This window comes from Sus scrofa, chromosome 14 (assembly GCF_054392235.1).
Source record: "Sus scrofa isolate SSC_HxYL_T2T_F1_AM1 chromosome 14, Sscrofa_HxYL_maternal_Yorkshire_Landrace_v2.0, whole genome shotgun sequence".
NCBI classification, from domain to species: domain Eukaryota; kingdom Metazoa; phylum Chordata; class Mammalia; order Artiodactyla; family Suidae; genus Sus; species Sus scrofa.
Genome location: NC_139396.1, coordinates 104,314,397 through 104,379,774, shown reverse-complemented (window position 1 = coordinate 104,379,774; position 65,378 = coordinate 104,314,397). Strand labels below are relative to the sequence as shown.

General features: G+C 44.8%; 3 protein-coding genes across 4 annotated transcripts; all 3 read left to right on the top strand.

Annotated features, from left to right (window-relative positions):
* The first annotated feature begins 29,790 nt into the window (after positions 1 to 29,790).
* MAT1A (methionine adenosyltransferase 1A) lies at positions 29,791 to 47,059 on the top strand. Of its 2 annotated transcripts, NM_001243187.1 has the most exon segments (9): positions 29,874 to 30,108; positions 33,666 to 33,743; positions 34,466 to 34,588; positions 36,973 to 37,085; positions 37,430 to 37,573; positions 42,394 to 42,612; positions 43,767 to 43,949; positions 44,279 to 44,412; positions 45,043 to 47,056. In NM_001243187.1, coding segments are annotated over 9 exon segments (1,191 nt in total). In that variant the 5' UTR covers positions 29,874 to 30,014; the 3' UTR covers positions 45,146 to 47,056.
* A 5,246-nt stretch (positions 47,060 to 52,305) lies between these two features.
* Positions 52,306 to 58,984, top strand: LOC146396913 (uncharacterized). Its single transcript, XM_084997464.1, has 4 exons — positions 52,306 to 52,617; positions 53,886 to 53,970; positions 57,525 to 57,601; positions 58,138 to 58,984. Exons 1-4 carry the CDS (start codon positions 52,542 to 52,544, stop codon positions 58,239 to 58,241), a joined length of 342 nt encoding a protein of 113 aa, XP_084853590.1. The 5' UTR covers positions 52,306 to 52,541; the 3' UTR covers positions 58,242 to 58,984.
* A 1,909-nt stretch (positions 58,985 to 60,893) lies between these two features.
* Positions 60,894 to 65,109, top strand: SFTPA1 (surfactant protein A1). Its single transcript, NM_001348959.1, is given in 5 exon segments — positions 60,894 to 60,960; positions 61,810 to 62,004; positions 62,264 to 62,383; positions 63,144 to 63,221; positions 63,675 to 65,109. Coding segments are annotated over 4 exon segments (747 nt in total). The 5' UTR covers positions 60,894 to 60,960; positions 61,810 to 61,832; the 3' UTR covers positions 64,052 to 65,109.
* Positions 65,110 to 65,378: the final 269 nt, after the last annotated feature.

Genomic DNA, 65,378 nt, shown 5'->3' with positions numbered 1-65,378 from the left:
GATATGCAGGACATAGGAGAAGCCTGGGACCTGGAATAATAGTGGGGCCACTGAAAGGCTTAGAGGCATCACACAGGAGGTGCAGATCTGGGGCAGGAAGTGGTGCTTGGAGCAGAAAGGGGTGCCTTGCTGCTGGGTGTTTAGGAGTATGTAGGGGAGAAGCTCGGAGCTGCTCTCGTTGACCCAGAGAGTGGAATGGCAGGGATGCCATTGTTTGGGGGACACTAGACCTGACACAACTGATATGCTTTTCAGGAGACCAGTGGCTGAGCCATATAATTCATTATGTGAGGTAATAACCTTATCCCATAGGGTCATCCCCGTTAAAAATATCCATGTATAGACCACTGACAACAAAAATTTTAAAAAGTACAAGTTTTTAAATTTTTGTGAAAGATAATTATACCAAGAAGTCAGATATTAATAGTACATTGAATCAAGTTTGTATCTAATTGTGTATAAAATTGTAACTATTTCTCTTACCACTAGATGTCACAAAGATTCAGTTTTTAAAAGCCTTATCTCTTCAGTCTGTGGCTTTGAAGCCTTTTGTTTGCACAAAAATGTTTTCTAAGAATCACAAGTAAAATGAAATAGTACTTTAGAATTTAAAAATTATTACTGAATACTCCAAATATGCACAAGGGTTTGCAGAATCATATAAGCAGTATCTTTTACCTCAATCCAGATTTAACAAATACTAAATTTTTACCATGCACCTGACAGTTTTTGTTTTTAAAAGAAAAAACTAAAATCTTGCTGTTGATGTTCTCTTTGCCTTCTTCCGTCTCATTCTTCTTATTTCTTATCCACAGATAACCATTACATTGAGATCAGTAGATATATATCCCAGATATAATCCCTGAGGTTTTCACACAAGTGTTTGTTTATTCATTCAAAAACTACATTGGTTCTTTTGATGTGAGATTTTAATTTAATGTTAAATGGTATCATACTATAGGTGTCATTCTGCAACTTGCTTTTTTTCATCCACATTATGTTTTCAAGATTTATCCCTGCTGATTCATGTGTATCTACTTTACTTATTTTAACTGTTGTGTTACCACTGTGCCCATCCTTCTATTGGCAGCTGTTTAGAGTGTTTTAAATGCTTTATTTATATACATACATCCTTGTATGTATCTCTTTGTACGAATGTGTGCAGTTGAAGATGTCTGATGGTCTGCACACTGTTCCTTGATTCTCAGTGACACTCTGTCTTATAGACCAAGGTCTGTCTGTTGGGCAGCCTTCCTTGAGAATGTGTCAAGGACCACATCCTGAGTATTGACACTCACCTGTTGAAACAGGTGAGAACTAGTGTGTGCAAGCTTCTTTGGCTCAGAGGTTCTGAAACTTGAGTCTGCATCAGAATTTGCTGGTGGGCTTTTTAGACTGTACCCCAGTAAGGCAGTAGGTCTGGGCTGGGGCTGGAGAATGTGAAAGCTCCCAGGTGATGGTGCTGCTTCAGCTCACCTATCACATGTTGGATCATATGCTCTAGGGGAGATCAGGCCCCTGTGTAGTTCCCAGTGCTTATTCTCAAGCTTCTAGATGATGCTAAGCTGCTTTCCAAAGTGGTTGTGTGAGTTTAACCACACAGTCCTACCAGCAGCATATACGGCTCCCATTGTGCTCTTTCCTTTACGCTACATGGTAACATTATAACTTTTTTTTTTTTTTTTTTTTTTTTTTGCTTTTTAGGACTGCACCCGTGGCATATGGAGATTCCCATGCTAGGGGTCTAATTGAAGCTACAGCTGCCAGCCTCTACCAGAGCTACAGCAACGCCATATCTGAGCCACATCTGGGACCTATGCCACAGCTCATGGCAATGCCAGATCCTTAACCCACTGAGCGAGGCCAGGGATGGAACCCGCAACCTCATGGTTCCCAGTCAGATTCCTTTCCACTGCACCATGACAGGAACTCCACATTACAATATTTTTGCCCATCACAGGAGTGTAATGTAGTAACCTCTTCGTTGTTTAATTTGCATTTTCCCTGATGATTACTGAAGTTACAAATTTTTTCATGTTTATTGGTCAGCAGGCTTGCTCTTCTGGGAATTGCCTGTTCATATTATTTGCTTATATTTGTTATTGATTTGTCTTTTTCTTGTTGACTTTCTCTGTTGGTTGTATGTGTTGGGAAATCTCTCAGGTGGTGAGTTGCCTTTTAACTTGGATTATAGTGTTTATTGTTTGGCAAAAATGTTGTTTTATTTTGGTTAACTGTGCCTTCATTTTTCCATTCATGTTTTCTGCTTTTTTGTTTTTTGTTTAACAAATTAATGGAGCACTATTGATTCTGAAAAACTTATATCCAGTCTGATTTAAAGTTTATCTTTAAAAATTATTTCCATGTATTTTAATTTAGATTTTTTCAAATTAATTTCCTTCAAGTATAATCAAGTAATCAAACTGAGAAGTAAAAGCATGATTTTACTAATTGTATTGAATAATAAAAACACTTCTAGTTCATAACTTGTATGTTGATGATATTACTGAAATGACATTTTAAATGCTAAAAATGAACCTATTGCTGTTTAAACATCTCAACCTGCTTCCCACTGCTAATATTGTTGGCTTTTTAGTTTGACGATTAAACACTTTCTTCAAGGAAAAAGGAAAAAGAGCTTTTGAATCAGAGGACTCCAAAGTATAAGTTAGCACAGGAGAAGTTAGAAGGTGGGAAGTGTGCAATGTGTGATTTCCAGTGTAGCCAGGCTGCTGGTGGTCTGCTGATGTGATTTTCCAAGTCTTAAGAAATGCTTAGTTGGATGGACTGGGAGTTTGGGGTTAGTAGCTGCAAACTATTGCATTTAGAATGGATACGCAATGAGGGCCTACTGTATAGCACAGGGAACTATATCCAATCTCTTGTGATAGAACATGATGGAAGATAAAAGAATGTGTGTGTGTGTGTATATATATCATATATATACGACTGGGTCACTTTGTTGTACAGCAGAAATAAGCACAACACTATAAAGCAATTATACTTTGTAAAAAAATTTTTAAAAGGAAATAAATGCTTACATACTCCACTTCATCTCCCGTGTGGCTAAACTGGCTGGAACAACACCAACTAGATATTTAATTCCATCAGCATTATTTTGAAATTCAATTATCTCTAACATTATGACTCATTCATTCAAAAGGAAGAGAGCACTTACTATGTGCCAGGCAAGGTATGCAAGATGCTTTGCAGTACATCCACTCTCTTTGTAAGATTGGCATTATCCTTATTTTACAGAGGCAGAAATGGAAGTTCAAAGAGTTTTTGTTATTTTTTGTTTTTAGCTTCTGGTACTCTCTTTTTTTTTTTTTTTTTTTTGCCTTTTTGCCTTTTTGTCTTTTCTAGGGCCGCTCCTGGGGCATATGGAGGTTCCCAGGCTAGGGGTTAAATTGGAGCTGTAGCCACCAGCCTACGCCGCAGCCACAGCAATGCGGGATCCGAGCTGCGCCTGCAACCTACACCACAGCTCACGGCAACACCGGATCCTTAACCCACTGAGCAAGGCCAGGGATCGAACCCACAACCTCATGGTTCCTAGTCGGATTCGTTAACCACTGTGCCACAATGTGAACTCCAGCTTCTGGTACTCTTGCAGCTGATCATTGAGACTTCCATGATTTTAGAATTTTCTTGCCACTGCTGTGTTCTTGTGTAGCATTCCATCAGAGCCTACTGTTTGTAGGCATTATTAGCTATTCATACTTTAGTATGAATATTTTGCTAAACCAAAAAATCTACCTAGCCTTGAGTTGGGCATACTAAGAGAATTGAGAAGCTGATGGGTTGTTGTTACTGGAGAGTCTGAACATGGCCATAACACTTTCTGTGAACCTGAAGCACTAGCACCTGGGGACAGCAGCAGGTGACAAGCAGACAGAAGGAAGTGTACTTGCCTTGTCCTTTTTCCTGGGGTAGTACTTCTCACATTTTAATTTCTTATAAATTACTGGTGGGATTTTGTTAAAGTTTATATTCTGATTCTTGAGTATAGGGTGGGGTCCCAGATTCTGCATCTCTAACAAGTGGGCAGGTAATGCAGAGGCTGCTCCTTAGGGAACTACACTGAATAACAAAGGCCTGGGGTGTAGTCAGAGGTGTGTGTGTAGAATGGACTGGAGGGGAAAGAAAATGTATGATAGATGCATGGGTCTCTGGAGGAGTTTGAGGGCTGAGCAGCAATGCAGAAGTTTTAAGGAAGGTGGTGGAGGCTGCTCCCTGGGTATGAGTGATGGGAGAGGTGGGCAGTGGGTACTGTGTTGGCAATGCTTTTAGTTCATGCAGTAGGTTCAGAGCCCAGGCTGGGCACAGTGTCACTTTCTCCATTTTGTTGTCCGATGATTCATTGGACATGGTGCTGCTGTACAAGCGATCCTTATGTCTCAGAAGCCAGCGAAAGCAGATCACACTGAGCACTGAAATTAGATAATGTGTTTGCCTCATTTTCTATGGGCCCTTTGGGTTTTGTTCTGAAGCATCAATGGCAAGCTTTCTGCAGCTGAGGCTGTGAAATGCTTTTTTCCTAAGCTCTGGTAGCAGAAAGTATTAGAATAGCCGGCAGCAGGTAAATAAATAACCACAATTTGTGGGTAATTACTTTTTATTATCTTGAATTAAGAAAGAATTGAAGCAATTTGAGGCAGCACAGTGTGGGGCAAGGAGGGAATACATGGAGTTGGAAGAGCTGAGTTGGAGTATGCTGTCACTTATCAGTTATGTGATTCAAAATAAATCACCAAATCTGTCTGGGCCTGGGCTTCCTCCTCTGTTACATGGGGGCAGGACCTTGCTAAGTCATTGTGAAAGCCCACTGGACGGACACTGCAGGAGTGCTTTGTAACCCACAAGGCTTTCTGTGTATATTTATTAATTGGAAAATTGGTATCAGAGGCAGAGTAGGGATGGGAGGCTGCTTCCACATAAGTTTTTAAGATCTATTCTCAACCCCCCAGTTATACAGACATTTCCAAACAAATACTTCTGACCAAATTTTACTTCTTTTTGGGTGGGATAGTCAGTTTGACCTAAGTTACCTAAATGATTATTTTAATTTCTTATTTCATTTAAAATATTTGCCTCAACAACACTATTCATTTATATAAAAATGTTTTCCGGAATAAATAAGGGAAAGACAAACTATCAAGAGAAAATGGAAGCCAGATCATTTCACGACTGTAATTTTCATTCTCTACGATTTTTGCTTCTAAAATGTTCTAACTCCTTGTTTAGGTGTTTGGGACGGGGATTAGTTTAATGAAGAAGCTGTATTCTGGGGGGAAATTGACTGGACTTCTGTCTCTGCCACAGCCTTTGGCTTATTATGAAACTGGAGGTTAAAGATTTAACCCCACTATGTAAATTGTGAACGGAGGTCATGTAGTTCTCTGTCAGTCCACATACTTCCCAGATTTCCCACCAGCGTTGTGAGTTTATGATGAGTTGACTTAAAGAGAAGGATGTGATATTTTAAATTTCTGTAAATTTAATAAAGTCAGTTGGGATAACCTTCAGTTTTTAAAATAAAACATTTATAAATGACTGGCTAAGACCATGATAATTTTATTTCAAAATGGAAGTTGTGTGCATACCCATAGTCTTTAGAGGTCTGCTGACAGATATCTAGATATATCTTAGCTCTCTTCTAAGTTTAGCGTTAAGAGGTGATGGTTAATTCCTTAAAACCATGTAGTATGTTTAATATCACATTGATTGCTGCAAAATGATTTATAGATTTTTTTTGTTTTGTCTTTCTGTCTTTTTAGGGCTGCACCTGTGGCATATGGAACCTCCCAGGCTAGGGGTCCAATTGGAACTGTAGCCGCCAGCCTAAACCACAGCTTCAGCAACATGGGATCCAAGCCGCGTCTGCAACCTACACCACAGTTCACGGCAACGCCAGATCCTTAACCCATTGAGCGAGGCCAGGGGTCGAACCCACATCCTCATGTGCTAGTCAGTTTCCTTAACCACTGAGCCATGACAGGAACTCCTGATTTACAGATTTTACTCAATATATTTTTCTACTTTAAAAATACTAAGTCATTCTACAGCACAGCTATTTTTAGGCGAGTAGAGGACTCCATAGAAATACATGCAATTTGTGATCCCTGTGTAACAACAACAGGGCTTATGTAATCCACCCCTTCCTTCTCTCCACCAAGGTTATACCGTGTTGGGAGGTCAGCTGGCCAATCATGTGCTGTTCTTCCATCCCACCCAATTTCCTGCTTTTTCCTCCAAAATTACTGGCTAATTCTAAACACACCCATGTTGGCTCCATTTTTACTTCAGTTGGATGTTTACCTGGGTGAGCATGTTTGCTTATGTAAAATGATTGTGTTTACTTAGCGATAGTAATGACCTTCAGAATATTGCTTTTTTAAAAAATACAGAATCTCTTGCTTATAGAAATCCTTGTAGCAATCCTTTATTTAACAGGGTGTGGGATTCTTTTCATATTTTATAAAATATTTATGGAAGTATTTCATATTTTTCATATCTGTAAAGAATGTTTAAACTTACTGGAGGCTCATTAACACATCCTGACATGTTGAGTAAGACCTGAAGAATGCACATAAAAAGCAGCTAGTATTTGCACAGTAGGGGTGTAGGGGACTGGAACAAACTCACCTCCTGGCAGCATCTAACTCATCCTGGGAACACACAGTGTTTTTGTTTATTGCCATTATCTCTCTACTCTGGCATCCTGTAAATTCACCTGGATTAGAAACTTGGAAGTCATCCCTGGATCCTCCTGCTTCTTTGCTTCCTACATCCAGTGATCAAATACTGCCTATGCTGTGTAATCCCTCTGCCTCCAGGATAGCCTGCTCTTGTCTAGTGGCAGTATGACAATAGCTGCAACTGGCAAGACAGTGTCTGTAAAAGTCTGCATCTGATCCTATGCCACATCCATGTGCATCTTTTGCTTGAAACCCTTCATTGGCTTCCCCTTGTCATCAGGAAAAAGTCTAAATTCCTTATAGGACCCATAGAGCCCTTCATGATCTGGTCTCTGCCACCACCTCCAGTCTTCTCTTTGGCAGTTCCCCAGCCCACACTCCATGCCCCAACTCACCAAACCACTTGAAACAGCGTAAAGGTTGCATGTTCTCTCTGGCTTGTGAGTCTCAGTAAATGTCCTTCCCATTGCCTGGAATATTTTCTCCTAGTGTCACCTGGAATATCTACATTTGTCCTTACTGTGGAAGGCCTACCCAGTTCCTGGTATACAGTAGGTGTTAGTTCATGTTCAGAGAATGAATCCAAGGCTCTTGAACATGGGAGGATGGTGGCTGCGTGGCTCCCTGTGCAGCTGGCAGGGAGCCTGTCCTGGTTGGGCTGCCCACCTACCTCCCTCCTGCTGTTGAGATGGCAGCCCAGTAGAGTGGATTGCTTCCTGTCTACATCTGGTCCCCCAGCACAGTCTGGCTTGCAGAGAGCCAGTAGCTAACCTGGCCTTCTGGCATAAGCCTAAACTCAGGGTAATTACTCTTGCTAAGGCCAGAAACTGGGCCTCTTGCTAGGGATTTGGCTCTGGAGCTGCCTCTTACTCTTCTTTGAAAATCCTGTTCCTCAGTTTCAATTGCCAGATTGGTCTTCAGCCTGTGCCTTTAACTTCTCAAAGATTTTTTTTTTTTTCCTATAATGAAGACTCAAGAAGACAATTTTAAATTTTGAAAATGTTGCCTTTTTTTTTCTATGGCTTAACAACCCTTAGTGTTATTATTATTTTTCATTTTCAGCTTCACATAAGCTCCTTGATACCAGGAATCATGCTGTGTTTTGTTTGCTGTTTGTATCTCCAGAAATTAGAGCAGCGCCTGGGACATAGTAGGTGCTCAGTAAATAATCCAGTGAGCAAGGTGATGAATATATGAGTAAATGTGCCAAAGTAAATATTTATTATTTTTTAAATTTTATAATACTTTTAAACATACAGAATGATTGCAAAGATAGTATAGAATTTCTGTATACCCTGAATGCAGTTTCCCCTATTATTTACATCTTACAATGTTATTGGATCTCTTTCCTGAGCTTTTCCCTCTATGATCTTTCCAGTTTTTTCCCATTCTGGGCCTCCCACTTTGAGTCCTTTGTCCAAAAATCAGAGTATCAGTTATCCCATTTTGGTTTACACTTTGAATGGTTAAGCTTGCATCTGAGGCCAAGTGGCAGAAGACACACAGAGAGAAAAATAGCAGGGGTTGGTTCCACTTTCTTGGGATCACAGTTCCTCCACTCAGAGAGAAACTTCCCCTCCCTCAGAATTTAGGTGCCTGCAGGCCCCCACTGTAAATTTTGTCCCCAGGGAATTGCCTGGGGGCTGGGGTTCAAGAGAACGGTAAACATAAAAAGAAACACAAAGGATTTCCCGCCACTCTCTCAAACTTAGAAATCCCCTTTCCTTCTCTTGAGTCAAGAAGAGGGCCTCTTCTGGAGCTTTCTCTGTGTGTGCCCTAGTATCCACTTCCGAGTTTTCTGTCACTTGGGTCCAGGATACAGGAGAAAAGAAAAAAGGAACCTCACTACCTTTTCAGTGGTACTTTGAATCTGGGTTGTCTTCTCTTTGCCTACTACTGTTTACTTTTCAGAGTCTTCAAATAGATGCTCCATGCAGTCTATCCAGATTTTATAGCTGCATTCAGTGGGAAAAACAGGATGGAATATGCTTATTGTGCTTATTCCATCTTGTCTGGAACTAGAACTTGGCATGTTTAATTAACTGAAATTTTTATCTAAGTAACACATACAGGGAACTATACCTTCAAGAGAAAATATATCAACACATTAATTATGCTTATCAATCTGTAAATGGTTGTTCCTGATGTTAAGGGAAAAGCTTACAGTTATTTACCACTGTTGAGCTATAGGTTTTCCACAAATGCCCTTTATCGTGTTGAGGACATTTCATTCTAGCCCTGGTTTATTGAGTATTTCTATAATGCAAGAGAGTTGGATTTTTCAAATGTTTTTTCTGGTTCAAGTGAGATGATCATGTGTGTTTTCCCCCTTCATTCCATCACTGTAGTATATTACATTGATTTTCATATTTTAACCACCCTTGCATTCAGGGTTAAATCCTCTTTGGTTATGATGTATAATTCTCTTAATATGTTGCTGGAATTTGTTTTCTAGTATTCTGTTGAGAACCCTTGCATATATATCCGTAAGGGATATTGGTCTATAGTCCTCTTCTGATGACTTTGTCTGGCTTTGGTATCAGTGTAATGCTGGCCAAATAGAATAAGTTATGAAGTGTTTTCTCCTTTTGGAAGAATTTGAGAAAGATAGGTATTAATTATTCTTTAAATATTTGGGGGAATTCACCAGTGAAATCATCTGGTTCTGGGCTTTTCTTTGTTGGAAGTCTTTTTTAAAAATGATTTTTATTTTTTCCATTATAGCTGATTTACAGTATTCTGTCAATTTCTCCTGTACAGCAAAGTGACCCAATCATACATATATATATACATATTCTTTTTCTCACATTATCCTCCATCATGTTCCATCACACTGGATATAGTTCCCTGTGCTATACAGCAGGATCTCAGTTCTTACCCACTTCAAATGCAATAGTTTGCACCTATTAACCCCAAACTCCCAGTCCATTCCAATCCATCCCCCTTCCTATTGGCAACCACAAGTCTATTCTTTCAGTCCATGAGTTTCTTTTCTGTGGAAAGGTTCATTTATGCTGTATATTAGATTCCAGATATAAGTGATGTCGTATGGTATTTGTCTTTCTCTTTCTGACTTAACTTCACTTAGTATGAGAGTCTCTAGTTCCATCCATCAACAGATGCAAATGGCATTATTTTGTTCTTTTTAATGGTTGAGTAGTATTCCATTGTATATATGTACTACCTTGTCTTAATCCATTGATCCTTCGATGGAAATTGTTGGAAGGCTTTTGATTGGTGATTCAATCTCTTGTTACAGTTCTTTTCAGATTTTCTATCTAAAAAAATTGTTTTTAATTAAATAATTTTTCTTTTGCCTTTTAGGGCTGCACCCACAGCATATGGAAGTTCCCAGGCTAAGGGCTGAATCAGAGCTACAGCTGCTGGCTTATACCACAGCCACAGCAATGTGGGATCTGATCCACATTGGTGACTCACTCCACAGCTCATGGAAACACTGGCTCATTAACCTACTGAGAAAGCCTAGGGATCAAACCCACATCCTCATGGATACTAGTCAGATTCATTACTTCTGAGCTACAGTGGGAACTCCATTTTGGATTTCCTATTTCTTTTTGAGCCAGTTTTCTTCCATTTTTATTTATTTATTTATTTATTTTAAATTCAATGAATTTTATTATATTTATGGTTGTACAACCATCATCACAACCTAACTTTAGAACATTTCCATCCCACACCCCCAGCCCATTCCTCCCCAACAACCTGTCTCCTTTGGTGGCCATAAATTTTTCAAAGTGTCTGAGTCATTTTCTGTTTTGCAAATAAGTTCATTGTATCCTTTTTTTAGATTCCACATGTAAGTGATAGCATGTGATACTGGTAGCTCACTGTCTGACTAACTTCACTTAGCATGATAACTTCTAGGTCCATTCATGTTGATGCAATTGCCATTACTTCATTCCGTTTTATGGCTGTGTAATATTTCATTGTGTACATGTACTTCTTGATCCACTCCTCTGTCGATGGACATTTAGGTTGTTTCCATGTCTTGGCTAGTGAAAATAGTGCTGCAATGAACATCAGAGTACGTGTGTCTTTGCAAGTCATGGTTTTCTCTGGATAGATGCCCAGGAGGGGGATTGCTGGATCAAATGGTAATTCTGTTTTTAGTTTTTTGAGGAATCTCTATATTGTTTTCCATTGTGGTTGCACCAATTTACATCCCCACCAACAGTGTAATAGGGTTTGCTTTTCTCCACCCCTTGCAGCATTTATTGTTTGTAGACTTTTTTGATGATGGCCATTCTGGCTAGTGTAAGGTGGTACCTCATAGTAGCTTTGATTTTCATTTCTCTAATAATTAGCGGTATTGAACATCTTTCATGTGTTTTTGTCCATCCATATGTATTCTTTGGAGAATTGTCTGTTTAGACCTTCTGCCCATTTTTTTGATGTGGTTGGATTTTTTTTTTTGTATTGAGCTGCAGAAGGTGTTTATAAATTTTGGAGATTAATCGTTTTCAGTTGCTTAATTTGCAAATATTTTCTCCCATTCTGTGGGTTGTCTTTTTATTTTGTTTAGGGTTTCCTTTGCTGTGCAGAAACTTTTAAGGTTAATTAAGTCTGATTTGTTTATTGTTGTTTTTACTGTCATTACTCTAAGAGGTGGATCTGAGAAGATATTGCTGTGGTTTTTGTCAGAGAGTGTTTGGCCTATGTTCTACTCTAAGAGTTTTTATAGTATCTGGTCTTATTTTTAGGTCTTTAATCCATTTTGAAGTTATTTTTGTGTGTGGTGTCAGGGAATGTTCTAATTTCATTCTTTTACATGTAGCCATCCAGTTTTCCCATCACCACTTATTGAAGGGATTGTCTTTTCTCCCTTGTATATTCTTGCCTCCTTTGTCATAGATTAGGTGTGTGAGGCTTTCTGTCCTGTTTCACTGATCTATATTTCTGTTTTTATGCCAGTACCATACTGTTTTGAAGACCAAAGCTTTGTAATATGGTCTGAAGTCAGGGAGCCTGATTCCTCCAGCTCTGTTTTTCTTTCTCAGGATTGCTTTAGCTATTCTGGGTCTTCTGTGCTTCCAAACAAACTTTAAAATATTTTGTTCTGGCTCTGTGAAAAATGACATTGATGATTTGATAGGGATTGCATTGAATCTGTAGATTGCCTTGGGTAGTATAGTCATTTTGACAATATTGATCCTTGCAATCCAAGAGCAAGGTATATCTTTCCATCTGTTTGTGTAATCTTTGATTTTCTTTCTTCAGTATCTCATAGTTTTCAGAGTACAGGATTTCTGTCTCTCTCTCTCTCTCTCTCTTTTTTTTTTTTTTTTGTCTTTTTGCCATTTCTTTGGCTGCTCCTGTGACATACGGAGGTTCCCAGGCTAGGGGTCGAATTGGAGCTGTAGCCACCAACCTATGCCAGAGCCACAGCAATGCAGGATCCTAGCCGTGTCTGCAACCTACACCACAGCTCACAGCAATGCTGGATCCTTAATCTGCTGAGCAAGGCCAGGGATCGAACCCACAACCTCATGGTTCTTAGTCGGATTCATTAACCACTGCACCATGACGGGAACTATGGATTTTTGTCTCTTTAGGTAGGTTTATTCCTAGGTATTTTATTCTTTTGGATGTGATGGTAAATGGGATTGTTTCCCTAATTTCTCTTTCTGATCTTTCATTGTTAGTATATAGAAATGCAGTTGATTTTTGTGTATTAATTTTATATCCTACAACTTTGAAAAATTCATTAATGAGCTCTAACAGTTTTCTGGTAGTATCTTTAGGATTTTCTTAGTATCATGTCATCTGCAAACAGTGATAATTTTACTTTTTCCTTTCCAATTTGGATTCCTCTTATTTCTTTTTCTTCTCTGATTGCCATGGCTAGGACTTCCAAAATTGTGTTAAATAGTAGTGATGAAAGAGGACATCCTTGTCGTGTTCCTGATTTTAGTGGGAATTCTTTCAGATTTTCAACATTGAGAATGACATTAGCTGTGGGTTTATTATATGGCTTTTATTACGTTGAGATAGGTTCCCTCTATGCCCACTTTCTGGAGGGTTGGTTTGTTTTCATTTTTTTTTTTAAATCAGAAATGGGTGTTGTATTCTGTCAAAAGCTTTTTCTGCATCTTTTGAGAGGATCATATGGTTTTTATTCTTCAGTTTGTTAATATGGTGTATCACACTGATTGATTTGTGGATATCGAAAAAAACTTGCATCCCTGGGATAAATCCCGCTTGATCATGGTTTATGATCCTTTTAATGTATTGCTGGATTCAGTTTGGTAGTCTTTTGTTGAGGATTTTTGCACCAATGTTCATCAGTGATATTGACCTGTAATTTTCTTTTTTGTGGTATCTTTATCTGGTTTTGGTATCAGGGTGATGGTGGCCTCATAGAATGAATTTGAGAGTGTTCCCAAACTCAATTTTTGGGAATAGTTTCAGAAGGATAGATGTTAACTCCTCTCTAAATTTTTGATAGAATTCACCTGTGAAGCCATCTGATCCTGAACTTGTGTTTGCTGGAAGTCTTTTAATCACAGCTTCCTTTTTTTGTTGTTGTTGTTATTTAGGGCCGTACCTTCAGCACATGGAAGTTCCAAGGCCAGGGGTTGAATTGGAGCTGCAGCCACAGCAATGCCAGATTTGAGCCACATCTGTGACCTACACCACAGCTCACAGCAACGCTGGATCCTTAACCCACTGAGCAAGGCCAGGGATTGAACCCACAACCTCATGGTTCCTAGTCGGATTTGTTAACCACTGAGCCACAATGGGAACTCCAGTCAGTTTGATTAATACATGTTTTGGGGTGTTTGTTCTTGGGTTTATTTTATATGGTACTCATTGTGTTTCCTGGATTTAAGTGATTACTTCCCCATGTTAGGGCGTTTTATGGCTCTTATCTCTTCAGATATTTTCTATGGCCCTTTCTCTCTCCTACTTCTGGCACCGCTATAATACAGATGTTGGTGCATTTATAGTTGTCCCAGAGTTCTCTTAGGCTGTCTTCATTTTTTTTCAATATTTTTTCTCTTTTCTATTCTGCATAAGCAATTTTCACCACTCAGCCTTCCACCTCGCTTATTCAATTTTCTTCCTCCTATATTCTGCTGTTGGTTCCTTCTAGTGAATTATTTCAGGTATTGTATTTTGCATATCTGCTTGCTTAACTTTTAAATCTTCTATTTCTTTGTTTAGTGTTTCTTGTAATTTATCAATCTTTGTCTCCAATTAATTTCCAAGATCTTGAATCATCTTTACTATCATAAGTCTAAAGTCTTTTTCATGGAAGTTGGTAATCTCCAGATCACTTAGCTGTTTTCCTGTTTTGTTTTTTTTTTTTTTTTCTTGTTCCTTTTCTAAGTCATAATTCCCTGCCTTTTCATTTTGTGTAGAGTTTTAGTGTGTTCTCATTTTTGCAGACAATAAGTTTGTAGCCTCTCTTGCTTCTGATGTCTGCCTCCCTTGTGGCTGAAGTTTGTATGGTGGCTTGCTGCAGGCTTCCTGATGGGAAGGACTGGTGCTTTTCCACTGGTAGATGGAGCTGATTCTTATCTCTCTGGTGGGTGGGGATTTGTCTCTGTGTGTGATTAGAGGCTGCTCTGTGCCTGAGGGGGTCTTTAGGCAGCCTGTTTGCTGATGGATGGTACTGTGTTCCTACACAGTTTGTTGTTTGGCCTGGGGATTCTCAGCTCTGATGGGTGGGCCAGATCTTTCCAAAATGGCCACTTCTACAGGAGTTCACAATGATCGTTATTCCCAAGATCTTTGCCTCCAATTTCCTTCTCCCTCAATAAGCCACAGTCACCACCTGTTTTCCCAGGAGATCCTCCAAGAACTTCAGGCAGGTCTGGCCCAAATTCCTATGGAGTCTCTGCTTTACCCTGGAACCCAAAGCACATGAAAGCCTATGTGCGCTTTTCAAAGTGACGTCTCAGAGTTCCTGTCATGGCACAGTGGAAATGAATCTAACTGGGAATCATGAGGATGAGGGTTTGGTTCCTGGCCTTGCTCAGTGGGTTGAGGATCCGGCATTGCCATGAGCTGTGGTGTAGGTCGCAGATGCAGCTTGAATCTGGCTTTGCCATGATTGCAGTGTAAGCCAGCAGTTGTAGCTCCAATTTGACCCTTACTCTGGGAACCTCCATATGCCTTGGGTGAGGCCCTAAAAAGACAAAAGACCAAAAAGAGAGAGAGAATGAAGTCTCTGTTTTCCCCAGTCCCATGGAGCTCCTGCACACAAGTCTTGCTGGCCCTCAATGCCAAAAACTCTGGCAGCTCGTCCTCCCAGTACCAGATTGCCAGCCATGGGAACCTGACTTGGGGTTTGGAACTCTCATTCCCATGGGTGAATTTCTGCAACATACATTTCAGTCTGTGGGCCACCCACCTGGTGAGTATGGGGTTGCTTATATCATGTAATTGCCCCTCTTACCATCTCTATGTGGCCTCCTCTTTGTCTTTTGGAGTAGGATATCTCTCTTGATAGTTCCCAGTCTATTTTGTTGAAGGTTGTTCAGCAGTTGGTTGTAATTTTGTTGTTTTAATGAGAGAAGATGAGCTCCAGTCCTTCTTCTCTGCCATGTTAATCCCCTCAACACCCCTCTTGAGTCACTTTTGGTAGTTTGTATGTTTCTAGAAATGTGTTCATTTCATCTAGATTATCTAATTGGCTTACAGTTGTTCATGGTATACTCTCCTTTGTTTTTCTACTTTTTAAAAAGTTTTGTTTTTTTATTACTCAGTGAATTTATTACATTTATAGTTGTACAATGATCATCACAATCCAATTTTATCAGGTTTCCATCCCACACCCAGAGTACATACCCCCACCCCCAAAACTATCTCCATTGGTAACCAAAAGTTTTTCAAAGTCTGTGAGTCAGTATCTGTTCTGCAAAGAAGTTTTTTTGTGTCTTGCAAAGAAGTTCATTGTCTCCTTCCACATGTAAGTGATAGCATTTGATGTTGATGTCTCATTGTCTGACTGACTTCACTTAGCATGATAATTTCTAAGTGCTAAAAATGCTGGTATTTCGTTCCTTTAAATGGCTGAGCAATATTCCATTGGGTATATGTACCACATCTTCTTGATCCACTCCTCTGTCGATGGACATTTAGGTTGTTTCCATGTCTTGGCTAGTGAAAATAGTGCTGCAAGGAATATCAGAGTACGTGTGTCTTTGCAAGTCATGGTTTTCTCTGGATAGATGCCCAGGAGTGGGATTGCTAGATCAAATGGTAGTTCTATTTTTAGTCTTCTGAGGCATCTCCATACTGCTTTCCACAGTGGTTGCACCAGTTTACAATCCCACCAACAGTGTCATAGGGTTCCTTTTTCTGCACAGCCTCTCCAGCACTTACTGTTTGTAGACTTTTGGATGATGGCCATTCTGGCTGGTGTGAGGTGGTACCTCATTGTGGTTTTGATGTGCATTTCTCTAATAATGAGTGATGTTGAACATCTTTTCATGTGTTTCTCGGCCATCTGTATGTCTTCTTTGGAGAACTATTTAGATCTTCTGCCCATTTTTTGATGGGGCTGTTTGTTTTTTTGGTATTGAGCAGTAGGAGGTGTTTATAAATTTTGGAGATGAATCCCTTGTCAGTGGTTTCATTTGTAAAGATTTTCTCCCATTCTGTGGGTTGTCTTTTCGTTTTGTTTAGGGTTTCCTTTGCTGTGCAGACACTTTTCAGTTTGATTAGGTCCAATTTGTTTATTTTTGTTTTTACCATCATGACTGTAAGTGGTGGATCTGAGAAGACATTGCTGTCGTTTATGTCAGAGAGTATTTGGCCTATGTTTTCCTCTAAGAGTTTTACAGTGTCTGGTCTTATATCTAGGTCTTGAATCCATTTTTAGTTTATTTTTGTGTATGGTGTTAGGGACTGTTCTAGTTTCATTCTTTTACATATGGCCGTCCAGTTTTCCCAGCACTGCTTATTGAACAGGCTGTCTTTTCTGCATTGTATATTCTTGCCTCCTTTGTCATAGATGAGTTGGCTGTAGGTGTGTGGGTTGAATTCTGGGCTCTCTATCTTGTTCCACTGATCTATATTTCTGTCTTTGTGCCAGTACCATATGGTTTTGATGACTGTTGCTTTGTAGTAGTCTGTAGTCTTGCAGCCTAATTCCTCCAGCTCCATTTTTCGTTTTCAGGATGTCTTTGGCAATATTAGGTTCACCACAATAAATAAGGCAACTGCTAATGACCTTAAAAGGACAAATCAACAATAACACAATAATAGTGGGGGACTTTAACACTCCACTTACAGCAATGGACAGATCATCCAGACAGAAAATCAATAAGGAAACACAGGCCCTGAATGAAGCGTTAGACCAGATGGACTTAATAGATATTTATAGAACATTCCATCCAAAAGCAACAGAATACACATCTTCTCAAGTGCACATGGAACATTCTCTAAGATTGATCACATCCTGGGCTACACATCAAGCCTCAGTAACTTTAAGAACATTGAATCACATCAAGCATCTTTTCCAACCACAATGCTGTACAACTGGAAATCAACAAGAAAAAAACTGCAAAAAACACAAACACGTGGAGACTCAACAACATGCTACTAAACAACCAATGGATCACTGAAGAAATCAAAGAGGAAATTAAAAAATACCTAGAAGCAAATGACAACAAAGATACGACACTCCAAAACCTATGGGATGCAGCAAAAGCCATTCTAAGAGGAAAGTTTATAGCAATACAAGTCCACCTCAGGAAACAAGAAAAAGCTCAAATAAGCAACCTAACTTTACATCTTAATCAGCTCGAGAGAGAAGAGCAGACAAGACCTAAAGTTAGCAGAAGGAAGGAAATCATAAAGGTCAGAGCAGAAATCAATGAAGTAGAATACTAGCAAAATACTAGCAAACCGCATCCAACAATACATTAAAAGGATTTTACATCATGATCAAGTGGAATTTATCCCAGGGATGCAAGGGTTCTTCAATATCCGCAAATCCATCAGTGCGATACACCACATTATCATACTGAAGAATAAAAACCATGGTTTACTTTTATAATCCTTTTTATTTCCATAAGGTCTATACTAATGCCACCAACTTTATTTCTGCTTTTAACAATTTATCTTCTCTTTTTGTTATCTTTTGGTCCATTGAGCTAAATGTTTATCAATTTTGTTGATTTTTCAAAGAACCTATTTTCATTTTTTGATTCTATTTTGTTTTCCTATTCTCTATTTCATTTGTCTCTCTCTCTCTCTTTTTTTTTTTTGTCTTTTTGCCATTTTTGGGCCACTTTTGCAGTATAGGGGTGCAGGCTAGGGGTCCAATTGGAGATGTAGCTGCTGGCCTACACCAGAGCCACAGCAATGCAGGATCTGAGCCGCATCTGCAACCTACACCACAGCTCGTGGCAATGCCGGATCCTTAACCTACTGAGCAAGGCCAGGGTCAAACCCGCAACCTCATGGTTTCTAGTCGGATTCATTAACCACTGAGCCACGACAGGAACTCCTGTCTCTTTTATAATCTCTATTATGTTATCCCTCTGCTAGCTTTGAGTTTATTTTATTTTTTTTTTTTTGTCTTTTTGCCATTTCTTGGGCCACTCCTGTGGCATATGGAGGTTCCCAGTCTAGGGGTCTAATTGGAGCTGTAGCTGCCGGCCTACACCACAGCCACAGCAAAGCGGGATCCGAGCTGCGTCTGTGACCCACACCACAGCTCACGGCAATGCCGGATCCTTAACCCACTGATCGAGGCCAGGGATCGAACCCGCAACCTCAAGGTTCCTAGTCGGATTTGTTAACCACTGAGCCACGATGGGAACTCCTAGCTTTGAATTTAACACGTTCTTTTTTCCCCTATGTTTCTAAGGTATAAAATTAAGTTATTGATTTGAGATCTTTTTTAAAAATATGTAATCATTTACAGCTATATAAATTTCACTCTGTGCACTGCTTTCACTGCATAACATAGATTTTGTAATGTCAATTTACCATAGTATCAATGTATTTTCTAATTTCATTTGTAAAATTCTTGATTCATTTTTGTTCAAGATTATGCAGGTTAATTTTCATGTTTTTTCAACTTTTCTAGTTTTTATTCTGATACTATTTTCTACTTCATTACATTGTAGTCAAAGAAGATATTTTGTATGATTTCAATCTTTTCAAATTTATTAAGAGCTTTGTCATCTAATATATGGTCTGTCCTAGAGAATGTTCCATAGACACTTGAGAAGAATCTATATTTTGTTTTCAGGTGGACTTTTCTGTGTACATCAGTTAGGTCTTGTTGGTTTATGGTGTTCAAATCCTTTATTTCCTTATTGATTTTCAGTATGGTTATCTATTGTTGAAAATGAAATATTAAAATCTCCAATTATTTCTACCCTAATTTTTGTCAGTTTTTGCCTTATATCTCATGATACTCTATTGATAGGCTTGTTTATGTTTGTATTGGTTATATCTTAATGGATTTATCCATTATCAACATATCAAGTCCTTCTTTGTACTTTGTAACTATTTTGACTTCAGTTCTATTTTCTCTGATATTAGATTAGTCATCCTAGCTCTCCTCTGGTTACTATTTGTATAGAATCCATTTTCCATCCTTTTACTTTCAACCTATTTGTATATCTGGATCTAAAGTGAGTCTCCTTCCCACTGTGGAACAGTGGGTTAAGAATCCAACTGCAGTGGCTCAGTCTCTGTGAGGTACAGGTTTGATCCCTGGCCCCATGAAGTGGGTTAAAGGAATCGGTGTAGGTCACAGTTGTGGTTTGGATTTAATCCCCAGCCCAGGGACTTCCATATGCCACGGGTTTGACCATAAAAAACAAAACAAAACAAAACAAAGAAGCCAAAAACTACACTAAAGTGAGTCTCTTGTAAACAATATATAGTTGAATCATATTTTTAAAATATGTTCTGCCTTTTAATTAGAGAGTTTAATTCATTTATATTCAAAGTAATTATGAGTAATTATGGTTGAGAAGACTTCTTCCATTTTACTATTTGTTTTCTTTTTGCTTTTTTTTTTTTTTTTTTTTTTTTTTGGTCCATACTTGCAGCATATGGAAGTTCCTGGGCTAGAGGTGGAATCAAGAGCTGCAGCTGCCAGTCTACACCACAGCCACAGTAATGCTGGATCCAAGCTATGTCTGTGACCTATACCACAATGCCAGATCCTTAACCCACTGAACCAGGCCAGGGATGAAACTTGCATCCTCATGGATACCAGTCAGCAATGTTACTGCTGAACCACAACAGGAACTCCCTGCTATTTGTTTTCTATACGGTACATCTTTTTTGGTCCTCTGCTCCATTTTTTGGTCTTTTTTTTTAATGATTGATTTTTTTTCCTGTTGTGCCATTTTGATTCTTTTTTTTTCTTGTATGTATTTTAGGGTATTTTTTTTTTCTCTTAGTGGATTTTTCCCTTAGAAGATTATAGTTAACATCTTTAATTATAGAGGTCAAGTTTATTAATTAATACCAATGTAGTTTCAATAGTATACAAAGATAATGCTCCTTTATAGCTCTGTCTTTCCTATTATGTTGTTATTGTTCCTAATTACAACTTTATACTGTGTCCATTAACAAAAATTAATCGTTGTTTTATACATTTGTCTTTTAAATAAAAAAGAGGAGTTATAAAACAAAAAAATCCAATAATACTGCCTTTTATATTTACCTATCTACCTGTGTGCGTACCATTGTTTGCTTTTTGTTTGTTTGTTTGTTTTTCCTTCTTGGTGTGGCTTTCAGTAACAGTCTAATGTACTTTAATTTTAGTCTGAAGGCCTCCCTTTAGCATTCTTTATAGGATGTGTCTACTGTGACAAACTCCCTCAGTTTTTATTTATCTGTGAATATCTTAATTTTCCCTTCATTTTTTGAAGGATAATTTTGTCAGATGTAGAATTCCTGGTTGATAGGTTACTTTTCTTTCAATACTTTGTTATCTCACCACCTTTTGGTTTCCACAGTTTCTGAAGAGAAATTGGCTGTTAATATTGTAGAGGATTCTTTGTATGTCATGAGATGCTTCTTTCTTTCTGCTTTCAAGAATCTGTCTTTCAGAAGTTTGACTATAATGTGTGTCAGTGTGGATCTCTTTGATTTTATCCTGCTTAGAGTTTGTTGAGCATCTTCAATCTGTAAATTTATGTCTTTTGCCAAATTTGTGAAGTTTTTAGGCATTATTTCTTCACATATTCTTTTTGCCCTTTTCTGTTTCTCATATCCCTTTTAAAGTCCCATATGTACATGTTGTTAAACTTAATGGTATCCCACATGCCTTTTTGGCTCTGTTCATTTTTCTTTATTCTTCCTATTACTTCCTTCCCCTCTCCTTGCCTCTCTACCTCTCTTTTTTTTTCTTTCTTTTTAGGACCACACAGCAGCATATGGAAGTTCACAGGCTAGGGGTCGAATTGGAGCTGCAGTTCCTGGTCTATGCCACAGCAACATGGGATCCAAGCCATGTCTGAGATCTACACCACAGCTTATGGCAATGCCATATCCTTAACCTACTGAATGAGACCAGGGATTGAACCCATATCCTCATGGATACTAGTCAGGCTCACTATCACTGAGCTACAGTGGGAACTCCTATTGTTTCCTATTTCTGATCCTCAAACTGAATAATCTCAGTTGGCCTATTTTCATATTCACTGATTTCTTTTCTCTGTCTTGAGTCTGCTATTGAACCCCTCTAATCATTTTTCTTTTCTGTTATTATAGTTTCAGGCTACAGAATTCCTAGGTGGTTCATTTTGATAGCTTTTAATTACTTATATTCACTATTTGGTGAGACACCATGCTGGCTTCCTTTAATTTTTTGTGGGTGGTTTCCTTTATATCTTTGAGAATACACGACACAGTTTATTTTAAGTCTTTATCTAGTAAGTGCAATGCATGGGCTTCCTTGGGGACAGTTTCTATCAATTTCTTTTTTTCCCCTCCCTTGCGTATAGGCTATATTTTTTTGCTTCTTTGCAGGCCTGGTAATTTTTTGTTGAAAATGGACATTTTGAATATTATAATGTGACAACTCTAGAATAAGACATTCCCCTCTCCCTGACATTTGCTGTTGTCATTTATTGTGGGTCATTGTTGTTTAATACTTTTCTTAACTATTTTGTATTCTATACTTTTGTTGTGTGTGGCCAATAAAGCCTTGTTCCATTAGCTTAGTGGTTATCTAGTGTTTTGACAAAGTTTCCTTAAATACCTGGAGTCAAGAAAAGAAAAAAAAAAATACTCTCCAGTCTTTGAAGATTGCCTCTGGGTTAGGGTACTCTTCAGTGCTTAGCTAGGCCATCAACTCTGCCTTACCCTTAACTTCCTGTTTTCAAGAGCCTGAAGTTCAGCCATAGGTGAGAACTGACGGTCTTCTCAGGCTTCTTCTGAGGATCTTTTTGACTCTGGTCATGTGCTTGGCCTTCTTGATTCCCTGGTGTACATGGTAGCTTTAAAGTTCTTTTACTCCCATGGTGTTCCCGTCGTGGCTCAGTAGTTAATGAACCCAACTAGTATCCATGAGGACTCAGGTTCAATCCCTGGCCTTGCTCAGTGGGTTAAGGTTAAGGATCCCACATTGCCGTGAACTGGGTGTAGGTCGCAGATGAGGCTCAGATCCCGTGTTGCTGTGGCTGTGGTGTAGTCCAGCAGCTATAGCTCCAGTTCGACCCCTAGCCTGGGAACCTCCATATGCCATGGGTGAGGCCCTAAAAAGACAAAAAAAAAAAAAAAAAAAACAACTCATATTCCCCTACATATCTACTTCTCCAACCTCTTCCTTTCCAGTCTTTTGGTCTAGTCTTGCTTGTCTCAAGTGTCATCCTTTGCCCCAGTCTGCTATGGCCAACACTTTTGCCTTGAAATTCTTTCTGAAAGTGCCAGCCATATGGGACCTGCCTTTTCTTGACAGATGGAATCTCCTATTTTACTGCTTCTCTGCAGGACTACTTACTTCTCTGAATCCCAGCTCCTGACTTCCCGGGCTTCGCAGCTCTCTACCTCCCTGCCCAGTTATCCTATCCCTCAGATGGAGTTGGAGCAGAGCTGTAATCTAATTAATGCTGTCGCTGCTTGGTTGTTGAGGTCCTCCTAGCTGTTCCCCTAGAGCCTCCCTGACTTTCTGCTGCCATTTAAAATCCTGTAATTCCTTTGGAGTGTAGCTCAGGTTCTGCTTTTCCATGAAACCATCCACGTTTCTTTCTTCCTTTTCAGAATAGCTATTGTATGTGAGGTGCTTATTTGGACTTGTTATTGAATGAAGCTCACATAATGCTGAACTTACCTAAAAATTTTAAAATGAATCTGAATCTTTTTTTAAAATTTAAATATAGCTGATTTATAATGTTATATTAGATTCAACTATACAACATAATGATTCAGGATTGTCATAGATAGTACTCCATTTAAGGTTATTATAAAATATTGGATATATTCCCTGTGCTATGCATTACATACTTGTAGCTTATTTTGTGCCTAGTAATCTCTTGATTTCTTTCCCCTATTTTGTCTCTCCCCTCATACTTCTCCCCACCGGTAGCCACTAGTTTATTTTCTGTACCTATGAGTCTGTTTCTGTTTTGTTATATTATTTGTTTTATATTTTAGATTCCACAAATAAGTGAAAACATACAGTATTTGTCTTTGTCTGATTTACCTTATTAAGCATGATACTCTCCAGATCCATCCATGTTGTTGAAAATTGCAAAATTTCATTCTTTTTTATGGCTAAGTAATATTCCATTGTATATATATATCTTCTTTATCTATTCATCTGTTAATGGACACTTAGGTTGCTTCCATATATTGGCTATTGTAAATAATGCTGCTAGGAACATTTAACATGCATGTATATTTTTTAGTGTTTTTGTTTTCTTCACATATATACCCAGGAGTGGAATTCCTGGGCCATATGGTAGTTCTATTTTTAACTTTTTAAGGAACATCCATTACTGTTTTCCATAGTGACATTCCCTGCAACAGTGTACGAGGGTTCCCTTTTCTCCACATTGTCACCAACATTTATTATTTGTTGTCTCTTTGATGATATCCTATCTGACAGGTTTGAGGTGATATTTCATTGTGGTTGTAATTTGCATTTCCCTGATGACTAGTGATCTTGAACATCTTTTTATGTGCCTATAGAACATCTGTATGTCTTCTTTGGGGAAATGTCTATTTAGGTTTTTTGCCCATTTTTTAATTAGGTTAGTTTTTTGATATTGAGTTGTAAGAACTCTTTATATATTTTGGATATTAACCCCCATCACACATATCATTTATTTACAAATATCTTCTCCAGTTCAGTATGTTGTCTTTTCATTTTGTTGATGGTTTCTTTTTATGTGCAAAACTTTTTAAGTTTAATTGGGTTCCATTTGCTTATTTTTGCTTTTGTTTTCCTTGCTTGAGGAGACAGATCCAAAAAATATTGCTAAGACAAATGTCAAAGAGTATATGACCTATGTTTTTCTTCTAGGAGTTTTGTGGGTTTTGGTCTTATATTTAGGTCTTTAACTTATTTTGAGTTTATTTTTGTATATGGTGTGAGAAAATGTTCTTTTAATAGTAAAAATGTAATTTTACTATGTTCTTCATTTATGTAATGAACATTCCTTCATGTTATTAAATAATCTCCGAAATGAGAATTTTTATTCTTTCTTTCTTTGCTTTTTAGGGCCATATCTGCGGCATATGGAGGTTCGTAGGTTAGGGATCTAATCAGAGCTACAGCTGCAGCCTACGTCACAGCCACAGCAATGCCAGATCTGAGCCATATCTATGACCTACACCACAGCTCATGGCATCTTTAACCCACTGAGCAAGGGCGGGGATTCAACTTGCAACCTCATGGTTCCTAGTCGGATTCATTTCCTCTGCACCACGACAGGAAATCCAGAGAATTTTTATTCTTTATTGTTTATTAAAAGTATAGTTGATTTACAAGACAAAATGTTCTTTCTTACAGGGATTTTAAAAATTTTATTGACGTATACTATATTTACAATTTGTGTTAATTTCAACATTGTAAAGTTGAAAATCAGCAAAGTGATTCATTTATACACATACATGTATATTCTTTTTCAGATCCTTTTCCACTATAGGTTATTGCAAGATATCCACTGTAGTTCTCTGTGCTACACAGTAGGTCCTTCTTGATTATTGTGTATATATATATATATAGTAGTGTATATATATTAATCCCAAACTCCTAATTCACCCTTCCTTCCTCTTTGGTAACCATAAGTTTGTTTTCTATGTCTATTTCTGTTTTGCAAATAAGTTCATTATCATTTCTAAGATTCCACAGTTAAGCAATATCATATGGTATTTATCTTTTTTCTTTTTGGCTGTGTCTGCATCATGCAGAAGTTCTGAGTCCAGGGACCAAACCAGAGCCACAGCAGTGACCAAAGTCACAGTAGTGACAATGCTAGATCCTTAACCTGCTGGGCCACCAGGGAACTCCAATATTTGTCTTCTTTATCTGACTTACTTCACTTAGTACGATAATCTCTAGGTCCATTCATGTTGTTGCAAATGGCATTATTTCATTCTTTTTTGTGGCTGAGTAGTATTCCTTAGTATATATCTATACCACATCTGCTTTATCCATTTATCTGTCTGATGGACATTAAGGTTGTTTCCATGTCTTGGCTATTGTAAATAATGCTGCAGTGAACATTGGGGTGCATGTATCTTTCTGAATTACGCTTTTCTCTGTATATATGCCCAGGAGTGGGATTGCTCGATCATGTGGTAGTTCTATATTTTTTCTTTTAAGGAACCTGCATACTATTCTCCATAGCAGTTACACCAATTTACATTCCCACCAATAGTATAGGATGGTTCCCTTTTCACATACCCTCTCCAGCATTTGTTTTTTGTAGACTTATTAATGATGGCCATTATGGCTGGTGTAAGGTGGCACCTTATAGTAGTTTTGATTTGCATTTCTCAAATAATTAGTAATGTTGAGCATCTTTTCATGTGCCCACTGGCCATCTGTATGTCTTCTTTGGAGAAATGTCTATTTAGTTCTTTGACTTATTATTATTTTTTTTTATATTGAGTTGTATGAGCTTTTGTATATTTTTGGAAATTAATCTCTTGTTGGTAGTAGCATAATTTGCAAATATTTTCTCCCATTCTATGGATTGTCTTTTCATTTTGTTTATGGTTTCCATAGCTCTGCAAAAGCTTTTATGTTTAATTAGATTTCATTTGTTTATTTTTGTTTTTATTTCTATTACTCGAGGAGATGGACCCAAAAAATATTGCTGTGATTTATGTCAAAGAGTGTTCTGCCTATGTTTTCCTCTAGGGGTTTATAGTATTTACATTTAGGTCTTTAATCCATTTGAGGTTTATTTTTGTATATGGTGTAAGAGAATGTTCTAATTTCATTCTTTTACATGTAGTGGTGTTAATGCAATCTCTATCAAAAGACAACATTCTTTTCCCCTGCAGAACTAGAATAAATAATCCTGAAATCTGCACAGAACCACAAAAGACCCCAAATATTTGAGGCAATCTTTAGAAAAAAGAACAAAGCTAGAGGAGTCATGTTCCCTGACATCAGACTATACTATAAGGCTATAGTAATCAAAACAGTATTGTTCTGCCACAAAAACAGACACATAAATCCATAGAAAAGAATAGAGAGCCCAAAAATAAACCCTCAAACATATGATCAATTAATTTATGACAAAGGAGGCAAAAATATACAGTGGGAAAAAGCCTCTTCAGTAAGTGGTGTTGACTCAATTTTACCTTTTTTTCATGAATAAGTTATTCATGTTCCAGGATGTCATATGTGGCAAAAGTTTGTACTTAAATTAATGAGGGTAAAAGAGGCCAATCTTCCATATGGTTATTATGCCATTTAGGTTAGGGGAATTTCTAGAAATGTTTGCACTTAAGCAGCATTTAAGAGATGGATGCACACTCCACTTCTGCTTTCAGAGTTTTAGGTTCTCAAACTGCCCTTCTTCTGCCTGTGGCATAGCCATCAGATGGCAGTGCAGGGGCAGGTGAAGGGCACCATTGATCAGCTACTTTCCACTGGTTCTCCTGCCTCATGGTATTATAGCAATAAGGTGCCCTCAAGCTCCTTCCTGAAACTGATCAGTGTGCCTTCCATATCCTGTTCATTGGAAACATGATCTTCCACTTGATATTTTACATTTTGAGATTCATTGGGGTAAATCTAACTGAGAGTGATATTTCAGAGGCTTGTTAGCAGAGCTTCAGAGTTAAAGGTTTCTGCACAGAAGTGAGATCAACTGTGGGCCTTTGACATGTTGAACTGGCCTTAGGTAATTAGTGGGGCTGGGTTGAAGGACATTAGGACAGTTCATGTGTAAAGGAGAATGGGACAGTCTGTGCTTAAGGGAGGCATCAATTTCAGTTTATGACGGCAGATTAGGGCCTTGGAGCCCTTGTGGGTTCAGCTCTCTAAGTAATTACATTTTGCCTAGATCTGCCAGTTCTATCTGAAGGGGACAGATTGACACTACTTTTTTTCTTTCTTTCTTTCTTTTTTTTTTTTTTTTTTTTTGATGCTACTATTTTAACTCTTGGTTAAAGTACCATTTGTTTTATCTGACTGGGTAAAATTTACACAAAAGTGAAATCTTTGGTCTAGTTCAGCATTACCAGGTCATTGCGTTTTTGTCTTTTTACAAAAGCATGCCAATGATTGGTATCTTCTCTGCAGCATTATGGTGATAATAAATAATTAGAGAAGTTGAAAATATCCAGCCAGTGAGGAATGAGTGGTTAAATAATTTACGATGTAACCTTATCATGGGATACTAGTCAAGTGCTAAAAATGTGGTCTGCCTACATGCTGAGATGTAAAAAGAGAACGATAGTATGTTGTGAAAAAAGAAGATGCCAATAACGTCAACGTTTTTTGTTTTTGAGAAGAAAATCATGTATATGTACATAAAATGTACTTAGGTAATAGTTTATTAAACTCTTACTGTGTTCTAGCACTATGCTCAATATTCAACATACCTGTGTGACCTCATATAATTTTTACAACAATGCTACAAGGTAGGCAGTTATTTAATCCACTTTAAAGGTGAGGAAATAGCAGCCTAGAGAAGTTAGGAAGCCCACCCCAGGTTTCATAGTAGGTGAGAGGCAAAACATGACTCCAGCCACGAAGCCTGCACCCCTAAACACTATGTTCGGTGCACTTCTTGTTAATATTTATCTGCTGAAAAAGTATGTGGTGGCCTAATATTTAGTAGCGATGTCATATGAGACTCATGTAAGATGGATACCCATCTAGGTGCCCTCCAGTTCCTTCCCTCTGAATTTGTGTCCAGACTGCAGAAGTTTCTGAAAGGGACATTTCTCTGGATAGGACATCGTCCCCTCTACCCCCACCTTCCCCCCTGACCCCATGCCTCTTCAACGTGGAATGCTGTTATTCATTTTGGAATTCAGAGGGCACTTAGGCTGCTTTGTTTTCTGACTTCTTGCTTGCTCTAGGAAGCTTGATGAGTACTTGATGCTTCATCTTGCTCTTAAAGCACATTTAGAACATAATGGCTATAGTTGTAACTGCTAGGGTAAGTTAGGTCTGTAGTTCACATTAAACATTAGCTCACATTACCTCCAGGTTTGAAACCAGTGTACCCAGAAGAAATTTACAAAGGGACAGTGATGTTGAAATATTTACGTGCAAACAGGAGGGATTCCTGTGTGTTGACAGGGACAAGGCTATGTTGTCTAAAGTCCCTATTTGTTTCTTCATTTTTCCACCCCTTCCCAGTGGCCTTGTTGTCTTTGAACTTTCTGCAGTCTTGTACATGATCATTGGAGCTCATTCTTTTTTACATGCCTCTGATTAAATATGTATGTGTAAAAATCTGTTACTTTATCCTAGAAGAAGTCACTTTAATATGATTTTAATTCCCTGGATGGATAGTGCTGCTACTGTTGACCAGCTGGAAAATTCAAGATTTGGAACACTGGAAAAAATTTTTTTAAATACTCATAAGTACAGAGAGGATCTGGTTGCCAGAACTGTTGGTTGGGGCAGTTGCATCCTACCTTTTGCTTCCCACAGTCCACTGTTTGATACATGAGGTTTCAGTTGATTGCTTTTTATTGCATTCTAGTGGAACCAGTTTCTCCACCCATTCTCATTCTTCGTGATCTCAATTCCCTATTGTTCCCTGGGCCTGAGGATGCAGCTAGATCTGAGAGTGGGAGAGAGTGAAGTGAAAGATGCTGTCAGTTAGTGCAGGAATTGGTTCAGGATGTAATCCTATTTCTTTTCTTGGTCAAAGGAAAAATAATGCAGGAGTCATGTGAGCAGGCTGTTTATCAAGTATATAGGACCTAATATATAGGTGTCTACTGTATCATATGGAAGCATTGGGAACCTGGACGCTGATAATTTCTCCATAATGAATCTGCCTCTCAAGAATCCTTTCCCAAAAATCATTGTTCTTTGTAACCCATTCAGATACTTTTTTAACATCTTGCTTGTTAATGTGACTGCCAGCGTCTTAGAGAAGTTGACAGTTTACGTGATTTCTATTAGCAGAAAAATGTGGGCTCAAAAGCTTTTCCTCTAAATGAATCTGTTGTGTAACATCCAAGCTGACTCAGAATACAGGTGCATGCTCTTGCTCTGGGAAGGTAGAAGGAGAAGAGCCCAATCCAGACAAGGTGTGGGGGAGGAGGCAGGGCACCCAAGAGCAAAGGCCACCCTGTGTTGTAATCTTAGCCTAAACCATATCTCTGGGAAGGAGTTTCTTACTTCCTGTGTGTATCCCTGAGCAACCACAGACCCCCACCCTCCAACGTGGGCTGTTAACCTTGGAGCACCGTGGAGATTAGCTGCAGAACTAAAGCAGAGTCCCCGAGGAGCTTCAGTTCTGCAGGATCTATCCAGCCTTCTTTGCCATGCGTTGACCACATGCTTCGGGCTTGGAAGATCAGAGCTAAGGGCTGAAATTCCTCAAGGTAAGAAGACCCCCCTTGCCAGGAAATGGACTCCTCCGATTTTCTCACATGATTATTCAGGCACTTTCACTTTTCCATATATAGGAGTCACTCAGGAGCAAGCTCTGACCAGTTGGAGGGAGTGACACATCCGTCTCCAGTCCCTCCCTTCTCACCCATCTTCACCTGGCTCTCACGTGCTCACGGGCACTTAGGCAGAAGTGAGCCCTGTGGTTCTGCCCAAGACGAGCCTATTGGCTTTAAAGGAGAGAAAACAAAACGAAAAAAAATCAGGCAGAGTTCCAGCCTTAAAACCTACCTAGAAGAAGCTGAGTGGAGAAGTGTGAAGAGATGAATGGACCCGTGGATGGCTTGTGCGACCATTCTCTAAGCGAAGAAGGAGCCTTCATGTTCACATCAGAATCTGTGGGAGAGGGGCACCCGGGTAAGTGGGTTGTCCTGGATGGATTGTGACCTGTATGGGGTGGCGTTCACTGTTATTAAAGGTCTGAAAAAATTCGGGGTTAGTTACTATTAGGGATCTGGGGAGGAGCAGTATGAAATATTTTTTTATTCTATTAATTTGCAGTTTTGTAAAATAGTCACCTGTAATGCAAATAAGGGATTGTAAGTTAAAGAAGCCGCAGGTCCACATTGTTGCCCACCACCAGTATCTCCACATAGTGGGGTTGCAACAGAGAATGTGCAGTTGGTTGATAAATAAGTCATACACATAAAACGTCTCATCAGATATAAACATTATATATTGAGATTTTTTTTGAGTAAGGCTTTAATCTATTATCAATGAGCAGCTTAAGTCAATAGAGAATCTTCCCACAGATAAGACCATGGGTCACCAAGTTTTGCACATAAATCTTGTGCCTAGTTTAAAAATGAATGGCAGTGCCTTCTACTAGGTGCTGAGACAGATCTTTAGGTCCTTGAAGAAAATCCCAGATTTTTTTTTTTTTTTTGCTCTCTGTAAGGTCAGTGGACTGTGATGTGGGGGAATGAGAGAGGCTTCTGTGCAGCTGTGAAGACCACGATCAGAGCCTCAAGTTTCTAGGACAGTGGTTCTCAGACTTCAGGGTACATCAGCATTGCCCAGCAGGCTTGTTAGAATACAGTGCTGGGCCCCACCTCCAGAGTTTCTCAGTAGGTTTTGGGTGCAGCTCCAGAATTTGTGTTCTTAGTAAGTTCCCAGGAGATGCTGATGCTGCTGGTGTGGGAGCCACACACGGGGAACCATGAGTCGAGGAGAACCCTGGGCCAGACACACTGATTTATGCATTTAAGCACTTCTTCAAAATTCATTGGAGTATTTGAAGTTTCTGGTAACTCATCATCACCGAGTTTAACTTTTTGTCATCTTCCTCATCCTTGTTCTTTGCCAGAGAACTTTTAACTCTCACAGTTTGCAACTCAGCTTTAGATAACTCAGTGTACTGCTCCTCCCATGTGCTTTAGCTGCTGGTTCTCACCTGGGGGCAGTTTTGCCCCTTTTCCCCCAAGGGCATTTTGTAATGCCTGGAAACATTTTTGCTGGGTGGGGGGGGGGGGGATCCTGGCATTTAGTGGACAGAGGTCTGGCATGTTTCTAAACACCCCGAATGTGCAAGACTGTCCCCCACAACAACGAATTTTCTAGCCCCAAATGCCAATATTACGCTGACGAAACCTTGGCTTAAACTGAGTTTTATATGTGACTTGGCATGACTTTATGAAGTTTCTAGGTTTACTGTCCTCGTAATCTCAGATCCATTGCTCCGTATGACACATTCCAGTCAGCTCCATGGCTTATGAAGGCCTCATGCAGGTTAGGAAACGGCCATATATAGGACTTGGTCCACCTGGAGGACGTGGGTTCTTTGTCACACAGTGGCCAGTGGTCCCATTGTATACAGAGCAATGTGCTCAGTGGACAGAGAATGAAAATTCCAGTCAACTGATTGGCTATTCTGTCTACCTAATGTCAGCCCTTCAATCTGATTTCCTTTCACTTGCCACTATAAATTAACCATCCATGTAAGACAGTTTCCTTGGTGACTTTCTGTTTGTCATTTCAGTGCTAAATTCCTCTCCATCAGAAAGATAAAATAAATGCTTCTTTTTCAACTTCCAAGAAAACCAGCTATTGGCCACTTTAAGGCTACTAAGTGATATTGATAGAAATTTCAAAAGCCTCAAGCTACTGTTCAGAAAGGACCTCCTAAGGTGTTACCTTAGTCTGTGGAGCTAATTTAATATCCTTGCTCAACTTACGGTTTTATCCCTAATATCCCTTACCCCTTTCCCTGTGCATTGGGAACTTGTGACCCATTTCCTTTCAACAAGTAGAGTCATCTGTAGTCAGCATGTGAGTAGCTCCTAGGAGCCCTGATGGCTGGGTCTAAAGTGGATGTTTGGGCAGCAGGAGGCCTTCCCTGGTAGTGAGGCCTGGACTCAAACAAACCTAGATTTATAACAGATCTTCCACCAGCAGGAAGACAGAAAAACTCAAATATATTTTAGTAGTAGTTTCTGAAGGAAAGATTAGAGAATTCATCTTCAGATTAACTAGCTTTTTTATTATAGGACTTGCAGTTTCAAGAGCAGAAGTACTTGATTCTGGATGTGGATTTTTTTTTTTTTTTTTTTTTTTGTCTTTTTAGGGTTACACCTGTGGCATATGGCGGTTCCCAGGCTAGAGGTCTAATTGGAACTGTAGCCTCCAGCCTACACCACAGCCACAGCAATGCCAGATCCGAGCAGCATCTGCGACCTACACCATAGCTCACAGCAACACCAGATCCTTAACCCACTGAGCGAGGCCAGGGATCGAACCTGCAACCTCGCGGTTCTTAGTTGGATTCATTTCCACTGCGCCACAATGGGAACTCCTGGACATGGATTCTTAATTAAGAAACTTAGGGAAAATAAAAGGGACACAAGGAAACTTTTGGAGGCGATGGATGTGTATTAAACCTTGACTGTGGTGATTGGTAACACAAGTATGTACATATGACCAAACTCACACCAAATTGTATATGTTAATTACATGCACATTTTTGTGTACATATACCTCAATAAAGCTGGGGGAAAACTTATTAATATACTAGGAGTAGACTCTTTGGGTATTTTGAACACTGAATGAGATGTAATATGTGTAAATAGATGTCACTTTTATTTCTGAGTTTGTGTACATTGGCAGCTACAGTGTCTACATGCTCCACCATGGGGAGTCTTTTTTTTTATTTTTTATTATATTGATCTACAATGTTCTGTCAATTTCTGCTGTGCAGCAAATATATACTTGTCTTCAAGGCAAATAGTAGAAGAATAAGATCAAATGTCATCTTGTGTCAGACTCTTGTCACTCCCACTTTGATTGGGGAGGTCAAACCCAGCTCTTGGAGCATCTGGCCTTCAGGAGGCTGAGTGATGGGGAGGATCTGAGAGCTGCATGTGGAAGTGTTCTGCAAAGCAGCCATGGCAGTGATGTACAGAGGGTCTCTTAGTTAGCATTCTTGCAGGTGGAGTCACAGAACTGGGTGTGGTGTTTTGTACACAGCTCACTGTAGCTTGTGGAACCTGTAGTACAATGCATCTGTCTCTCCCATCCTATTTTACCTCTTGGCACCTAATTTTACTGACTTCGTTAGTTAGTAATTTAAATTCTGTTTCTAGGACTTTTCTTGACATCAGAATTAAAAGGAATATGACGAGGAACAAGATACTTTTTAGTTAGAAGAATACATGTGTGTGTGTGTGTTTGAATTTCTCTATGCTCTTATAACTGGTTTTGGAATCTATTTCTTTTTTTAGGGAATGCCATGACTTTATATAATATACATAAAGTGGGAAGAAATAAAAGTTTCCAAAAAAGTTATAATTTCTTCTATTTGAAAAGTGTCCTTTTAAGTAGATTGATATGTAAACTGACAAAATATCTAATTATTTTAACATTTCAGTTTGTTAGGCTTAATATTCCTGTGACTCTTACACATGTTCATTCTTGCCCAGACAAGATCTGTGACCAGATCAGCGATGCAGTGCTGGACGCCCATCTCAAGCAGGACCCCAATGCCAAGGTGGCCTGTGGTAAGAAATACCCGATCCCTCCTGCTGGAGGCCTAAATGGGCTGAGCTTTGAAACCTATGCCTGTGTTGAAGCCCTTGGCACAGCAGAAAGGTCTAACCCCCTCACTTTACTGAGGGGATCTTGGCTGCAGCTGAACTGGTGCCTTGGCCAGGGTCACGGGGTAGGGGTCTCGGCATGGAGACCAGAGCTCTGCTCTTCTGGCTGTCCACTACAGACCTACCCTTCCCTCTCCAGGGCCATACCTACTGACACTGTAGAGACCCATGCCCCTCTAATGGAAGACTTCACCCTGACATCTTTGTAAATAGCCTACCTTGATTCTTTGCTCAGGACCCTACCCCCTAAAGCCTGCAGTGAAGGTTTAGCAATAAGGGAGCAGGAGAGGCCTCCCTACACGTTGGCTGCATTCTTTACAGTACCTGCATACAGCCATTGCCTCATTTTAATCCACACAGCAGTCTTATGATTATCTCCAGCTACCAGCTGAGGCTAAATAAGTAGTTGAAGATTGCACAAGCAGTAAGTATGGGCTATAAAAACTCAAGTGTGACCATTTCTTTCCAAAGCGTAGTTCTCCAGGCAGCATGAGGAGGTGGTCAGCAGTTGTGCCAGGACTTACTCTCTGTATTAGCATCATGGTTTTCTGTCTCTTTCTCAGCACTGTGAGAGGTCCAGGTACGGAGCAGGTGGCCACTAACCTGTCTCCTTCCCTCCCTCACAGAGACGGTGTGTAAGACGGGCATGGTGCTGCTGTGCGGTGAGATCACGTCCATGGCCATGGTGGACTACCAGCGGGTGGTCAGAGACACCATCAAGCACATTGGCTATGACGATTCTGCCAAGGGTGAGGGCAGGGCCCCCAAGGCTGAATCCCACCTGAGGCTTGTGGTCTTCTGGAAGAGCAGAGACCGCCAGGGGGAAAAACACTCCTAGGCCCACCAGTCAGGATCCAGGGCTCACAGTATGAGCCTTGGCAGCAGGGTAGACCAGCCCCATCCATCCATTGCTGACTCTGGTCTTATTTAAGGTCCTGGCTTCTTGAAGCTTTGGAAGAGAGAGAAGCTCCGAGTAAAAGGAGCTGCCTTCTGCCCAGTACCTGTTTTCTGCCGGTCACTGGGGCTTGTCTCTGTGTGTCTGTCTTCTTACCTAATTGTTGAAGGAACTCTGCTCTGCTTCTTAGGCAGATGAGGCACTTCAGGCTTAGAGATGGAGATAACTTGTATAAGGTGACACAGTCGTAAGTGGCTGCCTGGGTTGGGACTCCTGCACTTACTACTATGCTATGCCACTTCCTAGCATAGACAAAGAAGAAGCTAACTCGATGCAGAATTGGTGCTGAAAGCACGAGGAAGAGATAGGCTGGCCCGGGTGCTCCAGAGGCAGGCAGTGTGGGAGCCTACAACCCAGAGAAGGGGCCTGGGCCCCAGAAGGGGTTGAGGAGGCGCCCTGTGATTGGGTGGGGGTAGGAGCCAGAGAGAACCAAGGCCCTTGAAGCAGACTCCCACATCTAGGACCAGGCTGGCAGAAGGTCAGGCTGAGAGGGCCAGATGCTAGGGCCGGTGTACACTGACATTCCACTGACAAACAAACATTGGTTGTTTGGGGTGATAGGTGGCATCTTTGTGGGGCAGGGGGTGGGGGGCGATGCTCACATCTTTATAAGTGACAGAGTCCCTCTCCATGTGAGGATGGGGCATGCAGAAGCTCCCAGCAGCTCACCCAAAGGACTGCCCTGAGCATCTGAAAGTTTTGAGGGCGTGTCAAGAATCTGGGGAGAGAACCAGTGAGTACAGGGTGGTTCTCCCAGCCAGCACTCGGGGGCATCCACAGAGAAAACACGGTGTCCTAGAGCAGCAGCCTCCTGACACGTTACCGTGCAGAGCCCTCGCCCTGCTCTACCAGGAAGGGCTGACTTGTTTATGTACATTTAGACCTTATTCCCGAGCAATCTTTGTCCTGCGTTAGGCAGCAGGAAAATGTCTCTGGAAGCGTAACGTCCCTGGAAGGGGAGAACCGGAAGCAAGCCCAGCCCTGCTGAGGACTGCGTTTCATGGGCTGAGCTTGTCAGGGTGCCTGCACCGGATGGACCAGGCATTAAGTGATGCAGTATGAGGTGCCCAGCGACAAGTCGTGGCAGGGGGTGAGGAGCTGGGGCAGGGGGTGTCCAAGGACGTTTACTGAGAGCTAGCTGGATTTGTGGACAGGAGGATGGAGGTCAGAGGAGGAGCTTTCTGGCAGAGAGACCTAGTGAAAGTGGAAAAGGAAGATTACTTCATGTGGCAGTAGGTCCCCACTTGAAGCATGTACCGAAACGATAGATTGAATCTAGGTTTTGTTGTGGTTTTGTTTGTTTTAGTAAGTCCATTCTGGCCACGTGGGTAGGAGCACAGACTGGAAAGAGGGTGACAGTCAACTTGTCACTGAGACTTGACCTTCAGGTGTGGCCTCTGCACTTTAGCTCCTTCTTCACATCCATCCCATAGCTGAGCCCAGCAAGGCCATGAGGACGGAAGGCGGAAGAACCTGCTGTCCACACAGAGGCTCCCTGGCAGGGCTCCTTGGCCTGCACTGCTGCTACCAAGACATCCATGCCCCAGTTCCCTGCCCATTGTGCCCCACCTGGGGGGGGAACCAGCCTTCACCTCTGTGTCCAAGCTTTGAGGTGGGCTGAGGGGGCCTTGGCCTCCAGAGGTGTGGTTTTCCATTTTGTTCCAGGCCCTGTGCACATCTCGGGGTCAGGGGACCCTGGCTCTGGGAGTGTCTCTGGATGGCTCACATGTACCGCTTTGTTCGGTATATTTGATACTTGGATTCTGCACGCAGCTGGGCTTCTGCACAGTTGGGAGGGTGCTCACTCAGTACAGAGATTTTCAACCTGGGTCCCAGCAAGTGCCTCTGGGAGAGGCTTCGGGGGCAGGGCTAGAGCAGCTATAGCTATTACCTGGTTTTCATACAACAGTTCTGTGTAGGTCATATATTATTAATGGAAGTATAGTTTAATACACTATGGAGGATTTTTTTGTGACTAAAGAGTTCCCTGAGATAGGATGGGTGGGATACTAGTCTTCCCCATCCAGGGCCTCAGCTCTGGGCCCAGACTGATGGCAGTTAGTTAGAGACCACCCACCTGGACCTGTCAGGTGCCCAGCCATCCCCCAGGAGCTTGCAGCCTCCCTCTGCCTGAGGACTCCCCACTCAGGCCTGCTGTCCTTCTGCTTTGACTTCAAGGCTTTGACTTCAAGACCTGCAATGTGCTGGTGGCTCTGGAGCAGCAGTCCCCAGATATCGCCCAGTGTGTCCATCTGGACAGAAATGAAGAAGATGTTGGTGCCGGCGATCAGGTCACTAGATGCTTAGTGTGGGCATTGTGTCAGGATGGCAGTGCAGTGTCCTCTGTGTCAAGGGGCTAGCAGGGGACGTTCATGCATAATGACAGATGATTTGCTCTGTAGGTTAGACCCCACCCACCATGCCTGGGGTGGTGACGCACCCCTTCTTCAGGGCATCAAGTTGGGGGGCGGTGGTCAGCTTGTCTCCCCTCCTAGAGAACTGGGGTCGGGGACCATGTCTTCCCTTCCGTGGGTGCCCAGTGCAGATGCTGTGTGCACTCGAGGATGGAAGATCAGCAGAGCTTTAGGTTTGAGGAGAGGTACCCCCTGAGGTCTGATGCAGGTGTTCACTGCAGGGCCTGATGTTCGGCTATGCCACGGATGAGACGGAGGAATGCATGCCCCTCACCATCATCCTGGCGCACAGACTCAATGCCCGCATGGCGGCCCTGCGGCGTTCGGGGCTGCTGCCCTGGCTGAGGCCCGACTCCAAGACGCAGGTGAGCCCCCCACCCCCCAGGGGCTCCAGACACACGCCTTCAGCACCCCCTTTCCTCTTGATGCTGTTTGTTGTTAAGATCCAAACGTTCAGTTTGGGCACTCAAAGAATTGTTGATTTTCAAAAGAGCCACTTACGGGAGAAATCTTCAGCTCCAGATGTTTTTTTCCCTGATCCCCAACATTTTTATTATAATGAAACATTTCAAAAATACAGAAAAAAGAACAGTCAATAATTTTTTTTTTTTTTCCTTCTTAGCATAGATTGACTCTGGTAATCTGATCCCTCAGTTCCTGCCACAAATCTCCTTTGTAACTTGTTTCGGACTTTGGGTCACTGCCTTTCAAGCCTCCACATTTTAAACAAAGCTTGAACACCTTGTGAACAAGTACTGTTTGTAGTTTGCTGTGGCCTTTTAACTTCATTTCTTATAAAAAGGTTTTACCTTTACTGATTCTGACTCTCCGTCCTTAGTGGCCCTGACCTCCACTCCTGGCAATGATGAAATCCGCACTAAAGTCTGTATTTGCAGGCCGATGGTGATGCAAGGATTAGCACACACAGAGGCCCCCTGCCACCTTCACCTTCCACATCCTGTTTGATCCTGCTGGCCCTGATGGCCCCTTTCCTCAGGTCTTGCTGGGTCCCTTGCTCCTCTGCCATACTCCCGCAGGGTCTTGGCACTTCCTCTTCCACACTCTCTTTCTTTCTACCCACACTTGTGGATGCAGTTTTCACCTGCTCCCAAATCTTCCACCTGCAGCTCTGTGTGACCCACCTACCAACACAGGGGCCCCGGGAGCTCTGCTCAGCTGCAGAGAGTGGGATGGAGCCCCCGCTTTCCCCAGGCCTCTCTATCTCCACTCTGCCTGCACTCCCGGGTTCCCTCTAGAGCATCGAGCATCCCTTTTTTTCTTTTTCTTTTCTTTTTTTTCTTTTGTCCTTCTTTAGGGCCACATCCTCGGCATATGGATGTTCCCAGGCTAGGGGTCTAACCGGAGTTACAGCTGCCAGCCTACACCACAACCACAGCAACACCAAATCTGAGCCACGTCTGCAACCTACACCATAGCTCACGGCAATGCCGGATCCTTAACCCTCTAAACAAGGCCAAGCATCGAACCCACAACCTCATGGTTCCTAGTTGGATTCGTTTCTGCTGCGCCACGACAGGAACTCCTAAAGCATCGCTTCTGCTCCAGCCCATCTCTCAGGCCAGGACCAAGACCAGTACTGTGTCTTCCCAAAGGTTCTCCCTGCCCGGAAACGTCAGTTAATTCCCTTTAGGCTTACTTTTAATTTCCTAATATCTGCTCAGAATCTTCTACACCCTTCTGCTTCCTGCTGGGGGGTGGGGGAGGCCCCACTCATTATTCTGGCATTTAAAGCCCTTTATATTCTTCCAGCTTTGCCCACCTCTGTCCCCACCCCCAGTCTTCGCTCATCATCCTTTCACTCATGTTCCCCTTTGTTTCTCCGTGCTTTGCACCTGCGCTCCCTCCCTTTGCCTTCCTTGGAGTCTCTCTCTGGTCCTCAACTGTCCATCGGTGGCCGGCATCGTTCCCAGCTCCTCATGCTCTTCCCTGACCACCCTCAGACAGGGCCTCCCCTGCCCTGCCTTTGGAATTTGGCACCCACAGTTTTACAGCTCAGCACGGTGCATGCGACTCTGCCCCATAACTCCAGCTGCACAGAGGGCATCCTCCTCACCCCAAGTGTGAGGCTGCACAGGCCAGAGGTGGCCTACTGGCTGTATCTGGGGCAAGGGAGTGCCTCTGTGGCCCAAAGAAACCTTTCCTTGGAACTCGCGATGTTATCCACACGATTCCCAAGGTGGGAAGTGGGAGCAGGAGCCTCCCTCAGCTGTTCTTTGAGATTATGAGCAGGTAGATTGTGATGGTACCAAATTTAAGGACCCTGACCCCCCCCCCCCCCCCGCCACCTCCTGCTCCTTCCCGACCCTGTCCTTTCTGGTCCCAGAGCTGTGCCATCATGGGAAGCAAGGTGGAGATTCACAGAAAAGGAAATTCTAGAACAGGGATGAGAGGAAGTAAATGGAATGAATCAGCTTTCCTTCTCCCCTGCTGAGGGTGAGGACTGGAGGGTCTGCATATCAGGCTGGCTGAAATAGGAAAGGCCGCCTCTATGTGCTTCTTTGTAGAAGAGTTCCAAGCCCAGAGCGTGGGGGATGGGCGCCTCCAGGCTTTCCCTTCCTGCCGGGAAATGCTGAATTCTCTTACAAATGCTGCTCTGGATACCGAAGTCAGCCTTACTCTCCTGCCATAGGCAGGCCCTGAGCCTCGCGCCACGAGGCTAGGGGTATAACCAGAGTTACAGCTGCCAGCCTACACCACAGCCACAGCAACACCAAATCTGAGCCACGTATGCAGAGCCATGCCAGGCAGGGTGTCTGAGCCTTCTCTATACCCACTGGTAAAGGATTTTCACCACCTAACTGGAGTGTTGACTGTGAGAACAGGATGAGTCTTTCCACCTGAGCAAATTCTTGCTGCTGATATTGAGAACCGAGTGGCAGTGTGGATGGCTATTTTTGTACCTGGTCAGAGTTGTGTTTTCCATGGTGTACTTTTCCCCACATCTTGCTGACATGGTGAGATAAGAGCGATGCTCAGGGCCCACTGCTTTGCCTTGGCTCTGCTTGGAGCCTCTGAGATGGGCCTCACCACTCCTCCTTCTCCTGGCCAGATGTGGCAGATCTGGTCTAGAGCCAATCACCAAGCCTCCCCTCCGGACCCCCTAACCCCTCACCTGCAGCTCCCTCTCCCAGGGCCCTGTGTGCAGCCTGGTATTAAAGGGCTGCTCTGGGTGCACAGACAGTGTGCATCTGCCCATCTCACTGGGATCAGGCATCATGCGGTAAGCACTTTCTTTTCCTTCTTCTGGACCAAGCAGGACATGGAGCAGGAGTTGGATACCAGTCCTGTGTTTGATGAGTATCTGAGGGGCCTTTGGGCAGGCAGAGACATTGCCCCAGGCATAGCCCCAGGGAGGCACTTTTTGCTGCCCTGTCATCGAGGCCCTTGGCATAGGGAACAGTTCTGTACTTGCTGACCAATGTCCCTTCAGGGCTATCTGGCATAGCTGTGCTTCCGTAGGCCCCATGCCCCTCAAAGTCCCTTGGGCACTGCTCTTGTGCATCCACACTGCCTTGGGTGCTGCCTTAGGCCAGCAGCTGCAGCTCCGATTCAACCCCTAGTGATGGGGCCTGTGGCTGCAGCATTGAGGGTCCTGGCTGACAGCCTTCTGCTGCTATCAAGCCACGCAGCTCCAGGTCAGAGTCCAGCTTTGCTGGCTGTATGATCTTGAGCAAAGTATTCATATTCTGGAAGCTCAGCTTTCTTGTTTTTAAAGCCACTTCTCACAACTTTTGGCATGGCTTGTAGCCTGCTTAGTTGACGTCTTCTTTTTCCAATTTCTTTGCTGTTGTCATCCTCTCCTTCCCTCTCACTCTGTAAGCTGTTATCCTTTGTTGCCAAGCAGATCAGGCTGTGATGCTGGGCTCTTGTGCACCCCGAAGGGTCTGTAGGGGACAGAATGCAGAAGCATTTGGTCTGCGCCACTTGGGAGTGACATAAGCTTTTGCAGCAGGGAAAACAAAGTTTGGCTCTTGGCCTTTTCAGTAAGTAGCCTGTGATTTCAGACAAGTTTCACTTCTCATAGCCTAGCTTTTCCCATTTGTAAAGTGGAGACAATAATGCCTATCTTGGAGTTCCCTTGTGGTGCAGTGGGTTAAGGAGCCAGGATTGTCACTTCAGTGGCCCCAGGCGCTGCCGTGCCTTGGGTTCAATTCCTGGCTTAGGAACTTCCATGTGCTGAGTATGAGCCCCCCAAAATAAATAATGCCTGCCTTGATAGGGTGACTTAAATATTCTTCAGTAATGCATAGCATGGGCACAGAAATGACCCATGCTGGTGGGAGTGAAACCCAGGTCTGTCCCTGTGGCCTGCCCTGCAAGGTGCTACAGAAAGGCTTCTGCCTCTGTGTGCTCTCTGCTTTTCCTTGCTTTTGCCCAAATACCCAGAGGCTGGCAACCCAGAGCTTGCTGCTCCCCCTCACTCATTCAACTTGTCCTCCAGGAGGCAAAGCCTCTGGCCCCATACGCTTGCAGAAACCCTCCACTGAGGAGCCTGTGGACTGCTGTGTTCCTTGGCAGGAGCAGGGATTTCTGGGCTGTGGGCCATGGAAGGTCAAGACAGGGCTTTGGCCCAAGGGACTTTTGCTGGCACGTAGAACCTTCTAAAACAGGAGTGGAGACTAGTGGGTCACAAAGAGGAAACTCTTTGACACCTGAGTCTCCAGGTGGCACTGACTGGGATTATGTGTAGGAATAGCTGATGCCTCACAGCAGTCATCTCATAGCACTGGGGAATCAAATATAAGAATGTGTGAGATCGACTTTCTGGGAATCCCATATGGCTCTGCGGTAATATACCTGACCAGTATCCATGAGGACACAGGTTCTATCCCTGGCCACACCCAATGGGTTGGGGATCCAGCTTTGCCGTGATCTGTGGTATAGGTCACAGGTGTGGCTTGGATCCCAGGTCGCTGTGGCTATGGCGTAGGCCAGCAGTTGCAGCTCCGATTTGACCCCTAGCCTGGGAACTTCCATATGCCACGGGTGTGGCCCTAAAAAGCAAAAAGCAAAACAAGACAATTTTTACCAAAGGCTCTTTGAGAACAAGTGGCCCCTCTGGCTCTTGGGAGCCCTGCCTGCTCCTGGGCACCTGTGCCTGGCAGTGGTGTGTCCTCAGCCTAGGGCAGGGCTTCAAGACTCCTCCTACCCTTCCGACCACCAGGTGACAGTGCAGTACACACAGGACAACGGCGCCGTCATCCCCGTGCGCATCCACACCATCGTCATCTCCGTGCAGCACAACGAAGACATCACTCTGGAAGACATGCGCAAGGCCCTGAAGGAGCAGGTGATCAAGGCCGTGGTTCCGGCCCAGTACCTGGATGAGGACACCATCTACCACCTGCAGCCCAGTGGGCGCTTTGTCATCGGAGGCCCGCAGGTGTGTCCTTGTCTCTGAATGAGGCCCCAATTCGTCCTTGCCCCTGGGTTGCTTATCTCCCCAGCACAAGGGCCACAGGAGGTGACTTAGCCAGGTCTGGCCCAGGATGAAACGTCACGTCAGCTCACTCTGTGCAGCCTGCCATGTATCCCTCAGTGCGGGAGGAATCAGGGGCGTGTCCCCAGGAGGCTCCCACGTGGTGCTGCCTGGCCCGCCCACTCCAGACGTCTCACACGTGTCCAAGCTGCCACCTCACCCTGCCGAGGGGCTAACTCACCATCGTGGGCACTGACCTTGTCCAGGGGTGCTTATCCGGTCCTTGCCTCTTGTGACCTGCAGCTCCTGTGGGCACTAAGGAGGGGCTGCTTTTTAGCTGGGGACATGGGCTGCCCCTTCCTCCTGTGCTGTAGGACTGAGCAAGCGGAGAGGCTCTGGGTCCTCCGAGATGCTGCTGACCACTGCTGGGGGACCTCCGCTGTGGACGTGTTGCCACAAAGGAGAGCCCCCATAATGGGCCCTGTGACCAAATGCAGTACAGAAACCCAGGGTGAAAGGATGGGCACGCTCACTGTGCTTTCCTGCAGGACTTCTCAGGGCCTAGGCAGGCCGCTGCAAACTGCGGATCTCTAAGCGGGGATGGGGAGGGCATGGTGTACAGACTTTCCCCTCATCTTTTAGCATAGATCCCCCTCCCCACCTCCACCTTTAAAACATCTTGGTTGACTGGTATCACACAGAGCAGATACTTCAGGAGACAGGCAACTCAATGTCTGTTGGGCGTCACCAGCCGGGGCTGCAGCCCAGGGTGTCTTTGTCACAGCACAGTTTCCTCCTGTACTTGGATTTCTCCACTATGATTGACTCCTGAAAACAAAGGCATTAGGAGCAGGCTGTGACCCCAGCTAGTCCATCTTCTGCACTTTCTGTGCAGGCTCTGACAGGTGACTGGACTTCCATGACTAGTCAGTGGCTAAACTGGGATTAGAGGCCAGGGTTTCGGGCTGACTCCCAGCCAAGGGTCTTTGGAAAATGCCCTCCATCCCCATCCCAGCAGCTCAGGGACCCTTTCCAAGTTACGGTCTAGTGGCCATCGCGGTGCTTCGGCCACCCGCTCCTGCCATGTCCTTCCTCTATGTCTCCCTTTCCCTCTGCAGGGGGATGCGGGCGTCACTGGCCGCAAGATCATCGTGGACACCTACGGCGGCTGGGGGGCACACGGTGGGGGCGCCTTCTCCGGGAAGGACTACACCAAGGTGGACCGCTCGGCAGCGTATGCTGCCCGCTGGGTGGCCAAGTCCCTGGTGAAAGCGGGGCTCTGCCGGAGAGTGCTCGTGCAGGTGGGTCAGATCCCACCCCACTCAGGCCCTCAGCTTTGCCCTGAGTAAGGACACGCCAGCCTAGGGGAAGGCCCCACACTTTGCCAGAGATTGTAACTCTGTGTGTGTCGTGTTGGGCACTGTGGCCAGTCCCTGCAAACCTGGGGGAGGAAAATTAAAAGTCGGGGAGTGGGCATGTACCAAAACTGCCCAGGAGGATGACAGGGGTTTCTAGGCAGATGGGGGGCTGGAGCATGTTGGGCAGGTGTGCCGTGGCTTCAGCGGCCCCAACCTGAGGACATCAGGGTCTCTGTGAGGGGCCAGCCCCTGACCCTGCACCCTTCTGGAAGGTGTCCTATGCCATTGGCGTGGCCGAGCCACTGTCCATTTCCATCTTCACCTACGGAACCTCCCAGAAGTCAGAGAGGGAACTGCTGGATGTGGTCAACAAGAACTTCGACCTGCGGCCTGGCGTCATCGTCAGGTAAAAGGGCCACCCTTGTGGTTGGGCAGGGCCCTCTTTCCGTGCTCAGCTCAATAGAAAGGGAAGCAGAAAGAAGGATGCTCAGCCTCCCAGAAGCAGGAGTGGCTACAAGCTCTTGGCCCAGGACAGTACAAACCCCAGATGCAGGTGTTCAGGTTGAAGGAATCTGTGTCAGGTCCCAGCTGCCTAGCAGACACTGGCTTCAGTGGGGCCATCTTTGGGCAGGTGGAGGATCTTAGGAAGATGTCTGGGAATTGAGTTGGCAGGTCTGGCCCCAGCTGCTCTCTTTTCTGATGCTGCCCCTGCTGTCCAGAACTTGGTGCTGTTGATGTTGGTCTGGGCCAGGTCAGTGGCATGGAGAGTAGGCCAGAGTTCAAATCCTGGTTCCTGGGTGTCATCTGCGTGATGGGGCTGTCCCTGGACCTCTGAGCCTGTTTCCCAAGTGCCAGCAGCAGTGGCTTCATAAAACGTGGTGGGACGGGAGACAGGAAATATGTGGGGAATTGCTCTCCAGTGATTTAACACTCCCCACACAGACTGTCATGGTCTGTTAATGACTCCTGTGCTCCAAATTCAGAGGAAGAAACTCTGCTCCTTTTCCATTAAAAATGACCCTTTCTGACCATGCAGAGATTTGGATTTGAAGAAGCCCATCTACCAGAAGACAGCGTGCTACGGCCATTTCGGAAGAAGCGAGTTCCCATGGGAAGTTCCCAAAAAGCTTGTGTTTTAGGACTGCTGGGAGCCAGGCCTGGCTGCACCCTGGAGACATCTGGGTAGAACGGAGCCGGGTTCCTCTTCTCTAGGACCCCAGCTCAGAGCTCCCAGACCCCAGGGAGGGCCTCCCCCACCCACTGTCCCTTCCCAGGCAAAGCCAGGCCCCCCTGGCTTAGCAGGAGGTGGGGGCCTCCTGGTGCTGGGGCTCAGATCTCCACGAGCAGAGAGTCGCCGTGTTCCCCTGCCTCTCCCTAGACCAAGGCGATGTGAACCACCCCTGTTGAGAGTAAGTCCCCCCCACCCTGCCCCCAGCAGCCTGAACCCTGACCAGCTCCTCCTCCGGGGCAAGTGCACACGGGGGACGGGTAATGCATCTCACAGATCCTGGGGCTCCATGTGGGCCTGGGTGTGCTGGGCCTTCCCTTCACATCTGCAGCCATGTGGTCAGGGTCCTGAGCCTGGGCCTTCACAGAGGGCCTGCCGGGCCGGGCTTACGGCAGGGATGAGAGCGCCTACAGTGCATGAGGGACGGAGCTAGTGACTTACCTCATTTCTTCTTCACTGCAACACGATGGGGCAACACTTGTGTTATCTGCCTTTACAGATGGGGAAGCTGAGGCCCAGACCACCCAGGTAACCTTCACAAGGTCATATGGCCACGTATGGGTTCAGGGCCTAGATGAATCTCGGGATCCTGTGTGCTACATCCCCCACCCCCATCCGCCTCCCAATCTCACACCAGAAACAGGTCTGAGCAACAACAGAGCAGATGGAGATGAGGCTGTGACCTCTGTCCTGAAGACCTAAGGTTGCTTGATGAGCCCTGGGCAGAGGCAGGATAGAACCAAAGGGGTGTTTTGTTGCCCTCATTGATTTTGGAAGACAGTTCAGGGTGTGCTGGCTGTCCTGGCCCATGGGGCTGGCCTAGAGTTTGAAATTCAGAGGCCACCATGTGATCCTAGCCCCTGACCACTCAGGGACATGTGGGCTGGGCCTGTGGACCTCTGGGGTAAGGGTCCAAGTCCAGTCCTGTCCCATCAGGCTTCCTAGAGCAGGAGCCGCAGCTTGTCCCTTAAATAAGGGATGGAACTCCGTGTCCTTCAAGTCTTTGTCTCTCTCTCTGGCCCTTTTGTAAGCCCTGCAGTCTGAGTGCAGTTGGAGTAAGTGGGTGAGCCCCTCCAGAAAGGCCAGTCCTAAGGTTCAGAGAGCGACTGTTAAATGGTGACTCGAGGGGCAGGCCTGACTCCTAGTGGTGGGACCATTCAGCCAAGATGTCATGAGGAAGCTTCTGCCTTTGCCAGGCAGCTCCTGGAAACAGACCTATCCCTGAGGCCAGGGCAGTCCTCAGCACACCCGTGTCTTGGAAGCTGCACCTTCTCTCTCCTCTCCATCTGTGGTTGGCACCACCTGCCCTCCCTTCCACCTCCTCAGCCTGGACAGCTGCACCTCTGCCTTTTCCCCAGCTCCCCAGTGACAGGTTCAGGTGGAGAGCACTGGAGTCTGGGCTTCTTTCTGGGACACGTGGTGCTGGATCTGCTGGCACAGGCGGCCTGGGAAGCCCGTCTGGGCAGCAGAGAGCCTGCAACTGGGCTTTAGGCCCAAAGCACAGAGACCCTTGGCTTTCTCTTCCCATCAGGGGAAAGGCAGTGGTACAGGGAAGAAAAAGAAGCCCACATTTCCTTATAAACCTAGAGATGGTGTGTGATACCAAACCTCTGGTCTCTCACAGGGCTCCCTGTCACCCAGGTTTGCAGGTGGCTGAGTTCCTCTAACCTGGGCCATATTTGAAATGAAAATTCAGAATTTTATACTTTTCCCCACCACCTAGAGAAACAAGGTTTTTTGGGTCAACACTGTTTATATGAAACTAGGGTCTTTATTTGTTAATAGTTCCTGCTAAGCCAGTGAATAAAAACTCAAGGAGCAACTACGCTATGCTGAGTTTTTGTCTGCGACCCCCCAGAAACCTCCCTCCGAGTGGCATCACCTGACCTGCACCCTCTATGAAGTGGGTGTCCTGCCCTCAAGGTCTCCTCAGCCCAGGGCCCTCTGTTCCTGTCTGTGCAGCTCGGCCAGCATGGGTTGTCTCACGCCACGTTCTGTGTTGTCATGACGCTACCGTATTCATTGCTCATAGCACTGCACCAGTGGGCACTCCTAAGAAAGCCCCGTTACCTGTGGGGAACCTGAGGCCCAAGGGGGGTGACCAAGCATGACCGAGGACAACCCCCAGCCTTCAGGTGCACCCCTGTTCCTCACCTGGTTCCTTCTGCTGCCCCGTTCTGTATGTTATCTACAGTAAGCCTGGCACGAGTTGGGAGCCCAGGCGGTATTTGTCAAACGATTAAGTGAAGTCAAGTGAATGAAGGAAGGGTCGGCAGAGAGATGAGCTGAGCCTTTAAGGGAGCGCATGTTTCCTTCCACAAGTTTTGTGGCGGGAATAAACAGATGATCGTTCTGATGAGAGATTATCTCCACAGGAAGGTATTTCAGCGTTGGTGGTGGATGGAGGAGTGAGGGAATGAGAGGGGACTCTGGGAAAAACAGCAGCCCCGCAGTGCTTGGCTGGGGTGAAAGGTGTGGAGTGAGAATTTTAGAAGAAATTTTTGCCTGGAACTCATTCCCCAGAAAGATGTGAGCCCAGGCACAGTGTAACAAGCACTGACACACTAGCCAAGACATGGAAACAACCTAAGTGTCCACCAATGGGTGAATAATAGCTCAAGAAGGTGTGTCAGTATATACAATGGAACATCATTCATGAACACGAAGGAAATCCTGTCATTTGCAGCAACCTGGGTGAACCTTCAGGACACCAGTCTAAGTGAGAGAAGTTGGAGAAAGACAAACTCTGTATGTGGAATCTGCAAAAGCCAGACTCATAGAAGAGAGTAGAAGGGTGATTACCAGGGGCTGGGCAGGGTGGGAAGGTGGGTGGATGGGGGAATGGGGTTAAAAGGTACACACTTCTGGTTGAAAGACAAGTTCTGGGGATCTAACAGATAGCGTGGTGGTTATAGTGCATAGCACTGTATTATGTGCTTGAAAATTGCTGAGAGTAGGTCTTAAATGCTCCTGCCACAGAGAAGAAATGGTAACCATGTGATGTGACAGAGGTGTGAGCTAATGCTTTGGTGGTAGTCATTCTGCAGTATATTAAGTGGATCAAATCAGCTCTTTGAATTCTTAAACGTATGCAGTGTTGGATGTCACTTATATCTCAGTAAAGCTGTGGGGGGAGAAGCAGTGAGATGGACACCCAGTTCCCAGCTCTGAGGTCTCCTGCCTTCTTACCAGGACGTCCTCATGAAAGGCGTTTTAGAGAAATACGAGGAGCTGTGTTCTGAGTTCAGTTCGTATCAGCTCTAGATGCAGAAAAATGTGGGTAGGAAAGGAATTCAGTGGGAAAGGAAACAACCAGAGCAAACAGGAGAGTTTACAACCTCAGGAATCTGTTCAAAGGTGGCATGGGATGTCCCCTACAATATGTGAGGCCACAAGAGACCCATTTGATGTGACTGTCCCAGGACAGTGTGAAACTCAAAAGGCATAAGGGAAATAATGTGCTTGATTTGATTTCATTAAATTATTGTGCATTACAAGAAAAAAAGAGGTAAAAAATAAGTAACAAATTGAATATATTTGCAGTGCCAATTTTTTTTTTTTTTTTTTTTTTTTTTTGCGGGGGGCCGCAGCCACAGCATGGGGCCAGGGATTGACCTGAGCCATGCATCACTGGATCCTTAACCCGCTGAGCCACCAGGGAACTCCTGCCATGACAAACTTAATGAACTACAAAGCAATAAGAAAGCAGCCAAAACCCCAGTGGTAAATGGACAAAGTATAAGGACAGGAATAAACAGATGTTAATTAAGAAATGGAAGAAACCCCAAGAAATGAAAGTTGCTCAGCTAAACATGTTTCAAGAAATAAACACTTTTAAAAATGTACTATTTGGGCAACCAGATGGCTGAGGGAAGAAATGTTCTTAAAATCCAGGGCTGGCAAAGATGTAAGGAAACGGGCATTTCCAATAGAATTGCTGGGACTTGTGACAAATATTCTGGAGGGAATGTTGGTTCTTTTTTCTAGAAATTTCAATGTCATGTTTGTTTGGTTTGACTCTTGGGTCAGAGGTCCCATCAAGATAGGGAGGGAATGCTTTGCTCCCAGACCTGTGGGTCAAAGGGTCACGCCCTGTTCTGAGGAGGGCAAGAGGGCAAGGTTGGTGTGTGCTGACCCAATCAGGGGAGGGGGGGACTCTCCAGAAGCCCACATCTGTTCTTAGCCACTAAGAGCAGGGCTTCCCTTTGTTGCCAAGGTTAAGGGGGCTACTTCTGGGGTGTTTTGTGGAGCCCCCACATGATGGTCCTGGGACACATGGGCTGGGAGGGGCGCTGTTCTCCATAAGCCAAGGCTGTAACTGCTGAGTTAATGGTGGCAGCCTAAGAGGACTAGTCACATCCCCAAGCTATGGGGCGGGGGGGAAACTAAGGCTCAGGCAGGTGAGGCCACTTCTGAGGACCGCCCCCCCCCCCGCCACTCAGTAAAGAGCAGACTCTGTCCTGGGGCAGGGTGGGAACCATGGGCAGGGGTTGGCACATGGTTGTCACTTCACTGGGGGACACGACTGGGGCAAGCTCCCACAGCACTGGGCCTCGTCCTGCAGCTCTGGAGGAGGATGAGGGCAGGTGGAAGGGTGTGATGATCCAGGGTCAGTCCTATACTTTGGTTCTGAGCTCTGCATGTCCTCCAGCAGGAGGGGTAACCCTGGGTCCCTAGGGGAGAAGTAGGGGACCCCCCTTCGCCTCGGTCCCAGACATGCGCCTCACCTCCAGGGCCCCTGACCACAGCCACGGTGCCCACCTCCCTCTTCCTGACAGGTGGTTGGACGGGCTGAGGTGGAGGCTTCTTGATATTTGTAGGTGGCTTAAGGCTGGATCGCTTGTTCTAGTCTCATCTCGTCTTTGGGCTGAGGGATCCCCTAAGACAGTCTCAGGGGGCGTGCCCTAGCCAGGCTGACTCCACCCCCTCCCCTTCACCTGTAGGGTGGCTCCACCCCTCCCAGGAGGCTCTGCCGGTCCTTCCATCTCGCTGTGCTGGCTCTGAACCTTCTCCTTGGCAGGAAGGAAGCAAGGAAGGAAGGAGGAAAGGGGGGGAGGAAGGAAGCGAGGGAGGAAGGAGAAGGGAAGGGAAGAAAGGAAGAGAAAGGCACCTTATACCTAGCTCTTGGGTTTTTGACCTCAGAGCACCTTGAGTATCTGAGTTCTAAGATATTTCATTTATTTCGATCTCATTTCTATTTCTCTGTTTTCCTTGTGCTTCATTTTCCATGTCTAACTTCCTGAGCTGCATGTAAGTGATGGTGGTTTCTAGATCCAAAATTTACTCCAGAGGCAGTTCTAAAATTCCCACATGGTTGTTTTTGCTTGTATTTTTTCCACTTGTTTCTAGTTTCACTGACAGGCCATCACACATGAAATTTTTGTACATTTCAAAAATTTTTGAGGTTTTGATTGTAGTCCAAAATGGTGAATTTTAATGTCATTTGGTCACCTGATCTTATCAGGTGTAGATTTGCATTTGTTTCAATTCGTTGGGTATTTAAAGTTGTATAACATGTATTTATATTTTAAGTTATGTAATTCAGATACTTCTATGGACAGTAATGTTAAGCTCTCCTTAAGGAAGCTATAGACAAGAGAGGAGAACAATAATGTGTAAAGGCTCAGGAATGGCAAGGGTGTTTTCCACCCTCCATTAAAAGTGCCCCAGAAGAAGAGAGAGGGAAAGGGGTAGAGAATGTATTTGGTGAAATCATGGCAGAAAATTTCCCCAAACTGAAGAAAGAAACAGATTTCTAGGTACAGAGAGCACAGAGGGTCCCAGATAAGATGAACCCAAAAAGACTCACATCAAGACATACCGAGATAACTAAAATGGCAAAAGTTAAATAGAATTTTAAAGGCAGCAAGAAAAAAAGAGTCATATACAAGGGCACTCCTGTAAGACTATCAGCTGATTTTTCTGCATAAACTTCGCAGGCCAGAAGGGAGCACTTACAGCTTAATATCAAAAAACAGCTCAATTTAAAAATGAGCATAAGACCTTCTTTCCAAAGAAGACATACAGATGGCCAACAGGTACATGAAAAGATGCTCAGTAGGTAATCATTGGGGAAATACAAATCAGAACCACAGTGGGATATCACCTCAGTCTTGTCAGATTGACTGTCATCAAAAAGAGAATAACTCACCTTTGCGCCGATGTATTTTTGAATTGTCTATTTTTTTTTAACTTAACCGTCTTTACATAAATGGTTTACTTTTTCTCACATTGTATCTCAGCGGTATTTTTATAAACTTCTGGATAGTATTTAGGAAGTAGTGGTTTTTAAAATGATTCTCATTATATTTTAATTTCTAGAACATATAAGGAGTTTAAGTTGATGACAATTCATTCTTTTTTGAAAATATATTTTATTGTATAGTTGATTTACAATGTTGTGTTTCTGCTACAGAGCAAAGTGATTCAGATGTATATAGTAGGATCTTGCTGTTCAGTAGACCCAATTAACTGTGTTTTTGTTGTTGTTGTTTTGTTTTGTTTCGGCTTCACCTGCAGCATGCAGAAGTTCCTGGGCCAGGGATTGAACCCAAGCTACAGCATTGACAACACCAAATCCTTAACCAATAAGCCACCAGGGAACTCCATAATTCACTATTTCTTAAACAGCTATTATCTGGTAGGAGTTTAACTACCAGAGACATGAGAAATATCAGAACACTTTCTCTCTCCTGATGCTTCAGTGATGAGAGCAGTGGAGGTGCTGTCATGGTCTCCATAAATGGTGGTGGATTAAAGAATGGCTGTGCTGTGCTGTGCTGATGGCATAGAGAGCGGGTGTATGGAATGAGGGGCCTGGGGGGCTGCTGTTCTCTGGTTGTCAGGGCCCTGGCTAGGGCTGAGCTGAGCTCAGTTACTTGGGGCCGCAGGAGGTGGGTAGAAGCTGGAATTCTCAGCTCTGTCTACCCCTCCAGGGCATTTTTTTTCATATAGATTCAAGAATCTGCCCCCATGGCACCACCAGCTGTGCAGTGCACCTGCTGAGGACCTTGGGGCAGCCTATGCTAAGCCTTGAGGCATCTGCAACCTTGAGACTGGAGGCTGGGGTATGAGTTGCTGTGCCAGGCAGTCCAGCTGGGCCAGGACCAAGCAAGTCCAGGGCTGGATACAGATTCTGGGCAAAGAGGAAGGCTATAATATCTGGGTGGTATGGTAAGCAGTCCTGGCACCTGAGGCTTGAATGAGATCCACCTGGCCGAGTGACTGTCCAAAAGGAGCCTGTCTAGGACCTGAGCCATGGCCATGGGCACTGTGGGCAAAGAACGCACTGGATCTTCAGGGAAACCATGCCTAAGATGCCCTGGGATCAGACGGAAGAAAATTCAAGCCAGGCTCTAGAACTTGCAGGATGTGCCACCTCTGGTAAGTTATGGAGTCTCATTAAGCCTCAGTTTTCTCTGTTATAATAAAATAAAGGTTGGCTCTCTCTTCTAGTGAGCCTGAGAGGAATCTAGTAGATGTAAAGGTACCCAGCAGGGGCTCAGGAATGCACAGTGGTTCATATCAGCTTTCTCTGGGAACCAGCAGCAAGCCAGCCTCTGTGGACAAGGAGGGATGGGACAATTAGCAAGAAAAGCCCTGACAAAGTGATGTGCCCAAGGGCTATGTCTCCATCAGACTAGGGTCAGGGGGAAGCAAGGGAGAATCCTCATGGATAGAGCCCAGGGCCTAAGAGGATTAAGTCAGGACCTTTCATGGCACCTGATACAAATAGGATGGATGGAATGGATGAATGTGGAAGGTGGAGTGGATGAATGTGGAAGGCGATGAGTGAAGTTTTGCTTGCACATCCCCCCATTTGACTGCAGTTTTTCATGCAGCCACCAGAGGGCAGAGCTGACCCCATACATTCCCTGTGGGATGGAGGATGGGCTCCCTCTTGTGGGTTCCACTGGAAATGATGAGGCCCAAAGCCCAGGAACCACCAACCCTCTCCATAGGTACAGCAGCTGTTCTGAGAGGTCGGAACTCTTTTTCTCAACATTCCATCTCTCTAGAACAGAACAGTCCAGTTGAGGCAAATGTTCCTGTCTGGCCAGGTTTCTCAGGTCTTTATGTGCATGTACTCCTTGTCCTAGGGAGTGAGTGCTTTTTTTTGAGGGAGCACTGTTCTCAGGGCGAAGGATTGTGCACGTGAGAGAATGACCCTCAGGTTCCTCAGGAAACCACAGGGGTCACCGATGCCATAAAACCTTTGTGCTCTCAGGTGGACATTAGAAGGGAGTGGGAACTCCTGATCAAGGACACTGAAGACCCTGCCCCAAGGCGCCATCCCCCACCCTGCAGTGAGCCAGGCGTTGGGGCACAGCTGGGAACTAGGGGAGTCATAAGAGCCTGAGGCAGAAACAGCAGAGTTTGTGTCAATGACATGGACACTCTCTTGCCACAACTCCACCACCATTCCCACCCCGGTCTTTTGTGACATGTACCACCCTGGGTCTCCTTCCCCCCTTGGGCCCCTCTATTCCTCTCACGTGTCTCTCCCAATCTGGTTCTCTGGGGCTGGACATGAAATGCTGTAGGATGGCTCTCTGCTGGTCCCTCAGTCCTCTCTGGATCCTTGTGAATCTCTGTGGATTAGTCCACTGCTCCCTTCCCTGATTCATATTTATCCTGATCTTTATCTTCAGGTTACTCTTCCACATTTCATTGGCAGAGGCTCTATCTCCTCTTCCTTCAGTGCCCCTGTTGGTCTTTGACCAGGCTGGATGCTGGGTAAGGATCTCACGTAGATTCCTTGTTTGTCTTCTGGATGTCTGCAGGGCTGTGGACAGACAGAGCCTCCAGAGGGCAGTACCACTGGATAAGGCTTTGTGGTGGAAGCAGACATGGCTAGTGGCCAGTGCCTGGCCTGTGTGGCGATCACCTGCAATATTTGTACTTCTGAAGGCTCTGCCCTCTCTGAAAGTCCCTGTAGGCCTGGCTCCTGGCCTAAGGCTGTGTTGGGTCCATGGCCCAGAACGTGCCTCTGGTCTTGAGTCAGGGCATAGCTATGCAGCTTAGGAGAGTTCCAGCACGGTGGAGGGTGGGGTTGGGCTAGGTTTCAGAGGACTGAATTCCTATGGCTCAGGCTGTATAAGAAGCACAAGTTCCATTTTTTATATTTGTACACATGGTCATAATTTTTATGTTAACACCATCTCCCAGTAAACCAAGATATGTTTGGTCAAAGTTGATTTAGATTCATGTTGATTTGAAGCTGGAGTCTTTATTTTTTCATAGTCAGTTTCTCCTAGGTTAGTGAAAAACAATCCAGTCCCCACTCAACAGACCCTGTGCTATATGAGTGGACAGCAGCGACACACCAGAGGGTTGTTTCAGAAGATGATCCTAGAGTTAGGAATGATGCTCATGGTGGGAAATATGGGGCTGGTGTGTGGCAAGCTTCTGGCTGTTTGCAGATGTGGGACATCACCAGCAAGGAACAAATTTTCCTCACATTGGTCATGCTGCCAGGAGCTACCTGGGTTGTCCTCTCTCTCTCTTTTTTTTTTTTTTCCCCCTTTCCTTTTAGGGCTGTTCCTGGACTAGGGGTTCAATTGGAGCTGCAGCTGAGGCCTACACCACAGCCACAGCTATGCAGGATCTGAGCCCTATCTGTGATCTACACCACAGCTTATGGCAACGCAGGAGCCTTAACCCACTGAGCCACAACAGGAACTCCTGAATTGTCCTCTTTTATTATCACTTCTGTCCAGTGAGGTCAACCAGCCTGTGCTCTGGCTGTCCTTCAGGGAACAGGCTGGGCAGTGCTGAGACCGCCTCTGCCCCATTCTTGAGACACTTTAAGCTCCAAGTGTCAGAGAACATCCTCTCTTCTTGGACATTGAGGTCTTTTGGATAATGAGACCCAGATCTTAGCCAGTCTTAGGCCCACAGTGTGGCTTGAGGGGACATCGCTCCAACATCCCAGATCACTGGGGACAAGCATCACAGGCCTGAATACTGAGAGACTTTGGTCCCTCAAAATGTTTTTAAAAGTCTAGGATGAATGGATTGATGGATTCTTGCTGTAATCTGAGGTTAATTAAATGTAAGAGGACTTCTCTGACCACAATGGCATGAAAGTAGAAATTAACCACAGGACTGAACAACATGCTACTAAAAAAAATAGAGAATACTATGAACAATTGTATGCCAACAAATTTGACCACCTATAAGAAATGGACAACTTTCTAGAGATTTACAGCCTGCCAAAACTGAATCAAGAAGAAATAGATCAACTGAACAAGACTGATCATTAGAAATGAATATGTCATAAAAACACTCCCTACAAATAAAAGTCTAGGACCAGATGGCTTCACAGGCGAATTCTGCCAAACATATAAAGAGGATCTGGTGCCCATCCTCCTTAAACTCTTTCAAAAGGTTGAAGAAGAAGGGACACTCCCAAAGACATTCTATGATGCCACCACCACCCTAATTCCAAAACCAGATAAAGATACCACCAAAAAAAAAAAAAAAAAACTGTAGGCCCATATCTTTGATGAATATAGATGCAAAAATTCTCAACAAAATTTTAGCCAACCAAATCAAACAACATATAAAAAAGATGATACACCACGACCAAGTGGGATTCATCCCAGGTGTACAAGGATGGTTCAACATACACAAATCAATCAACATCATACACCACATTAATAAAAGAAAAGTCAGAAACCACATGGTCATCTCAATAGATGCAGAAAAAGCATATGACAAAGTCCAAATCCATGATTAAAAAAAAAAAAAACTCTTACCAAAGTGGGTTTAGAGGGAACATACCTTAACGTAATAAAAGCCGTTTATGACAAAGCCACAGCAAATATAATACTCAATGGGGAAAAGCTGAAAGCCTTCCGACTAAAATCTGGAACAAGACAAGGATGCCCATCCTCACCACTGTTATTCCACATAGTATTAGAAGTCCTAGCCACAGCAATCAGACAAATAAAAGAAATAAAAGGTATCCAAATTGGAATAGAAGAGGTAAAATTGTCACTGTATGCTGATGACATGATACTATATATAGAAAACCCTAAGGACTCAACCCCAAAACTAATCGAACTGATCAACGAACTGATCAGCAAAGTAGCAGGATATAAGATTAACATTCAGAAATCAGTTGCAGGGAGTTCCCGTCGTGGCGCAGTGGTTAACGAATCCGACTAGGAACCATGAGGTTGCAGGTTCAGTCCCTGCGCTTGCTCAGTGGGTTAAGGATCCGGCGTTGCCGTGAGCTGTGGTGTAGGTTGCAGACGCAGCTCGGATCCCGCATTGCTGTGGCTCTGGTGTAGGCCGGTGGCTACAGCTCCGATTAGACCCCTAGCCTGGGAACCTCCATATGCCACGGGAGCGGCCCAAGAAATAGCAAAAAAAAAAAAAAAAAAAAAAAAAAAAGAAATCAGTTGCATTTCTGTATATTAACAATGAAATATTAGAAAATGAATACAAAAACACAGTATCTTTTAAAATTGTACCCCAAGCCCTAAAAAAAAAAAAAAAAACGACTTTCTTAGGAGTTCCTGTTGTGGCACAGGGGAAACGAATCCAACTAGGAACCATGAGGTTCCAGGTTCGATCCCTGGCCTCATTCAGTGGGTTAAGGATCTGGCATTGCTGTGGCTGTGGTGTAGGCCAGCACCTGTGGCTCCAAATTCACCCCTAGCCTGGAAACCTCCGTATGCCACAAGTGCAGCCCTAAAAAAACAAACAAAAAACTAAAACTACACCCCCAAAAATCAAATTCCTGGGAGTGTAAGAGGACTCACAGAAGGGCAGTGTACACCAGGGAATGGAACATGTCCAGGCCACAGGACCAGGGAGAACAAGCCTCTTTAGAGAGTTCTGTGGAAACCTAGCTGACTCCACAGTGCTCTTGGGCTGGGTTCCGGGGTGAGCCAGGAGGAGCCAAGGCTGACACGGAGAGTCACAAGTTGCCATGGTGTGGGTGCAGACATTCTCGGAGGACAGCGGGAGCCTCAGGTGAATGTTAGTGGGGGAGGAATGGGGCGATGCAGGGTGGGATCCCTTCAATTCCAGTATAGACACAAGGCTAGAATCAACCAGATCAGAGGATGGTGGTTCCATGAAGCAGGAAGCATAAAGAGTCCCATGTTGTCCTGAGACTGAAATTCCTCCCAGGGGAAGAGCTGTGACTGTTCAGAGCACATGCTAATGTGCATGTCCAAGTCTGAAGACCAGGGCTTCCTTGATCCTGGGATGTGCTGGGGCTAAGCTGAAACGTCCTCCATGAGGAAGCTCGCAGGCCATTGACTGTCTCGTTACAGTTCAGGTGGCAGATGGTTTCTGCAACTCCCTCAGGCTGGAATCAGGGTGCCACCCATCTTGCTTTTTTCGTGGGGAGGTGAGTAGTGGTGTAACCCCAGCCTCCTCGCTCTTAACCCCTCCAGGGGTTAAGCCTACCATCTGCCTGCCCCTCCCATTGGTTGAGCTTGGCTTTGCCTCTACTGGGAAGCCTCCTGAATGCAGCCAAGAGCCTGAGCCCTGGCTGGCGCCTTCTTTCTGGGCTTTGCAGGTGTGGTTTCCAAGGTGTCTGGAGCCCACTGTCCCAGAGAAAGATGCTTAGCCTCTGCAAGAAGCCTCTGCTCATGGTCAACATCCCTGCTTTGATGGACCCTCATCCCAGGGGAGGCTGGTCAGGCACTCCAGTCAAGCCTGGACCTTTCCTTGGCTCTGTCCTATTGGGTCTTACCTTGCTGCCCTCCCAATGTAACCATGGAAACTCCCTTGGGAGACTCGCTCTAGTCCAAGTGGAGGCAGGGCATTAGGCAAATCCTGAGCATTCTTACCCCTGGCTCCTGCATGTTCTCTGCCTCTTTGGGGAGATCTGGGGTTTGTTTTTTATGCCAGCCTCATCGATGCCCATACATTCTGCTTCAGCCCTTGCTCATCAGCCACACAGAGCTCAGGAAGGCTCTTCATCCATATCTGAGCCCCACATCATCAAGTCTGACAGTATGGTCCCAACTAAACCCGTAAGATGACAGTAAGCTGAAGGAGGTCTCTCCTGCCTCACCTAAAGCTTCTGCTGGACCAAGTCCCTGCAGGTAGGGTTGACAGATGAAATATAAGATGCCCAGTTACACCGGAACTTCAGGTAATGAATAATTTTTTATTATAAGTATGTCTCAAATATTGCAAGTTTACATTAAAAAATTATTCCCTTGTGCACTGTTGGTGGGATCATAAAGTGGTAAACTGGCCCAGTCACTATGGGAAGCAGTGTGGAGTTTCCTCAAAAATTTTAAAATAAAACTACCATATAATCCAGCCATCCTATTTCTGGGTTTATATCCAAAGGAAATAAAAACAGGTTGTCAAAGAGATACCTGCACTCTCATGTTCATGGCACAATAGTCAAGTATGGAAACAGCCTGCACATCTGTCAATACATGAATGGATCAAGAAGATGTGGTATATACACACAGTGGAATAAGATTCAGCCATGAGAGGAAAAAAAGGAAATCTTGCCATTTGTGACAATATGGACAAAGTTTGAGGACATTACGCTAAGTGAGATATGTCAGACACAAAGACAAATGTTGTATAACATCCCTCTCTCTCCTCTTTTTGTGGCAGAAAAGGCAGCCAGAACTCTCCAGACAAGAGAAAAATCATCATCAAAGCAAGAGAGAGACACGGAAAGCACCGCTTAGTATGGTGAACTTGAAGCATCCTCTTAGGAGATGCAGAAGGGAGAGGGCTGGAACACGGGATGAAGAAAGAGGTAAGGCCAGGTAATAAATTAGCCATTTTATTAATTTTGTGTGACACACTTTTATATATTGGCATCAAGCTACATGAGTGACTTAAATAAGTTAAATGACCTAGCCGATTACCTAAAATACCCCATGATATTCTCTCACATTTTAATGAAAAAAGTCTGTACCAGTGCTAATTTCTTGATTTTTTCTTTTTGTCTTTTTGCTGTTTCTTTGGGCCGCTCCCGCAGCATATGGAGGTTCCCAGGCTAGGGGTCGAATTGGAGCTGTAGTCACCAGCCTATGCCAGAGCCACAGCAACGCTGGATCCTAGCCACGTCTGCAACCTACACCACAGCTCATGGCAACGCCGGATCCTTAACCCACTGAGCAAGGGCAGGGACTGAACCCGCAACCTCATGGTTCCTAGTCGGATTCGTTAACCACTGCGCCACGACAGGAACTCCTAATTTTTTTATTTTTGAGGGTCATATTGTGGTTATATGGGGAAACATATTTGTATGAAATACAAATTGAAGTCTTAAAGTGATGGAATATTGTGTTGGCAATGTACTCTCATAGGCTCAGGGGAAAATTTGTACCACACCTGCATCTTTCCTATAAGTTTGATATTGATTCAAAATAATAGTGAAAAAAAAGAAAAGCATGGTTCAAAAAGTAATATAACCTGACCAAGGCCACATGGATAATGAGTAGCAGCTCCAAATTTTGTATCAAATGTGTCTGACTCTTAAGCTCACACCCTTCCCCACCAACCTAGACCTCCAGGCTGCCTACCTCCACCTCCCGACCCCTGCCTCAACCCTTCAAAGACTGCCCTGCAAAATGGTACTCCCTCCAAGCCAAGTTGCAGTCCTTGGGATGGAACTGCTCATCAACTTGCCCCAACCTGTGCCTGGCAGAGTTGCAGGGGACATGACAGGTGGCAGCAAGGCAACTGGCTCTGATGGCTCCCTGGTCCCAGGAGAGGGGGTCCACTAACTGAGCTCCCCCTCGCCCTGAGGATCACAAGATTTATCCAACCACTTAGGGTAAGCATGGTGATTTTTTCCTGTCTTGGCTCCACACTGTCACCATCCCTGTGTTACAATTCCTCCTCCTCAAGGGGTTTGAATGGGAATCTCATCAATTAAGGCTTCACACGTTGTTCCGCTACCTAAAGAAATCACCATGGCCCAAGACAGAAACTACTGCCCTCCTGTGCCCTTCAAGCCTCGTTGAACCTGCCAGAGCAGAGGAATGGGGAACCCACAAAGGGATCATCTGTGCCTGTGAACCATGTGCCCATCAATTTAGCTGCAGGCACCAGAGAAGCAGGAGCTGGAGGGGCTCCGAGGTGAGCCACATCCAACACAACCAGCCTACCCCTTGGCCTGAGACATGACCTCTGCATGGTTTGGAACCACGTGGAGAGGATTCCAAGAGCCAAAGAGGCTCTGGGGCTAGAATGGCCCCAGGAGGCATCACTGTACATCACTGATCTGCCTCTTTGCTCCCCTAAGAAAGAGTCCAGCCCTGCTACCTTCTCTCCTGCTGGTGGGCTTTTGGGGAATAGTGAGCCTGGGGCTGTAAATGTGTCACCAGCCAGGACCAGGGGCCAAGGCCCCGGTGGGAGAGGGCTCCCTTTGCCACGTGCCTCCATTGGGTACTGTGTAAGTGCTCTCAACCTTCACTTCTGGGGAAACTGGATGTGGGGAGAGTGGGTGACCTCCAGTCCATGGGAAATTTCCCTTCTTACTGACCTGGAATTTCTCATTAGTGGGTTTCCTAAGTGCCCCTCCAGTCTGAGTGCACTATGAGGAAGTGTACTGGGCAAACCAGATAGCAGCTTCCTGCTTGGCCCTCTGGAGGTAGAGGCCCTTGTGACAGGAGCCTCTCTGGGGTGGAGAGAAACCCGGTAGCCTCCATCAGTATAAATGATGCTGTCTACCTCCCCACCCTGACCTGGAGGCAGAGAACCGCAGAGGCTCTGTTCGTGTGGGTGAGTCTAGCCCCATCCCCTGGGTTTTCCCCAGGGTTGCAAGCATTGTGAACCAGCCCAGCAGCCACAGGCTTAACTAAGGGTTAGGCTGGGGGTGGGAGGGGTTCTCCCTGTGCACCACTGGGAGTTGTTTCTCAGAATCCTAACTATGGGTGCAGGAAGAGGGGCTTGCAAATATCTTTATACTTTACTGCGTTCCTGGGCCAGGTCCATTCCCTGGGGGCTCAGCAGGGCCTGTGGGGTGGAGGCAAGGGGACAAACAGCCTGCCAAGGAGAAAGGGACCCTCCCCCCCCCCCAGCAGAGAAGCGAGGACTCCCTATCATTGACTAATGTGGAGTGGCCAAGCCATGGGCCCTGGTCATCTCTGCTCATCCTCAGGATTGTGACCCCTTAGAACTTAGAAGTAGGGTAGCTGAGAGTATGAGGGATGGATGGAGTGAGTGAGTGACCACATCCTTCCTCTCAACTGCCTGGGGAAGGGAAGATCAGGATTGCCTCCAGGGCAGAAGTTTCAGCTGAAGCCAAGAGAGGTGAAGTGAGTTTCCCATGATCACACAGCAAGGAACAAATAGGGACTCCATTAGAACCCAGGTCCTCTGACACCCCAGAACTCTTTACTCTGTAACTCCTCACCTGCACATGTACCATATCACCTCTGTCCAGAGCATTGGGGCATGAGACTGTGTTAGATACCAGATGATGCTGGGAGTTTCCAAGGATAGTTTGGGCCTTTCCAGGGCTCCTGTCTGTACTTGCCTTGGCCCTCAGGCTCTGTTGTGTGCCTGAATCTTGACAAGGGGAGACCTTTACAAATGCTTCAGATGGGCAATGGCCCTTCCCTCCTGCAGGAAAAGCTGCTAAGGCGGGCGCCATGCTGCGGTGGCCTTTGGCCCTCACCTTCTTGTTGCTGGCAGTTTCCGGCCTCGAGTGCGATGTGAAAGAAGTTTGTCTTGCAAGCCCTGGCATCCCAGGCACTCCTGGATCCCATGGGCTTCCAGGAAGGGATGGGAGAGATGGAATCAAAGGAGACCCTGGACCTCCAGGTACTGAGGGAGAGCTGAGGGACAGTGACCTGTTTTCAGGAGGACCATCTGTCCAGGGCTCCAGGCTGGGCCCCAGTGTCACCTGGATGGTGGGAGTTTCCTGGGGCCCTTAGACTAGAGCAGCCCTGGAGGGTTCATCCTCATGGTGCCCATGGAGTGACAGGTGAGTCAGCCTGGCTGATAAGGGAGGTCCAGTCATATCAGCTTCAACCCAATGTGGGTGACAGATACCACCCCTCCTCATCCCTTCTCTCTGCAGGCCCCATGGGCCCTCCTGGAGGGATGGCCGGCCCCCCTGGACAAGATGGGATGATTGGAGCTCCTGGACTCCCTGGGGAGCGTGGAGAAAAGGGAGAACCTGGTGAGAGGGGCCCTCCAGGTGAGTGGGTTGGGGAAGTGGGCAGAGGCAACTTGGACCCTGTGCCCATGCAGTCAGTACATGAGGGATGATGAAGCGTCAGACAAAACCATGCAGGTCCCCAAAGGGCATATTGTTCAGCCTGAACAAGGGACTGTGAGGTTGAGAAGAGCCATCAGAGGTGTCTGGATTATGGGCCACAGCACAGGGGTGGGTGGGTGTTGGAAGTGCTCCACACATCACAGCCGTTGATGGGGAGACACAGGGGGTCGGGTGTGGGAAACTGGACAGCAGTGAGAATGGAGGAGGCACCTCCTAGGACTCAGGCACTGGGACATTCTGAAGGGTGTACAGAGTTATGTGGACGAAGGACCAGAGAGATGATGTAATTGGGAACCCTGCATGCAGAGGGGATCCCTGAAGCTCTGAGCCATAACCAAGGTCCATCAGGAGAGTGAAGAATCATGCTTCCCCTTAATGGACAGTTGGGGGCAGGGAGGTTGCTGCCCAGAAACCAGAAAACCCCACAGAAGTGGACAGATTAGTGAAAGGACACAGCAGGAAAGATGATCAGGGAGGGGGCTGGGCAGGTGCAAGGCCATGTTAAAGGACAAGTGTGTAGGGAGTATGGGAACACGCTCTGTGTTGACTGTGGCCTGGGCAGTGGCTATAGATAAGTGAAGGGCAGAATGCCAGGCTTGCCCTTGGCCTCACGCCTGCTTGGCAGCAAGCGGGGGTTGTTGTTGGTCTGCTGCTCATCTTAGTGGGGATCTCTTTACAGGGCTTCCGGCTCATCTAGATGAGGAGCTCCAGAGCGCACTCCATGAGATCAGACATCAAATCCTGCAGTCCATGGGTGGTAAGGGGACCACTTGGGGTCTTATAGGGCAGGGGGGTCTCCCATAGGTTCCCCTCATCCCCAGCCCCAAGTCCCAGAATCTAGAGACTTGACAGACAGGTGAGGACATGGACATCCTTTTCCAGAGTTTTTAAATAGCCCAGAGGAGACAAGTAGATGTGGATTAACTCCCTAAATCCTGGGGAAGCAAGGCCCCTGCTTATATTGCTGTCATTGAATCCCAGGAAATCGCACAGTTTCTGGCACATAATAGACAGTAAGTGATTAATAAATGGATGAATGAACGAGTAGAATGATGAGAACATAGTAGGGAATTAAGACAAGGGTTGGAAGAGGGAGGGAAGACAGAGAGAGAGGCAGAGATGAAAAGGTTGGAGAGAACAGAAAGACAGCATAAAAGGAAGGAAAGGGACTTGGAGACAACATTGCCTGATCTGATTTCTCTGCCCTCAGTCCTCAGTTTCCAGGAGTTCATGCTGGCAGTGGGAGAGAAGGTCTTCTCCACCAATGGGCAGTCAGTCGCTTTTGATGTCATTAGAGAGTTGTGTGCCAGAGCAGGTGGACGCATCGCTGCCCCAAGGAGTCCAGAGGAGAATGAGGCCATTGCAAGCATTGTGAAGAAACACAACACTTATGCTTACCTCGGCCTGGTTGAGGGCCCCACTGCTGGAGACTTCTACTACTTGGATGGAACCCCTGTGAATTACACCAACTGGTACCCAGGGGAACCCAGGGGTCGGGGCAAAGAGAAGTGTGTGGAGATGTACACAGATGGCCAGTGGAATGACAGGAACTGCCAGCAGTACCGACTGGCCATATGTGAGTTTTGAGCACGTGCCAGGCCACAGGATGGATAGGGTCCTGCCTTGCCTTTCAGCCTCCATCCTGGGGATCTCTTTGGTCTATGAGATGCTGGAACTCCTTTGTGGCTATCAGAGTTGGAGGCATTCTTGGCCGCTTCACTCCCAGCTGGGCCCTGACTCCTCCCCCATGATCACTAATCAGTCTGACTCCTCTGGAACCCTTTCCTTCCACTGCACTCTAAGCATCCACTCTAACGTTGCCCTTTCTTCCTGTTCTTGTCCAAGTCCTTCATTTATAGATGGCAACAGTAAAGTCCTGGGATGGAAGTTTCTTCAGAAATCACACAGAGGGTGCCTGCTTCCTGGCTCCCTCTACTCTTTCTCTGCAGCCCACTGCCTGCCCAGCCTTAAAGAGATTTGGCAGTTCTGGCCAAGCATAGTGATAGTCAGCTAGGCTTCTGGGACATGCCAGATGTGTGGGGCTAAGGGTACATTTGGGATCATCTGGCAGCCTGAGGTCTGTGGGGGCACATCTGTGCGGGCTCTTCATGAGGTCAGAGGTCCAGGTCATGCCTGAGCATGGTCGAGGCCACCCCACCCCTAGTGATTAGCATGTATTATCCACTTCCTTGAGTCTTGGGGTGCCAGCTCAACTCCCTGAACTAAAAGCAGCCAGCCTACCTCTAGGGAAGATCTCACCCCCAACCTTGGCCATTACCCCAGTGACTTCATGACTCCCCACCACTTTGGACTTTCAGGGAAGTGTTCACAGCATTCACCACATCATTATCTACTAAACACATACTATATATCGAGCACCTTGACAAGCACTTTTAAGACATCTTATAAAATATTACTGAATCTTCACACAGTACCAATGGATGAGCATTATTTTCCCCATTTTTTTATATGGGGATACTGAACTTAGAAAAAAAAAGTTAAATGTTTTGAGTTTTATTATATGCAGCAAGTGGCAGAGGCTGGTTTCAAACCCATCCACCTGGACTCAAAGCTTATGCTCGTAACCACCCCACCCTCTCACTGAATGGAGATGATTCAAGTGTAATAAATCATGCATGTGTTAACATGAGTTTCTATTGCTTTGTTTTCAAGAAACATCACATTTCTGAGTTTGTAGAAATCAAGGTAACTCTGTCTCTGAGTTCCTACTTACCTGAAAGATGGAAGTTCAATTTCAGGTTAAGCTTTCTTTGTTGGGTGGAAGGGGCACCCTTGCTCCCATCCTCAGGTTGTAGGGGCAGGTGGGGAGTTAGAGAAAATGTCTGAAGAACAAATGAGCATCAGTGTTGATGGCTGACATAAAGATAACTTGACCTAAGTCTACATGGTCCAT

What these genes read in the sequence shown, in the direction of transcription:
- MAT1A (XM_084992950.1), top strand. Translation starts at nt 30,015, where the DNA reads ATGAATGGACCCGTGGATGGCTTGTGCGACCATTCTCTAAGCGAAGAA. An exon ending in CAATGCCAAGGTGGCCTGTG is followed by an intron (nt 33,744 to 36,972) that starts GTAAGAAATACC and finishes TTTGACTTCAAG; the next exon opens with GCTTTGACTTCAAGACCTGC. An exon ending in TTGTCATCGGAGGCCCGCAG is followed by an intron (nt 42,613 to 43,766) that starts GTGTGTCCTTGT and finishes TTCCCTCTGCAG; the next exon opens with GGGGATGCGGGCGTCACTGG.
- LOC146396913 (XM_084997464.1), top strand. Translation starts at nt 52,542, where the DNA reads ATGCCTAAGATGCCCTGGGATCAGACGGAAGAAAATTCAAGCCAGGCT. An exon ending in TTGACCAGGCTGGATGCTGG is followed by an intron (nt 53,971 to 57,524) that starts GTAAGGATCTCA and finishes GTCTCGTTACAG; the next exon opens with TTCAGGTGGCAGATGGTTTC. An exon ending in CTTGCTTTTTTCGTGGGGAG is followed by an intron (nt 57,602 to 58,137) that starts GTGAGTAGTGGT and finishes ATTCTGCTTCAG; the next exon opens with CCCTTGCTCATCAGCCACAC.